Source organism: Micrasema longulum, unplaced genomic scaffold (assembly GCF_059751315.1).
Source record: "Micrasema longulum isolate JH-2025_06_02 unplaced genomic scaffold, ASM5975131v1 h1tg001113l, whole genome shotgun sequence".
NCBI lineage: Eukaryota > Metazoa > Arthropoda > Insecta > Trichoptera > Brachycentridae > Micrasema > Micrasema longulum.
In genome coordinates, this window is record NW_028278301.1 from 495,931 (window position 1) to 568,019 (window position 72,089).

At 31.4% G+C, this 72,089-nt stretch overlaps 1 protein-coding gene across 1 annotated transcript; it reads right to left on the bottom strand.

Annotated features, from left to right (window-relative positions):
- Positions 1-2,925: 2,925 nt before the first annotated feature.
- Positions 2,926-37,139, bottom strand: LOC148276979 (odorant receptor 10-like). Its single transcript, XM_088233502.1, has 4 exons — positions 37,041-37,139; positions 5,611-5,721; positions 3,929-4,084; positions 2,926-3,003 (listed from the first exon to the last, which is right to left on the bottom strand). The coding sequence occupies exons 1-4, from the start codon at positions 37,137-37,139 to the stop codon at positions 2,926-2,928; spliced, it is 444 nt and encodes a 147-aa protein (XP_088089628.1).
- Positions 37,140-72,089: the final 34,950 nt, after the last annotated feature.

Sequence of the window (72,089 nt, forward strand, 5' to 3'; positions counted from 1 at the left end):
CTTATTTGTTTTTTGTGAAATAAAAGAGATGAAACCTTTGTTGTTATAAAGAGAGTTTACAAACATTTAGACAAAATTAATATATTTAAATAAATATTTTAATAAATATTTATACTAAACCAACTGGTCTATATATGAAGACATGAAAATTATTTTCAGGCGTTGCGCGTTGCCTACTATGTGAAATAATTCAATCAGATGAATCTTTTCACAACAATACAGATTTCTGCTCAATTGATTCTCTAAAATCATTAGATAGAAGAGTTGAAAAAATATGGATCCTAAAATATGGGAAAAATTGTGAATAATACAGTGTGTAAAGTGGCTACTTTAACCAGCTATTGACATGTCATAAGCTCTATAAACGCCTAGGCATTCATATTTTCTTCTCTTAAATGTTCTCCATCTCTGTTGTTATTTGTTAATCTTTGTAATTCCCTAGGGAGTGAAATTCAGTCTTTTTTCTACAAACATTTGGACAAACTAAATGTATTGTACATAATATATATATGTATTTATTATTTCATGTTTTTTCTTGAAGGTGAAATAATTTTGCTAGGACACATAAATATTCCGGCTCTTTTATTTATTTATTTAACATGTTACACATAATTTCACGTAACATTTCCAAGGTGTTTTTGGAAACACTCATTTAAGGACATCTTTATGACAAAAATCATTTATAAACGTATTTACACATAGAACAAATTTTTACACTAGTAGATTAAACATTATAATATATCATTATAAATTTACAACTAATCATATGATAGCTTATTTTAAATTAAGCCTAATCTAATTTTTAAATTAAACCTAACCTCATCTAATAATCTAATTTTATATTTTAATATATATATATATATACATACTTAATGATGTATACTAAGTATTTCAATTGACTTTATTCTATAAATACATGTTACAACTTATTTTACATCAGAAATATTTTTAAAAAACTCTCAAATACCATATGTAATTATATATCTTATGCATACCTAATTATATCGAATCGATAAATTGTATGTTTATGTTTTACATATGTATTTTTGTTGAATTATCAAAATAAAATCATTTAAAAAAACATAAAAAAACACGTGTTTAGCTGACTGAATAACCAATGATTTTTTGTGTGCAATATAACAATTATAATACTTAATTAAATTTTCGTTACTAATTTTTAAGAAAATACAAACCCCAGGACTTCAAAATAGTACGATTAAATGCAACAAAACATATTGCATCTTCTATCTCAGCCATTTTGATTTTTATTATTCAATAAAGCATTGGAGATATGAATTTAATTTATATACCATTTGGCTTTTTTTAGCGTCCTAATACACAGAGCCGCATTGATTATTTTGCTGAAACTTAAAATGGCAACCAAACAATAAACATTAATTAATAAATCATTTTAAAAATGCATTTTTTTAAAGCAATTCATACTGCAAAGCCGTAACAATGTTTTCAGTATGTTCAAATGCTTGCAGACTGGCTGGATTTCTTCCCTAGGGAGCTATTTACATAAACTTGTTGCAACAGAGAGGGAAAACACCTTCGAGAAGGCAATATGGAAGTCTAAGCATTTACAGGACTTATGAACTGTCATTGCCTGGTTTAAGTGGCGTAAATGTTACACGCTGTGTGAAGTGGTTACTTAAACCAGCCAATGACATGTCATAAGCCCTGTAAATGCCTAGACTTCCATACAATCTCCTCAAAAGTATTTTCCCTCTCAGTTGAGGCTTAATTTTTATTTTATAACACAATTATTTACGACTTACAACTAAATAAAAATTGCCATCAAATTTTTAAATAATTATAAGAACCGAAAACTTTATTTAGTGTCGGGCACTTTTACTGTCGATTTATTTTCAAACGAATGTGTTAAAATGTTTGCTATTGTAGGAATTTAAAAAAAAGTGCAGAGGAAGTTAATAAATAATGGACTGTTAAAAACTCCTATATCCAGCTCTGTAATCCAGAAATATGGCGGCAATGTTACCTGACAAGTAATATGGAACGCCCATTTAATCTTTTCATAATTTACACACGAGTTTAATATTGATTCTAATGCCAAAAATGACACATGTCAAAACATTTAACGAATACACATTGTTATTATCCAATTTAAATTTAAACAGAAGTATATTTTTCCTCTATTGGTAACATAATCATAAATAAGAAAATGGATATGGAAATATAGCAACCAGTTAACTATTTATTTTACCATACAATTTGTGTTAGTTAAAAAAAAAATTCTTGGGATTTTCTAAAATATTTTAAAAACTGCTCAACATAAACCTAAAAATGATAAACCATTGAATATCCAAAAAAGGAAAAATTAGAATTTGAGTGGTAAAGAGACTATTTGTAAAACTATACACGTGTTATTTAATCGACAAAAGCGTTCATTCTTACAAAATTTACACCCAAGTTAAAAATATTCAATTACTAAAATGTTACACATATTGATTATTATTGTTTACACACATTACACATTGAACGCGAGGTCCAGAACAGCAAACACTGAGTTTTAAAACAAGAGCCTCAGAAGATAATTTGGATGTATGACTTCTCGAGGAATGAAGAAAAAAGAGAATGAACGAAGCAACTTTCGGCGACGACTGTCAGAAAGCGGAGGCAATAATGTTGGCTGGGCCAAACGCGAGCCTTACTTACTGCAGGGCATCAGGTTTTTGACTTCTTGGATATCCACTGCTGACGTCGGCAGTTCATGTCAGAACTACAAGACGCGAACTTGACCTGGGAGGATTCATAGGAGCTTGCAGACGAAAGAGAGGCTTGGAGGCTCTTAGTGGATACCATGTGCTCCAACTAGGGAGTGGACGTGAAATTATGATGGTATTGCTCAATTTATCTTTTTGAATAAAAAAATCTAAAGTTCTCATATTCAAGGTAGAGTATTCAAATCTTCTCGTTTCCCGCATCAGCCGTGTAAATATGACGTAATAATGCAAAGTACGAATAAGATGTATTGAGAATCTGAAAAAAAAAACAATAATCGATATCAAAGTTATAATGGATTTTTCCACTTATTTAATAATCGATGTGTCAATTGATCTTCTCAACTCGAATTCATTTGTACAATTCATACATCATTGAATTTCACCAATTCTCATTTGTATGAAATGTAGCAGCCGACACCGAGAGACACAAACAGATCCATGACCCTAGACACCCCCTTACGACCATCGAATGGCTTCTCAGAGACTGTGATAGAGAAGGAGTTTCTTCAAAGTCACAACTGGCTTGAAGACATCTGCAGAAAAACACATATAGGATCTGTGGAGAGGGGAACTCGGCGATAGGCTCTGGATAATGCCACCCGAAAGCACAAACACCACCCGCAGTTTGGACTTCCTTACGCGGAAAGTTCTTAACAGACTAAGGGTAGGGGTAACTAGGTGCAAATACAATCAACAGAGATATGGTTTTCAGGAAGGAGATAACATTAACTGCAGTTGTGGAGAGGTACAGGATGACCCTTATCTGCGGCGGTGTCCACAAATACAGTTAACTTGCGAAGAGGATGATTTGAGGATGACAACTGACAAGGCGATATCTGTCGCTGCACATTGGAGTGGCAAGGTCTGAAGTCCGGACTTGATAAGTAAGTAAATATCTGTCATTTACTCATAAAACACTATTAATATATTGTTTAGTATTTATACACCTCAGCGTACAATCTATGTAGTTTTATCATCTAATTTGCAAACGTGTCAACAAATCTTCTCAATAGTTTACAATCAAAGCGGCAACTAATCTTCCTAACTCTAATTTAAATTCCCCGCGTCAATAGATATTCCTAATTCTAAATTGAATTTTCGAAGTGTCAATGGAGCTTCCCACTTTTATTTTAAATTTGAATATAGAATTATAATATAAATTAATGAGGACTTTTCCTTACCGATGTGAAACTACTCAAATTGAGCTTGAACATTTTCCCGGCAGTCACTATAATAGGAACATTTGCTTTTACCATGAATATTCTCATTGTCTGTTTAAAGTTTTTGGAATAATCCATCCACTTCGTACTGTAAATAGCTTGGTTCAAATCTTCAGTCTGAAACGATATACACACATAATATTATTTTATTTTCGACAGTTTATCAATACAGATGGAGATCCTATTTGAGAAACAAACATGGTAGATTAAGCATTTACTTATTACACCTAGTCATAATAAGACGCCGTTTTTTTTTTTAATTGCACCAATAAAAATCAAAGTAAATTATCATTATATATAAACAGTAATTACCAGTAGAAGGGTACATTGGTACTCGTATAAAGACAAAGTATTTATTGTTATTATTATGGGTAACTTACATGGCGCCATTTTCGTAACACAATGCCTCAAGGGCGCTTTAATTAATTATTATTTAAATAAATAAATTTAATTATAACCCTTTGAATTTGTAATTTAAGCAAAACAAATAATTTTTTTATCAAATGCTGCGGATTTATTCAAATGATTTAGAGAACAAGTGGGTTTTAAGATTTTTCCGAAATCATTTTACTCTCACAGTTTTACACCTCTACTTGGAGAAATATTAAACTAAGCCAAAAAAAATTTTTTTTTTTTAATTATCGAATTATCAGCGCTAGTTTTATATTTCTGAAATAACTCCGCGTGTGACGTCAGAGGTTCATTTCCGCTTATTCTTATTCAGTTATTTCTATTGGTCCAGAAACATCCAGCAGACCGGGAATCTCCCATAGCATTGACATTGACCAGTGACGTAATCCAAAGTTGTGCGTTTTTTTAAAAATATTTTTTATTATTTTTTTTCGTACATTTTCAAGAAACTTTTCCGTACAATTTAATGTTCTAATTTTTATCCCGTGCAAGAAAATATTTTTTTTATGCAATTTCCCGTAGGGTTGATATTCCTCATTATTGTCATCCGTCCCCACCTAATGCTGCATAGTTACATGAGAGTAAGTTAATAAGCTTTACGCTTCAGGTGCCAGTCCAGGAACATGAAATATTTCAGTGGTATTTCCAGTGATAATAGCTGATGTGTAATTAGACAACTTATATAAATAAAGCGTGACGAACAATAAATTTTCGTGACATTCTTCGCTGTCAATATACCGTGAAATGCAAGTTCATTAAAAACTAAATATTGAATAAATTGTGCAACTGACTTTATGTAGTATCTGTAATGTTTAGGAACGTCGTCGTTAATAATTAAATTTATAAATTCATGAGATTATTTTCATATCTTCGAACAAATGTTCATAATAATAATATTTGAGAATAATATTTTCATAAGGAGCAAGTTCTGGCCAGTGAATAGGGCAGGCGCAAAATATTTTTAGGCAGGCAGAGCGTGCCCTGGCAAACCCCTGCCTGTGGCCCTGGTTCCAATATTTTTTTTATGGAGTGATGTTTTTTTTTAAAGAAGAATACCTTTGTTGTAAATATTTAACTTCTACAGTATCTTTTTAGCAAAGTAATAATGCCGTAAATGGCCTACATAATTATGAACAGCATAAAATCCATAAAATGATCGGGACGCATTAAAATAGAAACAGTTTTAAAAATATTTTTTAATACGTTTTATTTGTATTAAATTGATTACTTACTTTTTCCATTATTTCGTTTCCAAACCAACACAACATGAAGATTTCAGAAAGCATTGTTATCAAAAAACTAATAAGTGTTAGTAATTTCAGCGGGTGATCACTAGGATTAAGCTAGAAATAAATATAATTTATCGTTTATTTATTTTCGGACATTGTCTATTTATACAATTCAAAGAGATAAATGTATTACAATATAAGAGCAGTTAAAAATATTATAAAATAAGAAAAAAAAGCACTGACTAACATAAGGGGCACCAAGACAAGATCTGGACTATTTATTTAGAGCTCGTTTAAATCGTTGTCAACTTAAACCAAAAAAGTCCAGATCTTGTCTTGAGTTAACAATACGACAAAGACGGTTCATTGGAGAATTAAGGTCAAAGTTTATTCTATGCTGATCGCTGAAGAGTACTTCATTGTTTCTCAACTTCGGAGTCGAAATATAGAATTTTACCTGTCCTGTAAAGTTAAATATTCCTTGTCCAAGTGTAAATACGTAGAAATATAATTACATAAAAGAAAAGAAAAGAAAAGAAAAGAAAAGAAAAGAAAAGAAAAGAAAAGAAAAGAAAAGAAAAGAAAAGAAAAGAAAAGAAAAGAAAAGAAAAGAAAAGAAAAGAAAAGAAAAGAAAAGAAAAGAAAAGAAAAGAAAAGAAAAGAAAAGAAAAGAAAAGAAAAGAAAAGAAAAGAAAAGAAAAGAAAAGAAAAGAAAAGAAAAGAAAAGAAAAGAATAGAAAAGAAAAAAAAAAGAAAAGAAACATAAAAGAAAAACCAAATTAACATATGCGGAAAATACGAAAATATGATTTATTTGCAGTGTGCTTTTATTAATTTTTTTTATGAGATAGTGTCAATCTGCTCCTTCCATGCTAATCCAAGACCTCAAACCTATTTTAAACTGTACCAGTGATTTAATGTTTTGTAGTTCCTTGGTTAGAAGATTGAAGGATCTTGGACCAACATGTAAGGAGTGCCTCTGTGCGAACTTAGTTCTGCATCCTGAAGCTGACAGTACACTATCAGATCTATTACTAATACGATTTAAATTATTACTAAAAAATTCTCTATTCAAGTCAACATATTTTAGGCACTGAAATAAATACAACTTTCTAAAACTAAGTAGTCCACTCGTTTTTTGTAAATGATTTTAATTATATTTTTCTGTGCAATTTCTATTGAGCGACTATGCGCGTCTAAGAGTCCTCCCCACCCTATTAAACCATATGTTATCGAAGACAGGATTAAAGCGTAATATACTTTTTTAAATTTTTCTTTGGTTAAGACATTTTTAAGTCTTTGGAAAACATAAGATAAATATCTGAGTTTGTCTGTTAGTTTAGCCATATGTTTTTCCCATTTTAGCCTTTAATCAATGTATATACCATTGACTCTTTATCAGCCAATGGTGGTCCAAGCAACTACGCTACTTTTCGAAGCAAGCAATGTTGGACTGATTCAATGTGATTTATACGATTCACATAGAATGAAGTAGTCTTATTATGTATTGATGAACATGATAATTTCGCGAGAGCAGAAAAAGTCTTCGCAGTCTTGATTGCGAATATCGCACATAATAATTATAATTTAGAAATACTATATAGAATTCATAATCTGTATTATTTTCGTCACTGCTAACTCAAAATTCTCATTGAAAAAAAATAATTTCACGTCGCAACGGAGTAACCGATTGGCGTGATTTTTTGCATAGGGACAGCCGAAGAGTTGTCAAGTGTCACAACTACTTTTTATTCAAAAAATATTGCTCAGGAAAATTCTTAGCGGAAAAATGATTTAATATTATGACAGAAAAACGATTCTACGTCACCATACCTAAACGGAAAGTCCTTTTTTTTTGCTTAGCGATAGTTAAAAAAAATAAAAAATGTGGCACTTACATTATTTTTCACCTTGCTTATAATTCACAAGGTTTATCTTTACTTCAAAGGTTATTTATTTGTTTACTACAAAAAATAATGTTTCATTAAATTAACTTCAGCGATAGTTGGATTACCGGCAATCGATCAGGCTACTTTTTATTACGAAAAAAATATATCATTTCATCGGGAAAATTCTCATTGTAAAACGACAAAACTAATTAATGAACTAATATCACCCCAATACCACGAGGGCAAATCCGCGGGTCAAAGCTAGCATTATTGATTATACTCGTAATTCAGTGATATTTAGAACAAAAGTTATTTCTTGAATCGAGAATACTCTTTTGAATTTTTGTAAATCATTTAAATTAGAATCGTCATAGTTTGAATATTCTTACCACGACAAGTTGAATTCCACTGCAGCATATTACCACTCCACTAACTATATATTGGGAACAAATATGTGGAGTGAAGAAATCTTCCAAATCCGCAACATACCTAAAAAAAGTAATATTTGGTATTTCTAAAATACGTGTAAAATGCCAAGTTCAAACGTTAGAACGTTGAAATCATAGAAGCCAATGTTTTTAGATTTAAAAGCCGAGTATTGTTCATGATTTCATTTAAATTAAAAGGATTATAAATAAAACTCCATTTGAAAAGTACTGTTTTAAAAGAAAAACTGTACAAGCTACCTACAAAATTATTCAAAAAGTTCTGTATATTTTTTAAAACAAAACATGGTTAATTGATATGTTATCTAGAATATTATTAAGAAAAATCACCACACGCGCGGGTCATTTCTGTAAGTGTCCTAAAGCTAATGTTTACTGCCTACATTTTAGTATTTGAAAGAAAGAGATAAAACTTATCGCATGTTCATGAATATCAAAACGTTTCGCCCAAAATTGGTTGGAACGCGAGCATTGTCCCGGTAGAGATAACAATATGAAACAAGGAAGATTTAAATAAAACTGATGATAATAATAATAATAATATTGGCATTGGTCTAGACTGGAAGAGATACAATGATAAATGAATTCCAATGTATTTTACATACCTACACTAAAGAAAGACGATTAGTTATTAAGTAAATATTAAGACCAAAAAAATCTTTAAATGGTATTTCGTGAATTTGTGCATCATATTACTTTATAGCCGTAGGTAAGTATATTAATGTATTTTTACAAAAAAAGTTATGGGAAAATTATTGTGAAATGCATATGTATGTGGTAATAAAAATGACCCGCCATTTTAACCGCCACTGGGTAGAGGGGATTTCCTGACAGGGCGAGCATCTCAGGGACACGGTAGTATGTAAGCTAACGTTGTAGTGTCCAGTTGCGTGAAAGATGTCGGTAAGGAATTCCGCCAAGTGCGAGCCACGTGCTGTGATCCGTGAGTTTCTTGAGCGACTTAAATTGGAGTTGAGGGCTTTTTGAGCTTTATTGTGACGAGATGAAACGTGGGTGGCTCATCACACGCATGAGTCAAAAAGACAATTTTCACAATGGCGTTACAACAATTCCTCGTTTGCCGAAAAATTAAAAAAACCACAAATTCTGGCAAAAAAATCATGGCCTCATTGTTTTGAGACCGAAAAGGCGTCATTTTGGTCGAATTTATGCCAGGACTAGACCATCAATGCACAACGATATTAGGAGACCTAAAAAAAAACTCAAAAGAAGCAATCAAATGAAAAGGAGGGGAGTGCTGACGAGAGGAATGTGCTTGTTGCACGACAACCGCCGTCCTCACACAATCTTAGCCACCGAGGCGCTCTTGAATTCACTTGGTTGGAATGTTTTAAACCACCTCCTATTCATCTGACGTGGCGCCTTCAGATTATCATTTTTTCACTTTCAGGTGCAGAAAGAGGTTTTAAAGTGGGGGAAAGATTTGGGGGAGAGTTCTTTGAGGAGGGCACGAAGAAACTTGTGCCACGGATCACCACATGCATTGAACAGAATGACGGTTATGTGAAAAATAGTCAACAATATATTGTTTTTTTATACAATTTTTCTAAAAAAATTTAAAAAATCTAGTACACAGTCGTATAAGAGCACTCGATGACAAACTGTTAGTTAATAGTTTATCGGGACTAATTTTGTTTAATATTTTACGTTTAATTATGTAAAATAAGACTGTATTAACATAATAAGTCTATTTTCTTGAGTAAATACTCTGTAGATAAAAATATATTTTAAAAAGCAAGGAATGTTAATGAACATATTTGTTTTCACTTTTTTATAAAAATGCATAAATTATTGAAAATAAAAGTACTCCGTTTACAAGGGTTGCAAAAAATAATGGTATTCCTAGATATGGCATGTCACCCGCGTAAAGTCAGGTTTTTTTTAATTCAGACACGCTGAGCTAAAATGTTACCTATCACTGTACCCATGTAGATGTAAATTACAAAGGTTTTTATAAATTCAAAATATATTAAATACAAGTGTGCACAAATATATAGTTATAAAAATTGTACAAGACATTGAAAAAAATTAAACCTACGCAATGGAAATAATAAAAAAGAAAAACGGTGCTAAAGAATTTAACCTGACAGCAGTGAAAATCGCGTAAGAAAAGTGTAGAGAAAATATGTTTTTTCAATACCTCATAATTATTCGATGTTGATGTACTGCCTTTTTGAGATTTTCCAAAGCCTTATTATTGCTAGCTTCCATATTTGATTTTGAGTAAACTAGTTTTCCTTGTTTAATTGATACAATATCTTTGGCAACTTCATGTCTCAAAACATTTTGAAGAGAATCAATTAAACATTCCAGCTGAGCGACTTAGAAATAAATAAACATTTTGAATTAAAAAAAATAAAATTGATTTTGCGACTAAAATTATATTAATTTAATATGCAATTTGATGGCTTATTAAATAATGATTTGGTGGAAGTATTCGCGTAAGTTACTTTTGGCGACATTCTACATGTTTAGTAATGAAAATTGAAATTTTATTATTTTAATATACGAGTTTATTTAAATAACTGTGTTCGTATGTTGATGTGTATTATGCATAGTAATATATTGCTATTTTTATTTGTTAAATGTGTTACAACAGAGATGAAGAATGGAATTTACAGGGCACATGACCTGTCATTGACTGGTTTAAGTGGCCACTTTATAAACTGTGTAACATTCACCATTCAGTCTATGTTTGATCATTTATAATCCTTCAATTTTCCATTTTTAAATCTGTTAATCTCTGTAAAGTTAAAGATCTGAAACCTTTATTGATGTGGGTGATATTCTGATCGAATTATTTCAACTACATACTAGGCAACTAGACCCTTTTATAAAATGTTCTTCATCTCTGTTGTTATATGTAAATAACTTCCAAGGGGGTTGATTTCAGTTCTTGTCTTCAAAAATTTTGACCAGCTAAAAATATTATTAATTTTTATTTTGACTTTTTAAAAGATTAATTTGTAATTAAAAATATTCACGAACTTTTTATGGCTTTTTAGGCTGAGTCCGTGTTAAGCTGGCTAGGGAGCTGTTAATATTTTAATTGACTGTTATAATTGAATATGACTAAGCGTTGCCTAATATGTAGGTGAAATAACTCAATCTCATCCGCAACAATCAACGTCTTAGCACTTTAATTTCAAAAACGTCAACAGATGGAAGAATGGAAGGAATATAGAAGTTCAAATATAGGCAGAATTATGAATGTTGCACAGTGTGTAAAGAAACCACTTAAACCAGCCAATGACAGATCATTAACCCTGTGGATGCCTAGACTTCTATATTCCCTTCTCTAAAATGTTCTTCATCTCTGTTGTAATGTGATTAGTTATTAAGTCAAATTAAGGATCAAAATGAGTAAAAAACGTTTCTTCTTTATTATTTACATAACAAAATAAATTTAAAAATAAAACAATTATAATTTTTGTATTAAAATTATACAGGCTAAGCGACGTTCAACCTTTAAGTTAAAACGTTCATTCAACGAACGGAATAGTCGTTAAGTTTAATGTCGGCATTAATTGAACAGCATATCCGCTCAGTTCAGTGGATGATTGAACTATTTGGTGACGACATATATATTAAGATAGTTCTCACAAAGAACATTTATGAACTAGTAAATAGAATAAATAAAATAATTTATTTTTAAAATGTTAATTCGGACTCTTTCTGATGACACACTAGCTACCTATATAGATGTATTTTTAAGGAAACGATGCAACAGAACCAGCGTCTCTTATCTCTTTTGGAAACTCAATAAACATCTTTAGCCTTATATGGTACATATTGTTCTGAGTGGACTTGATTCTTGTTTTTAGGAGCCTGAAACATTCCCTCGCAAAGAAATGAATTTCTTTATTGCGCTAAATATTATTCAACATTTATTCGAATATTCAAGTAATATATGTATTTCTATGAAAATTGTATGAATGTATGCAAACAGCAGGGGCGAATCGTCCAAATAAGCGATTATGCACAGCTTACCATGATATTTGACTTTCGATAATAATGTTTTATAGTAACCAAGTTTATGGGAAAATAAATAAAATAATTGTCATTTATTATAAATTATTTATATCTTCCTTCAAAAAAATTTCTCAATAAAGTGGGCCCGGCGCCCAGCCCGTTCTCAGTGAATGATGAAACTAGCCGATTACCGCAGCTTATTACACCATACAAAAAAGTACACTATATTTTACATCTTTAATCCAGTCGTAGTTTTTTAGTACTAAAACAAGCTTGCAGATTACAAATACTATTTGAAGATTCTCTATTTGAAAACTATTATTTTGAACATTATTTCCAAAGGACTGTTTTTCTTTGATAGGATACAGTTTACATATCATGTATCACATAGGACATGTGGCGTTTTAAGTGGCCGTTTTTAACATTATTAATTTTAAAAGAAATCGGCTAGTGCTCAGTCTTGATATTTCGATCTTAATGGATATATCTGCTGAATTATAGTATTTTTTAACAAATTTTTATGCCCAGGTTGTATAAAAATAGTGCTTTCGCGAAGTTAATAATACTTTTTACTTAAGTTAATTTTTACCGAACCACAGAAAAAATTGCCATTTATTGCCATATTACCTATATGTAAGTACAAATAAATGAACATTTTTTGTATATTACCCATAAACTAGATCACCGCTCACCACTAGCTTATAGTGAGATCAGAATCATAAAGATTGAAAATATGTGAATTACACTTACTTGCTTGGCACATGAAACCAACGATCAAGGTATCCATAGAAGAATTCATCAACGCTAGACCGGTCAAGGACCAAACTTGAAACGCATACGTTACCTCAAATATTGGAGATTTTTTTATATCTATCATAGGGAATTGCATTGGAGAGGGAAAACTTCTGGAATCTTCTGTTAATGGAAACAAATGGAAGCCTGAAAGAAATATTAACAACTAATGACAATTGCGATGAACGTAGTAATGCAGAAAACAGTCAGTCCACAATAAAAAAAGAGATATCGATGTTATCGGGTGCAGTAAGATCAATTCTATGTTCTGCTAAAAACAGCCAGATCGCTTTCATTCAAAAAACTGTATTAATCACCGTCTGAAAATGGTGTCGATTACAAAACGGCATTTTTCAATTCGCAGAAAACACTCACAGCACTAGAAAAATCTTAGGCTTCTTTAAAACTCATTAAAACCGGTCAAATACATAATTAGATTATTGTTTGTAATATCGAAAAACTAACGTACACATTGAATTAACTTTCACAGACAAGAATTGTCAATAAATAATATAAATCAAATAATGTACACATTGTTTAACATTTGTCAAAGTCAAAAACACTCCAACTGTTGTGTAGATTTGATTATTCACTCATTTCACAAAGGTGCTAATATCTCAGTTTTACTTTTTTTATGGCTGGCTGCTTTCAGCGTAACTATGTTCAATTAACAAAAATACATTTTTTCAGAATTAATAATTATTTATACAACATGTACACTGCACACATTTAGTATTTTTTGGGAATTGCCTTCTACACCTCACTGTTTGTTTTTTCAAAAATACAAAACGTACAAAAAATGCATACAATAATTACAATATACATCAGCATACATAAAATATGCATCAACTGTGCTTTAATTACATTTTATTTATATAATTTACTATTTATAAATTTTAAAATAGAGAATATGTATGTTTGTATAACTTATAAGGATGTGTAAGTTTATCATTGTATTATTGAGCATGTTGGTGAGGGATATGTGTGTATGTTTTTGGCCATGGGTATATATGTGACAATGTGTAGTGAATGTAAGTAGACTAGTTGAATAGACTTAATGATGATCTGTTTTATCAATCAACCGCCTTATCAATAATGTAAGATTGGAGTTTTAGTTGTTTTAGTTGGTTTTATTATTTTTTTACAATTGATTACATTTAGTTACAATAATGTTACAAATTCAACAAAAATAAAGTACATCATCCGGTACTATGTAAACTTTCATCCAACTGTGAAACGTATGGTTCCTAGAATCACGAATTATTTTGTTATTTTTAGTTTTATTTATTCAGGAAAAACAACAGTTGTTATATAAGAATACAAAATATAAAAAATAGTACATACATCCAGTTAAAGTTTTTCACAAATATAATGAGAGAACATGTTACACAGTAAAGAGAAAAATAATATATTTTATAAGACATGAGAAAAAAAGGGCTAGTAAGAAGGTTAAGGGATGAGGAAGTAGAAAAAAGGAGTAGAGGAGAGGGATTTTCATAATATAGTTGACCAATTCAAAATTTTGATATTATAATAAAATAAACATAAACTTATTACACACTGACAAATGTTTCATTTTACAGTGTTTCAAAACAGTTTTTTTTTGAAGTCACAAAATTTTGAATTAAAATATCTAAATGGAGACAAAGTTAATTAAATTTGGAGCAGCTACGATAAATAAACGAGTTTTGAACATATTTTTTTTTCGGCAATGAATTATAAAAAAAAATGAGCTTGTCGTGTTGACTTTACGGGACAATTGATTGAAATACGCTCCAAGAGATATGAAGAGATATGAAGAGATATGAAATCTACACTTATTTTATGAATGCAAAACTGTGTTCATCTGTTTGTTTTTCACGCCGCAACGGAGATACCGATCGACGAGATTTTTTGCACAGGGTTAGCCGAAAGCTGACAAATGTCACATGCTACTTTTTATCGAAAACCATCTTACTTCCTTGCAAAAAATTTTAGTAGAAAAATAAATATTAAAACAGAATAACGATGCTGCTTTGTCATAGGCTAACGGACCTTCGTATTTTTTCATAGTTGTGGTTGGAAAACCGCCAATCAATTAAGCTACTTATTATCCGGAGAAAATATATTACTCCATTTGGAAAATTATTAGTGTTAAACGAAAAAAATAATGAATCAACTTATTTCTCCCTAATAAGACGCCAGTAAAGCCGCGGGGCGGGTAACAGCTAGTTATTATAATAAATATTATACTTACAAATGACAGTAAAAAGAACAAGGCAGAAAAAACCCTGGGCTGTTCTTCTTGTGCTTCTCATTCTGTTGTGAACTATTTTGACATGTGCTTCAGTTTTTGGTTTAAATTCATCACACCTGAGAAACTCGAGAAGTCGTTTAAATTTTGCCTTATGCAGCATCATGTTGATAAGTTTAGACAAAAAGCATGACGTCGTGAACAAAATCGTAGAACTGTAAACAGGAATAATAATTAATAATTTTTTTTGTTAATTCATTTTACATTTGTTATTTGAAAATCCATTACCATATGTACAATAGTGCTAGAGCAGAAATAATATTATGTACTTTCATAACTTTAAATTTGTGATAACTGATTTTTATCATTCGAAAATTTATATGTTACAGACGACAGACCCGACAGACGTTGTCCTGCCCGAACGTCGGTTTGCCTGCTATTACCTTTGAAAAAAACCTTCATTGATAAGTAGGTACCCAGGTACTTGTTTATGATTGAATTCCAAAACTAAAAATTATTACTATTCAAATATTGAATTTAAGTAGGTACCTAGGTACTTGTTTATGGTTGAATTCCAAAACATAAAATAATTCACTATCAAATATCGAATTCTTTTTGCAAATATCAAACTCAGCTCTTCTCACCAACAGGGATGCACTTTATTCATGAATGCGATTTTCAAAAATATTTTGAATGTCAGTTAATAATATTTTAGTATTTCCGAAAATCCAGTAAAAATAAAAATATGGAAAGAAATTATAATGAATGTAAGAAAAGCATCTGATTAGGATCCGTAAGAAAGTGAATGTTGTTTGTAAACATACAAAGACAAACTTTTTTTAAACACAGAAAAACAACATCCTTCCATTTTTTAATATATTATGCGTTCTCGTCGAATGCAACCCTGGTAGGTCGATAAAAAAAGATTTATGCTTCTAACATTTTTTTAAAAGATTCCATTGAAAATTTGAATATCTACAAACACGCGCAGCGCAAAGATTTACATTTCGCTGAAAACCGCACGTAAATCGGTTAAGCCGTTTAGGAGGAGTTCAGTGACATCACACGAAGAGAAGAATTATATATAAGAAGATTTATATGTTATTATTATTTATACATTGTGTATAAATAATAAACATACATGTGTGCATATAATATACATGTTCATTTTGTACCAACGTAAGCGGTATGATCGTACAAATCTTGTTTATTGTTGCATTTTATCGTATGCACTGCATTTTGTAGTTACCTACCATAATTATTACATGAGACTCGTTACACATTATTCATTATTCATTCAATATGTACAAATTTAATTTAAAATAAAATTCTTTTTCAGAATGAGGTTTAGAAATTTACCATACTTTAAAAAAAATTAAAGCATGATAACATTGCTAAACTAAAATGTTGTTATTTATTTATTATTTTTTTTTATTTTTAAATAATCAAACCTCTTACCAAGCTCTTTTCTATACCCCCTTCGTTATAAATACACGTTATTAAATTTATTAAATTTTTTACTTACACACCCTCCCTCGTTCATTCACACGTGCACATATACACACACACACACACACGAATACAAATGTCGCACCCAAACAATTATCTACGACTATCAAACTAAGACAATTTTTTTTTATGTATGCATAAATTATGGAAAAGGAATTATCAAACATTATGTCTCCATGTTTTTTTTTTGTTTCGAATGTCTGAACTTAAGAATATTCCGTCTTTTACTAGTGGTAACACAATGTTACATCACCGAGCGCAAAGGGATTTTTTAACACAGTATTTTAAGAGTTAATGTTAACACGTGCTCACGTGAACTTCAAAACTTTCAAAATAGTTGATTTTTATTACAATTTGGAGAAACTTCGCCGTACAATTAAATGCTTTAATTTTAACCGCGTGTAAGAAAACAGTTTTGAACTGAACTATTTCATTGTCCATATAGAGGGCATATAAAATGCCTATACACGGTTTTTAGGGCCAGACCGCGAAACTTCAGTTGAACATTCTTCATGGTAAGCTTGAAAAAAATCGAATAAAAAAATGCATATATATATATTCTCAAAATGGTGTTAATCTTTAATTTATCGGACTAGCAGTCCCTCCACAAACCCCTACCCATCTCCTACCCAGCCGCTTCCTTTGTCCGCGTCTGGTGCGTATCGATTCGTTGGTCAAATAGGTTTTTGTTACTTTTTTATGGGGGGAGGGTAGGGGTTTGCGGGAGGGACGCTTATCCGAGTAATGAAAAATTTACTCCATTTTGAGATTATATGAAAAAATAAAAGAGATTAAAAAAATGGATTTTTTTCAAGCTTACCATGAAAAATGTTCCACTGAAGTATCGCGGTCTGGTCCTAAAAAACCGTGTTTAGTTCTGTAGTGTAAATGGAGGTCGAATACGATTAAAAAGGATTTTCTTCGCTTCGCTACTGCATTATATGATGTCTTTTCATGCATTTTGATAAAGCACGAACATAAAACACGATTGAATATCCTGTATAAAAACACCAAATCTGAAATAATTCTTCTGTCACTCATTTCAATTGAATTTAATGTTCACGCATAATAAGATAAAAGTAACTATATTATTCTTACTTACTTTTCTGTCGCTGCCACAACATTGTCAATGAGATAATAAATGTCACACAGTTGTCCAAAAAAGAATATTAATTGGATCACAAATATGAAAAACGCGTAGGTCCAATGGGTGACATGGTTTCTCCAAGTTTTCCCCTTTACTATCGGCCACATGCCTTTAAAACATAAAAATATATTTTATTTTACATATTGTGAATAATATTTAGCCTAAAATTATGTAGATATAAGCATTTTACATAAATTTATAGCTAACCGAAAGCCAAACATTACTATCCATTATAAAAAAATTAATAGTTCTAGTCAAAGATTGAATAATTTACTTGAAATCCCTTAATTGTAAATTCAGAATCGGGCAAAGATACTCATTATTGATACCTCAAAAACTGTTACACGCATTTTATTGATTTATTTTGTTCATTAACGTCCAAGGGACATTTACAGTGAAAAAAAAATACATGCCAACATACTTAAAAATAAAACACAAAATATACAGAAAAAATATAAAATAAAAAGTTATACAAAGTAAAAAAAAATAAAAATAATGAAGGTAAACAAGAAAAAACAGTAAGCATATAAACGATAAAATCCAAAGGTATAATTTAATGAAATAAATTCTGTAAAGCAAACAAAGTGACATTTCAATCACATATTGATAAAATTATTGAAAAAACATATAAAATGTTAGGTTTTATTATACGAGTATCTAAGCCTTTTAAAAATGATCTAACAATAAAAAATCTTTATTATAGTTATGTAAGAACCCATCTTGAATTTGCGTCTATCGTTTGGAATCCACAATACATTACTTATATTGACAGGCTGGAGAAAGTACAAAACAAATTTTTAAAACATTTGAATTTCCGATGCTCTCGTATATTTCCAAATCATGACTTATCTGGACGTTTTCACAAACTGATTAACCTCGAAAAAAGGAGAACATTAATAGACCTCACATTCCTCTATAAAATTATTAACAGTCTAGCTGATTCGTCCCAGCTCCTAAATAAAATTCAAATTAACTGTCCATCACGTGCCCTACGAAATCACCCAACCTTTAGAATACCTAGTGTCAATACGAACTATTGCCAGAATTCGTTTTTACACAGATCGTGTTCCACTTTTAACAGCTTTTTTAACCATATAGATATATATCATACAGGATTACAATTATTTAAAAATAGTGTATTGAAAACTTTTGAATAAAACTCCGGTTGGTCCCTTTTTCTCTTATATCACTCAAATTACATACATTAATATTATTATTATAAATTAAATTTCTCTTTTGAAATTTTGTATTACTACTAAAATCGCTTTAATGAAATTTTATCGACTTCTCTTGGTTTAAAATCTTCTCCTTATATTGCTTTTTCAAATTTTAAATGATTACTTGCCATACTTGTTATTCCTTCTTTATTTTTTCTTTTTTCTCTGCTGCCATTGGCATGTTTTTATACTTGTTATACTTTTAAACTACTTTTAATTACTTATATTATACATGTTAATAAAATCAATATATTGCTGCTCTTACTATAATGTGTCATTAATTTTGAAGATGTTTTTTAAATTGACCTAAATTTAAATTTACTGTCTTATATTTCACTTAAAGATTCTTCTCATCGTTTCTTTGAATCCCTTAAAATAAATATGTGTTTATGTTTTTCCTTTTTTAAAAAAAATGTTATTACTATTTTATTTTATTTTTACATCTGAGTATGTTTTTCATTCTTTATTTCCATTCTTAATTCTTAATTACTCTTACAAATTTTCTTCATTTTTAATATTATTTCCATTTGTAAATACTCACTACAAACTACAAACCTTAAAATATATATTTTTCACTTAAATTTAAATTTTCAAACAACTTTCATTTATGTTTTCTTTTTCCTTCTCTTTTTTATACTTTCATAATTAACATTAGATTTAATTGCTTTTTAATATGGAAACTTCACTGGTCCATTAGAATTAAGTCCAATTGTGTAAAATATTAAACTTTGTAACTGTACTGTATGTTTCCTGAATAAAAGAAAATAAAAAATAAAAATAAATAAAAAGTGTTACGGTAAGCAAGATAGAAAAATGTGAGTAAAATCAATAATTAAGCAAGCATATTATCGCGAAAAAAGCAGAAATAAAAAAATACATTAAATGCGTATTTGCCATATCATAAAGAGATGAATTATTATGCCTTGCTATGAGAAGAATAAAAGTCCGCCAATGCAGCAATAAATCTGTATAAGAGAGAGCACAAGGATAGAACACATACAAGGAAGACAGAGACGCTGTTCTGTAGCCAGTGTTTGTGCGAAACAGATTGACAGTGAAGGGGATGCACGCATTTAAAATGACCGGCATATTTACGATTTTAAATTTATTTTGCTATAACAGGGCTAAATTATATGTTCATTTTTATAAATTAAAAAGGAATTATTAAACAGTATGTCTTCATGTTTTCTTTAAAATGTTTGAATTTTTTAATATTCCGCTTGTGGTAACACGATGTTACATCACCACGCGCAAAGGAATTATTTACCGCAGAGTTATTCTGTATGCTAAATCAATAAAAAATATTGTAGTAAGTAGTAAATTATTATTTTTCAATAATAAAGATACAAACCATAGTAATTCAAAATCATCCTATTGAACGCAACAAAGTATATTGCATCATCCATTTCCTCCATTTCGGAAAATTAAAATTTTAGAAGATATACTTGTATTTATTCAAAGCTTTATTTTTTATTTGTTTTTCAACCCATTTACCAGGAAAAATGTTTAAGCTAATAAAAAAGCTAAATGTGAAAGTAAACGACTTCTGATTTCAAGAAAAAAAGTTATATTTCTTCTCCTAACCCGAGTAGGAAGTAATATATCTTTTTCGTCGTATTGTATCCAATGGAAAATTGACTTTACATTCAACTGTGGTGCTGATAGATTGAAACTCGACTAATTCCAATCAAACTGAAATGGGTGAGTAAGTTTTTTAATTTGGCTACAACATTTTAGTTATATTCAAATTATTACAGACAAATATAGGATTTTACATTTTCAACGAGGAAGTTCATCCCCACGGCAAATTGGGTATTAAAATGTTTTCTTACGCGAGGTAAAAATTGAAGCAATAAATTGTACTGCTGAAAATGAATGAAGAAAATAATATATATATTTTAATAAAAACGAACTACTTTGAAAATTCCGGTTTACGGTAAGTTCACGGACCAATCGGCAGAACTGAGAAGAACTTGAGACGTCACAGCAGAGTAATTTCAGAAATACAGAACTTTAAAAAATCATGATCGCTGATAATACGATAAATGAAAAATAAAAATAAATTGTTATGAAAATAAAACTTTGTTATAAGTGTTACACAATTTTATTATTTTTTTAGTTTACTATATTAGTTTTATATCACCCGTTGATGGGAGGAGTGCTCTCCCGAAACTATAGTTGTGTTGTAATAATAAAATAATAAAATTGTGTAACACTTATAACAAAGTTTTATTTTCATAATAATTTATAATGAAGTGTTCTATAATTCAGTATTCTGTGTTTACTATATTAGTTTTATATCACCCGTCGATTGGAGGAGTGCTCTCCCGAAACTATAAAATATAATAAAAATAAAAATTTGCCATGGTTTAATAGTCTATTAAAAAACAAAAAAATATTTTGAAAAACCACTGACTTTTCTTATTATAGATTACCGACAAAGATAATTAAAAAAATATACACATTTTCGCAGAGGAAATTTGATTTTACTTTATAAACAATTGAAGATGACTCTGTTAACTTTCCATTATAAGAAGGGCCTAGGGAGTGTATTAGTCTCGTCTGAAATTCCACATTCCCTTAATAAATATATTCTTTATCACTGTTGTAATATTTATCATATAATTTATTTTGTTATATATATTGAACGCTCAAAAGGTTCACCTAAAACCAGTAATCCATAACACTAGCCACGGGACCATAACCCGATTCTGTATATTGTCTGTTTTGTGATTATATGACGATTAAATAATAACAAAAAGAAGAATATTTAGTATTAAAATATTTGAATTGGATTTAAGCGATTTTGACGTAAAGTCAAAACTCTGATTTTCAAATGTTATTTAATTACAGTACATTAAAGCTGTCCCTCTCGGACTACGGTCATTATCGGCCATTATTGCATATGTTATAAGAAGCATTAATATTATATTTATTTTATGGTCGAATTACGGACACGGTGTTGACTTCGTATTTAACTATAAATCAGCTTCTATCAACTGAAATAAATACCAATAAAATGATGTCCTTCAAAGTCACGCAATACATTGTCGCTAGAGTTCAATGAATAACAATAGCGTAACATAATAATTGTATCGAACGTTGACAACGTAGCGAATATGATCACAATTAAACAAATTATGTTCATTTCATTGCATGACAAATATTTCTAATTTTACATCAGATAAGTAATAAATAAAACAAACAATAAATGCCCGTATCCGGGTGGATGAGGACCACAACGATGCGTGTGAAATAGAACTAGAATCTTCAACGAGTCTTTTCGACTTGATGGCTACTCTCAGATAAAAAATTTAAAAAAGGAAATCGAGTTGAGATAAGTTCCAGTCTACCATGTTTGAGGTCCCAGGGCCTCGATTATAATAGACGATAAGGACGTCACACCTTCACCATGACGGTATAGTTCAAGATAATTTCTCTCGAGCGATTACAAAGATACACTACCGACCTCTCACCTTAAAGTTTTGTGTAGATATATGGATATGAAACATGGAGCGCACGTCAAAGAACATATATCTACGCAAGAAAATGACATAGCTTCAGTATGACGTCATAGTTGAAGATAAAATTCTCCCGACCGATTACGAAGATACACTATCAATCCCCCCCCCCCCCCATCAAGTTTTGATGTAAGTATATCGGTATGTACCGACGGGCCTAGTACCCCTCGTATCCTACATATCTTCACATTAAAAGTGAAGAAAAAAAAATGTTCCACCGAATTTTTTTCCCGTAGAATTAAGAATAGTCCAGAAGGAGCGTAGAATCATATTTGAATACATCGGACTGTGTCCAAAAACCCCCAATTTGTCCCACTTTCACCGCGTGCATGCGTGTCGCCGCGTAATGTTGCCAGATCACGAAAAATATAATCGTATCACAATTTTTTGATAATTATATTATTTAAAAAAAGCAATTTGTTAATTACTCTTAAATTTTATTGTGCACGCGGAAACATTGATTGACACAATAAAGTTAATAGGTAAAGTGTCATTTAATAAGAACAATTTAATAAATGAACTTTAAACTTTTATTTTTTTTATTTTTTTTCATAAAACGGATATTTTTATGGCATGTTAAATAATACTTGATGTTTTAAAGATAATGTCGGTCAAATGTGCACCACGGCGTGGTTAATCCGAGAAGTCCAATTTTTATTAGTTCTCGTATTAGATTACCAAAGTAGTGTTAACAATTTGACTACCCTGGCAACACTAAAAAAATGTTAAAATGTAATACCTTTGTTTTTTTAAGATCCCAGCATTATTTCTACAGTTTAAAGCGACACAACACAGCATAGTTGACTTCAAATAAGGAGTTGCGTACTGAGCGACGTCAACAAAGAAACTAATGGGTCAAAACGTATAATAACTCCTTTAATAGTAGTTTAGTCGCCTTCTGTTTGATGCGCGTATGCGGTTTCTGAACTATTCTTAATTTTATGAGTTTTTCTTAAAAGCCTATTAAAAATATGAAAGAGAAATAAGTAAATATTGAAGTAAAATTAAATTCTGACATAACTGTCAGTTTTGAAAACGGGCGGCTAGATGCAGTGGCCAGACTGGCTAAATTCTGCTCTATTAACATACAAGAGCATCTAGCCGTAAAATTTTACCACTTTACAAAATACATTTAGTTATTACTTTTATTTTTTTCCTTCTCCATTTCATTCTTTGGTTCTATTCGATCATATTCGTCGAAATGACAAGTCGGTAGAACATACCAAAGTAGATAGAGATAGTACAGAATTTCGTCCGTCAGAAGTCCGTCTCGATATGTACGGATGAAGATAGCGGTCATAATCGAGGCCCAGGTTTGACTCCGGGAAGGTCAACATGAAATATTGATTAAAAAAGTGGTTCAATATTTCATTGTTCCTAGACTGGCACCTGAAGCGTTATACTGATCTCCTAATACCTAATACCTCATGTAACAGATGATCGAGATACGCTGCATTTGGAGTAGCAATTGGCAATGCGGTGCCCTATGCACCATCGGGTGCAGACAGGGGTATGATGATGATGACCGACACTAATGTATGGAATTGAAACATGAAACTGGCAGTGGAAAGATGAAAGGAGAGTGAACGTGGTTGAAATGAGATCTCTTCGACGAATGCGTGGGAATTCAATGACAGGGTTATGAATAATCAAATCAGACGAGAGTGCAAATCTGCGACAGGCATAATTGATAAGGTTAAGAAAGTGTCACTTAAATGATTTTGTCATGTATCTAAAAGAATGGATGACGAAAGAATGGTTGAACCAATACTTAAATAGCAAGAAAAAATGGTAATGTAGTACAAGAACGACCAAGGAAGACGTGACATGACATGACATGATTAGATAAACCTACACCTTAAGTCCAGTCATGTCAACAACAGATACGGTTGAAGGGCATGTATTACAAGATGTATAAATGTGAAAGAAGCTAGAAATGTATGGATAGATGTTTGCCGTTTGATAGAAATTCAAGTGGGACCTTAAAAAAAAAAATTCTAAGAGCAATTGAGAAGTCACCTATGAGTCAAATGCCAAAGCTGTAACACTACAAGTCGTTTGGAGGCTAAAATAATGCGCTACTTCATCATAGATGTCACTTTTCTAATTGTTATAATATAAAACGAACTAAAAATTTATTCCTAAACAAAGCTCTCAGTGAAAAACCACCACAGCTTTCGTTTTTTAAAAATAAATACTGAAATACATTAAACGAAACTTTTTCAGCCATAAAGTTCTGCTATTATCCGTAAGATGTCAGTAATAAAAAGCACGGTGCCTAATATCGAGCAAAATTTCATTTGCTTTTGAAATCAAGATTTAAAAAATAAAATTACTACCTATACGATATTGTTCACAAAATGTAAAAATCTTTACATAAACGATTCGATTTTATTTGGAAAACTAATTGCTGTACATTTTTTATACGTTTTAGTAGTTTTTTTTTCCATAAATATAGCATATTAATGACAGGCTTTCACAAATCGCATATGTCTAAAGTGACACACCTTTAAAAAATGTGTTTTTGAGTTCACTATCACTATAAATATTAGGAAATGATCCTTTTCGAATCCTAAAAGCGTGTAGCACCTTGGCTTCAATCAAAACTTAACGGACAAATGGCGTTAGTGCCACTTTTATTGTTTCGACTCACTTCAACTAACTGTGTTTGTAGCTAAAACTGCATCATTTTAATTTATGTAATTTATGTCGATGAAACGTTATTTTTTTTTGTGCAGCATTTAGAAATAGGACATTGTAGTTGATGGAATTTATAGAAACAAACAGTTATATTTCGGGTTGTGTCAGTTTAGCCGATAATGGTTGGTAGAAATTTAATTATTATTTCGAGTAGTCACTTTAGAAATAAAAAAAATGTTTTTTTGAATCTTAAAAATTATATAAAAACAGATATTTAATAATTGTTTTTTGGCGTCGATGATAAAGTTCAGTGCTATGGAAAATTGGATATAAAAAGGTTTTATTACACGCGGTTAAAAAATCGAGCATTTAATTGTATGGCAAAGATTTTCTAACATGTATGATAACAGGAATAAAAATGAACTACTCTAAATGACGTCACAAGTACTTCTAAATCCACCAATGATAAAGTATTGTGATAGATTTCCGGTTTCCGAGAAGCCAGCCAACCCACCAATCAGGACAAGTCACCGAAGACAACCAGTGACGTCACGCGCGGAATAGTAAAAAAAATACATAGCTTTTAAACATCGTAGGGATAAAAAAAAACTGGTTTACTTTTATAGTTTATTAACAAAGGAAAAATAAAAAAAAATAACCATTAAACTTTAACTAACTAACTAACTTGGTAACTTGGAAAATCTTTTTGGTTTTGTAACATTTATAAAAAAAATATTTTTATTTATTTAACTTTTTGTACATAGTGTTATTTGTACATTGGCGGAATTATTGCCAAATGGCAATTTCTTCCAACCAACCAATAAAATACAAGTTTTATTTTTATAATTCAAGTTACAGAACATATTCAATAGAAAAAATATTAAAAAGCTAAAGATAAATAAAAATATAAATAAACGTATTTGTTTATAAATTACCTTAAATCAAAACTATTACTAAATAGGAAAAAGGAAAAAAGAGGAAAAAGGAAAGGAGGATCACTAATAGTTTTTATCAAGGTCACTAATAGTTTTTCACCATTTTCTCAAAATGTTATTTTTCGAATTGTGTCACTTTATAAATACATGTGCGGAATATACAATATGAAGTCTTAGAGAATAATTAAAATGTCCGGGCGGATGAAGCACACAGTTCTGGACGATGGCTACAGTGGGCTCAATTGGATCATTGGTAAATAAAGCATCGAAAAAGATCATGATCGAAAAGTTGAGACGCTTTCAGCTCTCCTGAGATTTTCTTACAACTCATGAAATATTTTAAAACGTTTATACTATAGGTTATTTAGAGTCAGTCTTACCTTAGAAAGTCGGAAATTGCCTCCACTTCCCGAAGAAAAACCTTATTATATTTAATATCTTCCAACATATTCAGGAAGCAGTTCGTTTTTCAACTTATAAATGAAAGTTAAGAGTATTGAATAGATTTTTTTTTTTTAATATTCAGGATATGTTATTATCAAACTCTTGTCTGAAGTACGAGGCGCAAATTTAACTTAGCAGCTAACAGAGGTCTAAGGACAGTTTGTAAATACCATATGCTTTAACTAGGGAAGACATGGAATAATGAATTTCGGTTTCTCTAAATTTTCCGTCACGGTTCGCTTTGGGGTGGCTGAGAATAAATGTGTAATTAAATCAATTAAAAACTAAGACAAGTGCCGACATCCCTTGACTCGGTAGGCATTAAGATTACCTCCCTTCCCGGACTAAGGGGACAGTGGGGTAATTAAGCAATAAATCTGCAGATAGAAACAGTTTAAGCCAAAGTCGAGGCGTTTAGGGCGAAAAAACGCGTGACTAATGGCGCTCGTTGTGGGCTTTTTAAAAACACAAGACGGTGGTTTACTTTGGAGCAGCTGTTCCGATTATACTCCGTTCGAAAAATTTATGAGAAAAATAAAACGGTATTACGCCACTGACACCTTTTGTTTATTTAGTATGACTTTATAATTTATACATACAAAACATCATCATCATCAGTGGCGCTACAGCCCGTTGTGGGCGCTGGCCTCCCCCAGAATCTGTCTCCTTTCCTCTCGGCACTCTGCGGCACTGTATGGCGAACCCAGCATTGCACAGTAAATAAAAATAAGAAGATTACAATGGTCGGCCATGTACACAGAATAAATGATAATCGTATCCCAAAAAGGATTCTTTATACCACTCCGGAAGGTAGACGAAGCAGCGGCAGACCAAAATAAAGATGGCTGGATAATGTGAAAAGTGAGATTAGAGCAATTTTTCCGACAAACTGGACAAACTTCTCCTGTTTTCTCAAGTCCGGTGAATACGGTGACTGGCGCATTAATGCGAAAAATTGCGAACATGTCGCAAAGCGTGACCGGGCGTGCTGATTAATTGAAATGATTGAAAATCGTGATAGAGAAACTCACACCTTTTTTTATCACTTTTATGTTTACCAACAATTGACATTTTCTTATTGTAATTTTTAAAGTAAAGTAATAAAAAGCATAAAAAAATAAATAACATTTTTTTAGTGACTCGAGTAGCGAGTTTAGCGAGTAAACATAAGACAAAGAGAAAAAATAAAAAACTTGTATTTTCTGGTCTTAGACTGAAGTACCTAGTGTAACTTGCAAAACTATTTTTTTTTATTAAAATGATCCAAACATATTTAATCAAAAAGGGTGTGTATGCGCGTGTAGTATACACCTGTATTTTTGAAATCTATAATAAGTGGTAGAACGTGTTTTTTTATTTTTTAATATTATTCATCATCATCACTTCCGGATCTGCACCCAGCGGTGCTTAGGGTACTGCGTTTACACTCCAATTCCCGCGTATCTAGATCATTTTCGTTACATTGAAGGTAAAGTAAAACAGAAATAATAAAATGTTGCAGTGTAGAACCAATATTTCACGTGAACCTGAGAGGAATCAAACCCGAGACCTCGAACAAGATAAGCGTAGCTATCGAGTCGAAACACGTCCAAGGTTCTTATTATTTTTCTCATCAGAAGTGTATTATTCATCTTAATATTATCATTTATATAAAAACTATTTTCTGTGAACCAACTGTAATCTTACCACCCTTGCATTATTTAATATCAAGACATAAATAATAAAGTAATTAAAAACATTTCATTACAACAGCTATTAGTGTTTTTTTCTGTACATCTGCTGGTTAAGAGACGGGGTGCTTAGGGAAGGGGGAGAATACGGAATTATTAATTAAATATGTATTTGGGTAACTTATAGTAATCACGTCATTTAATTTGTCATCAAGTATTTGAGAAAGGGTACCCTTTAAATCGATTAAAATTTTTATAGTTGGTTTTATTGGTAATTAACGTTTTATTGGCATCGATGTATTATAAAAAATATGTGGCTTGAGCTTTGTAGGTTTTATTTTTAATAGATGTCTGAATCAGGGTGTCTTTAAATCTGCAAAATATCGTGAAAGGGTTGCTATGCGCGATATGCTCTCTGATATAGAATAACCCGTGGAGTGGTGGTGACGACTCTATATGACGATTTTTCTAATTGAACTAGGTTTTCCTGGTCTACTAACATCTAATGAAGTAACACATTTATCACCGTCACAATAGCAAACATTAGATTTATGTTGAGACAAATTTACTATAAAATCTGTACACTGACGGTGATAGAGGCATTAAAAGCAGTAAATGTATATTCTAAATAATGCGAAACGTTTAAGGACGCTGAATATTTAAAAAAAAATATTTGATAATTTTAATTAAAGTAGTTTTTGCAATATGTGGCTTTGAAAAGAAGCAAGAACGAATCAGAGCAAGTGGAGGAGCTTTTATGTAAACCTGTTCCCCGATTACAATGCAAAGTTAACAGAGTTATCTTCGATTGTCTATAAAGTAAAATCGAAATTGATGTACGAAGATGTGTATGTAATTTAATGTTTTTTATTTAAAGGTAACATATAATTGAGTTTGTTTAGGAAAAAAATATTGATGTTTTATTTTTCACTTAGAAAACTTAATTTTACTTTGTTGATAAAATTTAAGATAACTGTTAACTTCCCATTGTAATACGGGTCATGGGCTGCTATTCTGAATGCGTTTATAGAGCGTATTTAGTATGTGAATCCGCGTTATAATGCGCTGTAATACCGTGCATAATAACAGCTTTGGATGTTTTGTGCTATAATTCAGCAGTTTAGTTGCGCTCCTTGACCTATTGAAGTGGAAAAAAACGGATTTTCAGTAAATAATAATTTATTTGAAAATTGTATTTGAAGCACAGACTTTGTAATTTTTCATTTTGATTGTTAAAACACCAGAGTCAAGCTATAGAGGAGCCCAAACGTAGGAAAACCGTTCTATGACAATTGGGTATTACGTTAGCTACAGTTCTCAGCAAAACAATGGGCCGTACTCAGGTCAAGGATTGCCAAATGGATATTAATTTGCATTGTAAATATTTTTAAATATGTACCTGAGTATTTATTATTGAAGGGTTATTCCAATTTATTTTTCTACAATTCGCCTATATTTATTTAATAAAACTAAATGTACATGTGTGTGTTTATTTTTTTATTCATTCATTCCATAAATTTATTGAGACATAAATCCCAATTCCATAGAACCAAAGTCCTGTGTTGAGTTTGTTTGTTTGTCCGTCACATCTCCGAAATGGCGAGTCGTAGCGGTCTGAAATTTGGACACGTCATTTTAGATGCGATTTCAAGGTTAACATTGCGGTTTTCGAGTAAAATTTAAATCGACCTCTACTCGATTAAAACACAAACTTTATATGGATGCCTAGTGCGGCCCCGACATATTGCCCGTAATCAACTGTCATTATCAACAGTAAACATACTTTAATTAACAAATTTATCTCTCACATTGAGAAAAAATAGTATCTGAAGTAAATATGTTGATATAAGGAAAGTTTTTAAGCAACATAATACACGTATCGGGACAAGGAATGACAAAAATCAATGTAAATCATGGGAAAATATTCGAAATCAATTACCTGGGAAAACTGACTCCTTTAACACCTTTGATGCTTCTACTGCTGCAACCAAACATACTGCAATTCATCATAGTCGATTTTTATTTATTATAATGTAAATATCAAAGTTATTTACAAACAAAGCCAAGCACAGCTACAAAAGCATCCGATCGAACAACAAAATAAAACGGCCACTAATCGGTTGCCAACCAACAAACCAACATCGCTTGCGTTCTATGAAATATAGGGGATAGGGCTTCTCTCTAGGTTACGCAGTATTACTCTGAGGTTAAAACTTTATAATCACCCAATTAAAAATAATCCCACTTTTTAAAATAACAACGGAATAGATAGCTTACATATTTGTGCCTGACATATTAGAAGCCTGAAGTAAGACAATTAATTATGAAAAATCTAAAAAACTTTTATCTATAGTCTTTCAATAATAGGTAATCACTTTAATGATTTAAATATCAGTCCTTTACTGAAAACTTTAATAATTTTAACTTCGATTCAATCCAATACAGTAGATATTATTTTTTTATTTGTTTATTTTTCCATACACATATTATTTACATATAAATATAATTACAAAAATACATTTTAAAATTAAGCTATAACATGAATTGGAAAAAATGCCCATAAAGACTACAGCGTCTGAGCGTAGGCAATCCCTTTTTTAATTATTAAAAATATTATAGCACATATATATGGTATGACATGACCATGAAAAGAAAACAAAAGAAAAATAAAAGAAAAACCAAATTAACATATGCTGAAATTACGAAAATATGATTTATTTGCAGTGTGCATTTAAAAAAAAAAAGAATGTGTCTATCTACTGTGTTTATCTATACCCAATTTAAACTGTACCAGCGAATTAATGTTTTGTAGTTCCTTGGTTAGAAGATGTAAGTGTAAGGAGTACCTCAGGGCGAACTTAGTTCTGCTTCCTGGAACTGGCAGTACACTATCAGATCTATTACTTATACGATTTAAATTATTACTAAGCAAATCCCTATTTAAGTAAACATATTTCAGGCACTGAAATATTTAAATTTTTTAAAACTAAGGATTCCACTCTCTACTAACAGTACCTATTCCTTATACCTTTTCTGAGAATTTGTAGCCAGGACGTAAAACAGTAAACACGTGTTGGCGAGTGATATATTTTAGGTATCTAGTTATTTGGTAAGATTTTTAATAAACAGAGTTCGTTTATTTTAAGCTTTGACAAAGAAACAGTCATATTTTAAAGCCGATCGTTTTATTACATTTATTTTAGTGATTTTACACGGAATAAATACATAGTTATATTGTGTATGTATTTAAATGACTATCTGAAACAAACATCCAATTTATATATTATCACGAAACAAAGGGCCGATTCACATTTCCGCGCCTATAAAACATGCAACTCATAATAGAAAATATTTTATCATCCGAGGATCCCACACGTAAATCATTTTGCGTATTCATTTTTTACGTGGTGGCTGCAAAATAAAATGGCGACCATTTTAGAGCTGTCAATCGCATTCGGATTTTCTACGAAAAGTAATAAATGGCCTCTTTTACGATGAGAAACAATCGCCAACAAAGCTGGCGCCCTTTTCTTTACTGATATTCACTAAGTTTATTGATGAAAGATGAGCATATGAATATTTGAAAAAATCCAGCTTCAAGGTGGTTGGTTATATGAGGTTACTTTGTAAGGAAGTCATTATTTTTGCAAATAAATACGTGACCGCAGAGTTTCTTGAAAATGTACGAAAAAAATATTTACAAATATTTCAATAAAAACTAAATACTTTGAACAATGTCACTAGTTCATATAAATCAATAAACGATAAGAGAGTTGTTGAAGATTTTCTTAAGAATCTTAAAAAGACTTAAGAATCGAAATAAAAGTATTGTTTTTATAATGTTTAACAAATAAGACCAATCAATATTATGGAAACTGATCCAAATTGCTTATAAACTTTCTTTTGAGACATTAAAAATGAGAACGTACGCTGGGTGAATGCAAACATTATTATAATACAAACATAATACTCGATAGTCTTAATATTAACTTATTTATTATCAAAAATTATATTAATTATCAATATTTATTAATTATACATGTTTCAAATTTACACATCATAAAAATACTTATATGGTAACAAAAATATTGAGTAAAAAAACTTCAATTTTGGAAAGAACCAGACGACATGGTGATATTCATGCAAAATAACACTGAACCAACCACCGCAGCAGTACATTACCCTATCATACCAAGAATATTTAAACAAATTATCCATATGCAGTATGGAACTATAGGCGGGGAAGGAACTTACAAGACAAATATTTGTCCACTTTTGATTGCCCAAAAAACAATCGCTAAAATTATATTTTAAAACCTAGAACTTACCTTTTAAATTATTTTTTAAAAGAATTAGATATACCCTCAATTAATGACATCTTTAAAAAAACATCTATCATACAAACTTTCAAAGAAAAAACCTACTAATTTACAAAATTCTCAAAACTCTATATTTCCAAATAATTAAACTTTACACATATGCAATACAACTGCAACTTTCAATCATTATGCATCTTGGAAAAAAAACTTTAATAATCTTCCAGAAATCTTAAAATCAATACCAAATAATCAAAATTTTAAATCTAAATTGAAAAAATACACGAGACTTACTTTAGCCTGAACTCCATACAGTGGAAAATTGTGTATCTTTTAAAATAGAATATCTTATTTTAAGGAATCTGTTTCAGATACCAAAAATGAAATATAAAACAAAAGTGTAAATATACTATATTTAAAAATAAATGTAAAACGAACTCCCTTTCGAAACACAAGTTTTCACTGTATTAGAGAGGTAGAAACGTTAGTATTCGTTATGTATTAACCAACCATTTTGTATTTTTGTACTTATTTTGTAAAGAATTTCTTTTCAATAAAAAAATAAAAAAATACCAAAAGCTCAAAGAATAATCCCGAAAAAAGAATCACAGACACACAAGGGTTGAAATTAAGCTAGCTCTTAAAGTTTTAGGAGTCAACTTACCTGCAACAAACATATTTTGTTAAAACTTTTAAATACATATTTTTTTGTTCTCTTATTTTTCTTTCTAGAAATTTGAACGCGTTTATGTGGGATATTAATAGAATTCTGGAAACTGAAGTACCGCTCTCATTGTTTACCTGTCTAATTGAAGGTACACAAGATCTATTAATCTTTGTGCATTTGACTTAAGGACAAACGACGCTACTTAAGAAACGACACAAAGGACGCCGACGACAAATGCCTGTGGCGTCGAGACGCCGTACTTAGATGTAGCCTCTAAGGATTCACTTGTTGAAGGTACATTCTGAAGAGACAAGCCAAGCGTCTTTAAGCTCTCTCACTTATTCTCAAACATTTTGTAATTATAAGTTTAATTATTTGAATGTCAACTGATTTTTCTGTGTCACGGTGGATCAGTTTTTTTTTTGCAAAATGGAACCAGAATTCAGAACTATTGTATTTCATGTTTCATTAGTTCATATTTGCTCCTCAGTTAGAGCTTATGGTGTACACAAAGAACCTACACGCCTCTGTCGAGTGCCAGCTTCTGTCGATTATCATCAAACGTCTTCTGTCGATCGTCTTCTCATCGTTTCTTTGAATCCCATAAAATATGTGTGTGTATATATATGTTTTTCCTTTTTATTTTTTTATTTTTTTGCATCTGAGCATGTTTTTCATTCTTGCCTTTTAGTTACTTTTACAAAAAAAATCTTAATTTTTAATAATATTTCTATTTGTAAATACTAACTACAAACTTTTAAATAACTTTTTATACTTTAATTTTTAAACAACTTCAATGAACGTTTTTTTTCCTTCTCTTTTTTGTACTTTCATTGATAGCCTTACATACAATTATAACATATTTTTTTTTTTTTTAACATTACATTTTTTTTGCACCACTACAGGCCAGGAGGCCTAATTGCAGTGGTGAATTACATCACAGAGCACCCAGGCTTGAGAAAAATAACATTTTAATTTTTGTGTTCTCACCGGGAATCGAACCCGGAACCTTCCATGCGTGAATCAAGCGTCTTGACCACTACACCACAGAGGCCGTAATATGGAAACTTCACTGGTTTATTAGAGTTTAGTCTAACTGTGTACAATATGTAACAGTATTGTATGTTTCCTGAATAAAAGAAAATTAAAAAAATCATCCCGAGTCAGTTTCGTATCCCGTAGCTCTGACATGACCTTCCGATGAACAGTTAGCAGTGGATTTCTAAAACGGCGAGAACGGACTACTTTATGTGTCCAGGTAGATGAAGAATACAGTTCAGAGTGGATAATAGAACCAGAAAAATCTAGAATAAGGAAATTGAGTGGAGATAAGTGCGCCCTGTTGTGAAGCGGTTGGCGCATTTGCTTACCATTCTTGAGGTCCTGTGTTCGATTTCTGTCAGGGTGGATGTGAAATATTTATTTTGAAGGTTGTTTGAACTGTAATATTAAATTTTTACTGAACTGGCATCTGAAGAATAGGACTGAACTCTTTACCATCATGTAAAAGATAATCAATATAAGCTGCATTTGATGAACTAATGCTGTGCCCTATGCACCGTCAGGTGCGGACAGGGGTGCGATAATGATAGCTGGTTTATTTTTTAATTAATTTATACTTAGATATACTCGTAGTTACAGAAACAAAAATGTGGACTGAAAATTTAAAATATATTTTTGAATTTTTTGAGCAAGATATTCATTGTCTCTAATTTTTTTAATTATTCATATTTTTTATGATTGTGGCTTGATATGCATATTATTGTCACTTTTTGTAAAAAATTGTAACATAACATTTTGGCAGCTCGCACACTGTGGATAAAATATTACTGGCCCGGTAATATTAGTTGAAAATTGTTTGAATTGATCAAAACGGATGGAGGATTTAAGTTGATATCTCCAATTAAGTTTGAGCGGTCGTGGTTTTCGGTTTTGACCCTCTACACTACCTTAAACCGGCAAACCTGGCCCGGCGGGCATTACTCAGGTCTGGTCACGAATGTCTTGGGTACATTTCCCTCGAGATCGTTTCAGAAACTTTGGAAAACTATTGTCTCGCAACACAACTACAAGATTAGGAAGTTTCTGTTTGGGAAATAATTAATAAATTAGATTTCATATTGTGACTTGGGAGTAGCTGAATCATACAAGGGGTTTTCCATAAACTCGCCAATTAGACAAAATGCCGGAAAGTATAGTCCAAATCAATAAGGACAAGATTTTTATTTTTATAAATTTTTACGTTCATAAGGCTTTTACACATACATGGATAAACATGACAGAATTCAAGAAGTACATCAAGAAAACACAGTATTTAGAAATAAAAAATGGTACAGAAATAGAATACACTATAAAAGAGAGAAAATGTTGCATAAGATATAAAAAGCTAGAAAAACAAATAAATTTAAAGATTTGCAACACAGTCACAGTATTAAGACAGGTTTTATGCCAGGTAGGTAGATAATATAATAATACAATATAAACTGTTTTTAATAACGCTTTTTTGTTTGTAAATTTGTTTAAACCACTTTAATTTTTGAGTTATATATCGACTAATTTCTTTAAATACCACCACAACCTTAGACGAGTTTTATAACTCGATGGCTACTCAAAGACAAAAATCCTAAAAAGGAAATTGAAGGTTAGTCTGGTTCATGGCTAGCTGATTAGAGCATATGCCTACTATGCCTGAAGTGCTGAATTCAAATCCCGACAAGGTCGATATGGAATAGTATGTGATTTGTGCATGACGAAACGGCTGATTCCCACGAAACTGGATCATAAGTAATCATTTTTCCTGCTTTATATATCAAATGATCAAATTACGCTACAATACGAGTGCCATTTTTTGCCCTATGAATCACTGGGTGCAGAAAAAGGAAAATGGTGATGATGCTTTGCTTCTTTCTTGCATTTTTTTGGATTCCGATAAAAAATACATGTTTTTTGACCTGCCATTAGCTGGTTCCAATGATTTTAAACACGGTGTAACAGTCACTATTCAGCATTTATTTCAAAATCATCATTATCATCAGTGGCGCTAAGGCCCGTTGTGAGCCTTGGCCTCCTCCAGAATCTATCTCCATTCCTCCCAGCACCCTGCGGTTTTTCTCCAGTTCTTCAGGCTAATAGCTCTTAGGTCACTTTCTACATTATCCAGTTATCTTAATTTTGGTCTGCCACTGCTTCGTCTGCCTTCCAAAGTAGTAAAGTAATTTTTTGGGGGTACGATTATCATATATCTTCTCATTTTTATGAATTGTGGAATGTTGGGTTGGCCATATAGTGCCTCTAATTCATGGTTAAACCGTCTCCTCCACACTACATTTTGGTTGACAGCACAACATATATTTTTTAATATTTTTCTATGACATACTAATACCACGTTTTCGTCTCATTTGGTCATAACCTAGAGTTTTGTAAATAATGGTCTTAGTTTTTCTAGAGAACAATTTGTATCTCAGATGTTTAGACAAGACATAATCACATATTTTTGCTGCCGATTGGAGAGGTCTAATTTCGGTACTGTAATTATTATCATTAGTGATTTCAGTACCTAAATATTTAAATAAGTCAAACATTTATCACTCCATTGAAAAAAATAATAACCTAAAAAATTATAATGTTTTGAGTATGTCCAAATGCGTGCAGACTAGCTGGATTTTCTCCCTAAGGAGTTGTTCATATTTAAATTTGTTGCAACAGAGAGGGAAAACATTTTTGAGAAGGAAATATGGGAGTCTAGGCACTTACAGGGCTTACGACCTGTCATTGGCTGGTTTAAGTGGCCACTTTACACACTGTGTAACATTCACCATTCTGCCTATGTTTGATTGTTACACAGTTTGTAAAGTGGCCACTTAAACCAGCCAATAACAGGTCATAAGCCCTGTAGATGCCCAGACTCCTATATTCCCTTTTACATTTGTTTATTTATCTACTGAATATTTTTTTCAGGCTCATCTATAAATCTCCTGTTGGCCCAGATTTTCATGGTGTGGAGGTGTATCATACGTTTAGTGCCAGAAATCCTTGGAGATCACGACGCTCGGTATTGAGCATAACGACGACGCCGACGCTGACACCGAATAAGAATATATTACTACCTAACATTTTGATAAAGTTTAGCGGCCTCCGTGGTGTAGTGGTCAAGACGCTTGACTCACGCACGGTAGGTTTCGGGTTCGATTCCCGGTGAGAACACAAAAAAATAAATGTGATCTTTCTCAAGTCTGGGTGTTTTGTGATGTAATTCACCAATGTAATTGGGCCTTCTGGCCTGTTGTGGTGCAAAAAAAAAACTATAAAGTAGAAAATTCACAGTAAGACACTAATAAGACACTACACGTCTGTTTGTTGTCAAAAGCAGTATAATTGATAACATTCCCTTCCTCGCCCGGGGCGCGACGTCAACCCTCTACTTGCGCTAATTACCTTCGGTGACTAAACTAAGATGCCACTGGATTGAATTTAGGACCTAGAATACCCCCCGGCTCTCAAAGAGTTGACTCGGTTACAGAACAGGGAGTTGTATTATTATTATTATTAGCCTAGTATATTCTAAACACGTTTAAATGTTTGATTTGTTCGGTTGTGTTACATTGCTGAAAGGTTTGTAACATTTTCAAGAAAATTGCTAGTGGAAGATAATTTATTTATTATATATATATACGGCCTAAGCCAATTACAACAATTACATGAAGAAACATAAATGCAAGAAACTGAACAAAAAGAACAAAAAACTATTTAGCAAAGACAAACAAGGGCAAAACAATAATAGTACACAATATATTAAAAAAAAACGAAAGACCAAAAACTTTGAGCTAAACCATGCCAGTCCAACTTCATCCCACACTGTTTAGTCGCGAAGAGATCTACGAAAAGCCGGAAGATCTATCCCAAAAAATTCCAAGTCATGTGATGAATTGACTAATCTACACATTCTGGACATTGGGGCATAAAAACCAAAGTTGGTCTTAGAAGATTTTATAAATAGCAGATTTTGACTTCTGGTGACACGGTTGGGAACATGAAAAGAAATTGATTGCAACAGAGATGGGACATCAGTTAAAGCATTGAGTATTTTGAAAATGCATATAAGGTCCATCTCAGTTCTACGTCTCTCCAATGAAGACAGATTAAGAGATTGCTCTATTTCAAAATAAAAATAATCACCCCTTTGTAATCCGAGCCACCATGCCACTTTTCTTAAAAAACGGTGTTGGACAGACTCGATATGGTCAATGTGAGTCCTGTAGAATGGAGACCAAATAGGAGAAGCGTATTCTAGATGGGGCCGAACTAGTGCGCAATAAAGAGTTTTGATGGTATTAATATTTTTGAAGTCCTCCGTCACTCTATTGATAAAACCGAGAAGTTTGAGAGATTTGTTTACAATATTATCAATGTGTTCACGATAGGAGAGTTTACTATTTAAAGTAATGCCAAGATCCTTTATTGACGAAACCAATGAAAGGGAAGTATTTGACAAGAAATTATTAATTTGAATCAACTGTTTTTTTTCACTTGGGTAAGACCTGAAAAATTATAATAAAGGATCTCTTATACCAATGGCTTGTAATTTAGCCAGAAGAATTGTGTGATTGACTTTATCGAAAGCTTTAGAAAAGTCATTAAGTTACATAAATAGATAACTTATATTTGAAGCCTTGCCGATTCATCAGGTGTCTCGTTACCGCCGATGTTTGAGTGTCCAGGTACCCAAATTAATGTCACACTGTTACACTCACCGACACAATTAAGCGCCCGTGGGCATTCCAATTTATTTTATTTTATTAAAATAAACGGTACTTAGTGCCTTTAACATATTAGTTACAAATACAATTAAATATACACACATGTAAGCATAAATATAAGTAATACAGAGCATTTAAAACAATATCATTTATAACAAATTAAGAAAGTCTAAAAAAGATAAACTATGGGTATATAAAAAAATAAAATATTACCAATTCTAGAATTATCGATAAAAAATGAAAATTTAGTATTAACATAAACTAGTAAAACAATTAAGAATTACTGTAAATTATTTGAAAATGTTAGTTTTTTTACTATATACATAAGAGGTAAAACAGAGTATTAAAAAAATAAAGCATAATTAAACAACAATGAAATACATATTAATAGTAAACAAAAAATCCCACAAAGGCATGTCCTGTTCGTGAGTAAACAAGAAAATATAAATGAATTTTAGTTCCTATAATAAATAATGGACAGTTATAATACTTTTGTGTAACATAAGAAAGAGAAAATAAAATATTCTGTAAGAGATTATATGGTATGGTATTATATTTGATTAATTAATGAAACATGGAACTGGCAGAGGAAGGATGAAAGCCGAGTGAACGTGGTTAAATGCGATCTCTAAGACGAATGTGTGTGAATTCAATGTATGACAGGGTTACGAATGATGAAATCAGGTGAGACTGTAAATCTGAGTCAAGTAGATAAGATTAAGAAAGGGTCTCTGCGATGGTTTGGTCACATAGAACGAATAGACGACGAAAGAATGGTAAAACAAGTATACATGGCGAAAATAAACGGTAACGTGAGACGAGGACGACCAAGAAAGACGTTGCATGATCACATAAACCAAAATCTTAAGTCTGGTCATGTCAAAATCAGACAGAACCGAAGGGCATGTATGGCAAGATGAATGAATGTGGAAGAAGCTAGGAATGTATGCCAGGATAGACGTGTGTGGCAGTCCATTCTCTCTGCCTACACCTTCGGGGAAATGGCGCGATGGTAGTAGTAGTAGTAAAACAAATACTTAAGTAAATAGTATATATTTATGTATAAAAATATATGCTGATGTAAAAAAAAATAATGAAGAGAAATATTTTGTACTTATAAATAAATTCTAGAAAAGATACGAAAAAAGAAAAAAAACACTAATACAGAAGTTTAAACAATTTTTAACAATAGTAACAAATAGTAATCGAGAACTACTCGTATTACCAATGAAATATACAGGAGAAAAGCCGTTTTATATATACTAAATTTCATGTGAAATAAGTCACCAACGTCCTGGTACTCGTTGCCAAGATTGTGAAGTCTATTGATGACTGCATTTTTACCATATGATGTCGAAGTATTGTTACCACAGTATTGGTAGGTTTGCCGAGTTGTCCTTTTCGGTATGGTAAAATTAATTATTGATACAATTTACGAGTAAAATTAATTTCGACAGAGCTCAGTGCTTTTAGAGCTAGCTGCCTGTCTGAGATAATATTTTTTTATTTAAATATAAGTTTTAAATAAAAAATATTTCCACTTATTTGTACAACCAATCAGTGCTTTCACCCTCTGCTGGGCATCTTCAAACACGTAAATATTATACAGTAATGAGATCATTAATACAAAAGAAAATATCTGTATTGATATTAGGTGATCTCATGAGTTGTGTCCGATTTTCACTAAATTTAAAAATCGGCACCGATGGTGAAACAAAATGATGAAGTTTATATTTTTAGAAAATGAATTTTTTTGCTCTACAAGATGTTGTATTTGCTTTAACGCGACATATATTTTTTTTTAATAAATCAACAATATTTGGAGTTTGTCCGAAATGTTGTAGACAAGGACTGGATTCAACCCCCTGGGGAGCTGTTAATATTAACATATTACAACAGAGATAAAGAACATTTTAGAGAAGGTAATATAGAAGTCTAGGCATCTACATGGCTTAACTTACTAATGTTACTTACTCTCTTGGGAGTGAAATCCATTATTTGTCTTTAAACATTTGTACAAATTTAAAATACCGTTGATAAGCCAACTGGTCTAAGAAGCAGAATAAAACTTAAATATATTTTCAGGCGTTGCCTGGTATGTATGTAGGTAAAAAAAATGAATCAAATGAATCTTACCAGCATCAATAAAGGTTTCTGCTCTTTAACTTCACAAACCTCCAAAGGATGAAAGATTTGAAAGGATATAGATGTTTAAATATGGGCAGAATGGTAAATGTTACACAGTGTGTCACAGTGTGGCCACTTAAACCAGCCAATGACATGTCATAAGCACCGTAGATGCCTAGACTTCTATATTACCTTTCCAAAATGTTTTTCATCTCTGTTGTAATATGTTAGTTTTAATAAATATTTAAACCACTAACTCTGTGGTCAAACATTTTACTAAATAAATAAATATTTGTATATAACCACTTACCGACTTTTTTATATCTATCGGTTTTGGGACGTACCCGTCTCTTTGTCAGGACACCAATTAAACTAACATCTAACACCCACTACCTTGCCCATAGTTTTGGCACAAACATTATTTATTTATTTATTTATTCATTCAAAATTACAAAATTAAATATTTATGAACTTATTAAGGCTTTTTAGGCTATGCCCGTGTCAAGCCACAATAAATAACAATAAAAATACAAAGTAAAATTAAATAGATCAAATTATTATGACATAGAATAACAATCTAGAAAAAAAAGGTAAATGTAATAAATAATCAAATTCTAAAGAATACAATGCCAAAAAGATAATCAGAAATAATTATTATAATATAAATTATACAAATTAAGAATCACACATAATCAAATATACAAAAGAGTGGTATCAATAAAATCAACAAAATAATAGTAAAATATAGTAGTATTAATAAAAAAAAACAAAATAAGAGTATCATTTAAATCAACAGAAAAAGAATATATTTATAAAAGCATGCGTGAAATGATAAATGAGATATGTATTCTAGAAACTCACTCAATAACATAGTAAGAAATATAAGAAATAGGAGCAATAAATCATATGCCAAATAATAGTACGTACTTAATTAAAATAAACAAAAATACACAATGAAAAAAAATTGTAAAAATTACCAATATATATAAAAAGCAAATAAAAGAAAAAAGTATGAAAGGAAAGCAGATTTGTAAATTTTTGCTAATCTCGAACTTTAAAAAATTGACAACCTCGTCCCTATCAATATAAACCAACATACCGATTTGAAACCACAGGCTTTGAGTAGGCAACCCTTATGTGAACTGGTTATAGTTTATGAAAATTATTGGTGTTGTGGGAAAAAGAGGGAGGGATGACGGGAGGGGCGTGAGTTTAATAGGTATAGGGTGACCATTACAATAGATGTATCATTATACGATGTACAATACTATAAAACGATGTTCCATTGTAATGGTCACGTAAACGTGTAAACTCATGCCCCTCCCTCTTTTTTCAACTATTTTTCTCAAACTATAATCAGGGTTGCCTACTAAAAGCATTTGGTTTCAAATCGGCATGTTGGTTTTATATTTTTGTGCAACAACTATGCTGCACAGCGGATTTCGCACGTTAGTTTAATTGGTGTCCTGGCGAAGAGACAGATACTTCTTAAGACCCGTAAACATAGAAAAGTCAGTAAGTGGTTTTATACAAATATTGTCAACATGTCGTGAATTATTGACTAATTTGTTGTAAAATAATGAAGGAGAAAAAATGCAATTTTTTTGTTGTTCTTCTCTTTGGAAAAAAATATTCTCCATCTCTGTTGTAACATGTTAAATATTTTACACGTATTTATCTTGTATTGTGTATAAAAAAGATATCAAGTTTTTAGTAGCGTATGAATTTGATGGCTTCCCGTATTATTACTTAAGAGAAAAGGGGATGAAACCGTCAGTAACAATAAAATAAATCAACTTGTATTTTTAGTAAGAAGAGAATAAGTAAAGAGATGTTCTCTTACATGAAATGTAATACTCTGTTGGGTTATATTAATCTCGTTACTAACGAACATCTCGAAAAACATGTTCTTACATTACATAACCTACAAATAGTGGTTAAGGGCAAAAACCACGTTTGTATTTCTTAATATTATTTTTTTTATAAAAAAAACTTAAAAATTAAAAGCCGATTTTATATTTCAGGTAATTTATTTATTTATTTTATTTAAACACTTTATATAGATATATAGTTTACAAACATTTGCATAAGGGCGATTTCTTCCTACCTACCCAAACCGTTAAATTTGAGAAAAATTAGTGGTATACGAGTATGAACATTGAGTTAGTTTTTTAATCATTTAACTAAAGAGACAAATCTTGATAAACATATTTGGGTATATTTTTAAAGAAGTGAAAATTGACTTAATATCTATGACGTCAAGATTCGTGACGTTGTTCTTTTTTAATTTGAACGGCTAAAAACAAATCTCTAAATTTTAGTGAGTCGTGACGTATTAGGGACGTGGCTCATGCAGTCGCTTTTACGAGAATTTAAAATTAACAAGCACAGCAAAATTATTTTTTATGCCACTAATAAATAAAATAAAAAAAATCTCGACAGTATTTCATAGACACTTATTAATTTAAAATTGGAAAAAAATCGTGATATTTCCCTATTGTTTTAAATAAAAATAATGATTTGAATAAGTGTTAGAATCAATCAGAATGCGACTGTTTTGCTGAACACATGGGATTGAAGCGTTTACATATTCTGGCTAAAATAAAATAAACGAAAGGGTGTGTCGAGTGATCAATTACAGGGTAGTTAATTCAACTTACTCTGAAGTTGATAAATAATATTTTTCCGAAACGCCAAATGGTGGAATAGCAAAGGGATCAGATGGGGAGATTAACATATCACGACAGAGATGGAGAACATTTGAGAGAAGGAAATATGTAGTCTAGGCATTTACAGTTATGGTTTTTGCAGTTGCTACATATTCCCTTCTCTAAAATGTTCTCATCTCTGTGGTGATATGTTTTAAAACAATATTTTTTAACGTATTATTTTTAAAATAACATCAAAACCATATAAACATGCAGAGACATATAAAAAACTTTACAAAACATTTTTCGTCCCCAGCTAGAATACTGTCCTCCTATTTGGTCACCTTACTATAATGTAAGTATTAATAGACTAGAAAAGGTACAACAAATTTTTATTAAGCAGGTCGACTACCGGTTAAACATTAACTTCTCTAACTACGGTGAAAGTATGCAGTACCATGGAATAAACTCTCTTAAAAATCGAAGAATAATGTTAGATCAGTTATTTTATTCAAATTAATAAATAATAAAATTGATTCTCTTAACCTACTTGAAAGACTTCCATTTCGTGTGCCATCTAGACCGACAAGACAAAATCTTCTGTTTTACATAGGAAACGCGTCAACAAACTATTTGAAACAATCTACAATACCTAGAATATGCGACCAATATAACAATTGATTTACTGAGGCTGATATTTTTTGTGACAATGTATGTAAATTTAGGTCAAAAAGCATGGAAATTTTGAGAGAAGCAGATATTTAACTTTATTATTATTTACATATTTTATCACTTCGTTTCTTTTACGTTTGTTATATTTAACATAATTTAAATTATTGTACAAATGGTAAAAAAAAAAATTGGTGTGTGCATGAGTGTCCTACACTAATTTACAAAGAAATTGTCAATATTTGTGGACATACTGTTTGTTTACCCAATAAAATAAATAAATAAATGAAAACCCAGTAGGGTTATATAAGAAATATTTTGGGGTTTAGTCATATTACCCATATCTCGTCTGGTTAGTATAGTCATCATGTCCTTTTTCAGATTAATTTTAATTTTATTTCCAGTGTAATTTTTCAAGTGATAAAGTAAGTCATTGTAGTAAGTCTATTGCATAGCATTTTTGACTGCCCTACGTTTGTCTTTGCTTTTTGAACATGGTAGTAATGTTTTTATTCTGGTATTATAGGTATATTTGTATATGTCAGAATTTTTAGTAAGTGTTACGTTAGATGGAAGAATTGAAGAAAAAAAGATGTAACCCGCAGACATATTTTTATTGTATTACAAAAAAATAAAAAATAAGAAATAAAAATAAATTTTGGGGCGCGTCTTATGGTCCGATACATCTTATCGTCCGCAAAATACGGTGATAATTTAATTATATTACTAATCATGAAATAGAACCAGAATGCTGAACTATTGAAAAAGTCATAGAAAAGAGTTATATACGAGTGTCAAGTTTTCCCATAGAATTGACTCGAGTGTCATTCACTCGGAGGGAATTGGAGGTAGGGTTAAGTATAGGGGTGTCAACTGTTTAATTGCTTCCGACTCCAGTTTCCTCTATTTTCTATATTGAAAGGGGTAGCGGGCAGTGGTGGAAATGTCAAAAATACGTCTGAATTAAAAACCATATACTAGGTATTAAGAATTGTCTCTGCACTGAACTGAAAGTGAACATGATGCAGATACGCTTTTCTTCAAGTACTTTGAAGTACTCTATGCAACATTGATGATATTTTTGAAGAATTTAATTCTTAATAATATTTTTTAAATGAAATCAATAAGATTTTGACAGACAGTCATGTATGTAAATTAGGTTCTAAAGTGCTTCTTTACCTCTACCATTTTGATATTTTTGACAAAATATTTAAATTAAAAAAACTGAAATTTAAATGAGAAAACTGATTTAAAAAGATAAGACGTTTTTGGTTAGTACTTTTAAAAATACGAAATTACAAAAAACCTTATACAATGTTTTTGCCACAAACGTACAGGAAATAGACATGTTATTCCCATGCTAGATTAATCTATGATATAGCGAATAAGATTGCGTTGCTTTAACAATTCGAAAAAAAGATATAACAAAATATGATACACATTTATGTCAGAAAAATATATAAAATATATGCATGTACATTAGGGTGTCCCAGACTATAAGGGCATTTTTTTTTTACAGATTGAGACACGCATACCCTCTTTTTTTGTTCCATTTGACCTTAATAACTGAAATAATAAATATTATTGAAATCAGATAGTGATAACCCGTGCCAACTTGATGTCAAACTTTAAATATAAAAGTTTGTATGGAAACCATAGGGGAATATTTTAACTTAATATTTATTTTGTAAATAAAACAATGGTACTTTGAATATTGTATCATATTTATTATGTATTATACATATTAATTATTTAAAGGACATTATTGATTGAATTTTCTTTTTAAGGTTTGTTTTTTACAGTCGGGATATACTTTTCTGTGTTCTTGTACGCAACGTAATAAATATTGTTTTTATTCCTCGTCCACTGTGATTAAGCCATGAAAGTCTTGCATCAACTTAACAGCTCTTTCAGCCATATCATTAACTGCTTTCAGTGACTGCATCTTCATTTTAGCGTGTTGAAACGAAGCATTAGCAGGCCACAAGTAAGACACTCCACGAGAAACTGTCATCAATTTTGAATTGCCTGAAAAAAGGATCTGCTGTTCATGAAAACAAAGTTATGGATGTTTTTTTCGAAAAGAGGCCGCTAAGTTTTTCTCTCGATGGAATGTAGCGTTTATTGTGGACCGATGGATTTTCTTTGGCCAAATAAGCAAGTTTTTTTACCTAACTTTCTTGGTTAATATCATCGTCAAATAGAGACAAGATAGACACTTGCTTTATCTTGAAGATTCTAGTCAACAATAGCATTCCAAACTGCTTGTGCCTGTTTTGCTTCCGATGAGTTTTCTAATTTTGGCACAGCAATAAATTGTTCTTTATTATCGTATGAAATAACAATTGGTAGACGTTTCTCTTTAGATTTGCGTACATCTAAAGCCGGCAACAGTTCTCCATCCCAGTGGACAGTTACAGTATCTGGTACATCGTTTTGAAAATTAAGTTTTATAGCTTCTACGCACTGTTTTCCGCTTTTCTGTACGAATTCTCTTGGATGGAGGACTTGCTTTTAGAAAATTTGTCAGAGTTGTGGCCAAGTGCTTCAATAATTGCTTCAATAATAAGACAGAATCTCTCATACTTAACTGATACCTGTCTAATGCCGCCATCAGTTCGGAGTAACGAAATTTTTCTTCACAGAACTTTTAATAGTATCGGGCTGTTTTCTCTCAATTGGAATAGACAAATCTTCTTGTAAGTCTGGTACTTCAGAATCAGAAGATGAAGTTTCTGTAATGGCTCATGAGAAGACGTAGAGGATGTTATGGATGCCAAATAAGTGGCCAGCCGCTTCTGCTGCTGGATATTTCTAAGACTCGCCTTTTCCTCCTTTTCTGTCAAATTTTTTGTCCACTCCAGCTAAATGACCGGGTCGTCCTGGCTCTCTCTGCTTTTGTAACAAAATTTTATCTTCATTTATCTTTATTAATTGAAGCGCATCGGCATGTGCAATATCAAACAATTTTTTTTGTATTTGTAACAAACTCTTGTTGACGCTGCTCAAACACATTTTGAGTTTTGTTTGCATCTTTTTGCAAATTTCTTCAATCTTAGTATAAGGCTACAAGTTTTTTAGCACAGTTAGGTAAAGATTTAGTCGGTATACGTGCCCTTTTCCCAATAAATAATGCACTCACGAAAAGTAAGATTTGCACTTTCATTGACGCTTAAATTGACTTTGAAAAGCAGAAGTAACGAAAAATTAAAAAAACGAAAAAAGAGATAAAACAGTGTGCGTAAAATTATCGAGAAAAAAATTGTGAAATCCTTATTTGAAACGTTTACATACTTGTTTCTAGCTTTATCTTACAGCAACATATTTTTATACTATCTAGCGCGAGATACAGAATTATACTATCAGCCTATATTAAAAATAGAAAAAACATGATTTTTTTCTTTAATATGGCTTTTACCAACTAGTGTCTTGCGGTAATATTAAGCAGAAACAAAACCTATAATATTAATTTACAAATGTTATATGGGAGTAAAGCTATATTGTGAAGATCAAAAACCAATAAAACAGGGAATTTATATAAAACCTTATACAAAATTAAAATACCTAGAACATTCAACAGTGTTTAAAGCGTATCCAAATGTTTGCAGACTGGCTAGAATTCCTCCATACGGAGTTATTTAGACCTAAATTTGTTGCAATAGAGAGGGAAAATATTTTTGAGAAGGGAATAAAGAAGTCTAGACATTTACAGGGTTGCAACAAATTTAGATCTAAATTACTCTTAGGGAGCCCTAAAAAATTTGAACATCATAAAAACGTTCTTGAATTAACAAACTGGTAAAAGAACAAAAATGAAATTGAAAATGGTTTTCAGGCGATGCCTAGTAGGTGAATTTGGTTCAGTCGGATGAACCTCACGCACATGATTAAGGATTCAGATTTTTACTTCAGTCAACATATGGAAGAGTTGAGGAAATGTGGATATTAAAACATAGGCTGAAAGGTTAATGTTACAGAGTGCGTAAAGTGGCCACTTAAACCGGTTAATAATAGGTCATAAGCCCTAAAAGTGCCTTGACTTCCATATTCTCTTCTCAAAAATGTTTTTCCCTCTCTGTTGCGACAAATTTATACCCCAAACATAATTAATCTTAATATAAAATAACAAAATGTGGAAATAGAATGTAATTGTGAGATTTTTAGCGCTAATCGACATAAAGTTCTTTTAAAATAAAAACACTCATTCTAAATAGTTCCGCATCAAGCACTGGATATGAGTGCTTGTCGAAAAATAGCCTCGTTGACAGGACTGTGAGTATGTATAGCACTTTCGTATTATTTTTCGACAGTATTGTATTGAAAATGTCGACAGGAGCACAGGAGTGACGGAAGAGGTGAAGCAAAACAATAACGAAACGTTTCACAATAATATGCTTCAAGACGAATTATATTCTCCCTCGGGTTATGCAATCCTGTTATACGATATTAAAAATGTTTTCTAGGAAAACGTTGCAAATTTTTAACCGTACTTTTTTACGTCTAGTTTTAAATGTTTTGCTTAAGGTACCAGGTTTGATTCCCTGAAAGATTGATGTGAAGTGTTTATTTTATACAATGCCTTGAACCTGCAATTATTGATTTATTTTGTTTTTAAAGAGAAATACTTGATTTCTTCTTATTTACTCAAATATAAAAATTTTCAGACCCCTTCCAAAAAGTCGTAATTTTGTTATTATTTTAATGTTTTAAAAGGAATAACCCACTAAGCCTCTATTTTGAGGCTTGTCAGCAGGTGGGATAGAGGAGATATGGAAGGAGGTAACGAAAAATACATTCTAACACCCAGACCTGTTGAGAAAAAAAAATTCTTTGATTTTTTCTTGCAACAAAAGCGACGCCAGTTTCACAGCTGGCCGTCTAACTAACTGCGCCACGGCGCCTGTCAAACTTGTGCTGTAAAAATGAAAATCAAATTATGGTAGAGTGGGATATGAACCTAGGATCTTTGGTCCGTGAGTCCACAATACTAACACGGGACCACAATCATCTTTAAAAAATGTAATCTAAGCTTTACGTATTGTATAAAAAATGATCGAGATAAGCTGAGATTGGTGTATTAATGCAGTGCCCATTGCACCATTGAGCATAGATAACAAATGATGAAAGCCAATACTTAACATACAGTACTACCATAGTAAATATACACATTACATAAACAAACACCACACTGTGTGCACAGCAATAAAAATATAAATAATTTAAAAAAAAACTATTTTCGCCTATCGTAATTTAAATAATATTAACATCCACATTATTTCGAGTGAAAGCATCTAAAGCTCAATATAAATAAAACAATATTAATTTTTAGAATAAATACCATAAAACATTACATGTTGCCTACGAAAATTTTATTATTATTTTTTCGATTAAAATTTCTGAATTCTGTTTGTTGTTCTGTTTTTGTCAAAACATCGATAAAAGTTTCTGTAAAAAAACGTAAAAGGAAATGGCAAACATTTATTGTATCTAAAAAAATGTATAATTGTATAGTCGGCATTTAAAATGTTTTTAATTTAAAGGATTGATTGGAAGCAGGATCCATTAAGATGAGAGGGTTTGTTCAATATAATGTGGATGTCCAGCAAATGGGAATCACTACCGTAAGGGTAGTATTACAGGGTGTAGAAGAGGGGGTAAAATAAAGAGTGTAGAGTAGAAAAGTAAATGAAAGAGTGGGAATTTGTTAAGCAAAGTGGATGTTTGTCCGGAATAAAAAAGCCATTCAAACTACCGAAGCTTTGGTTTGTATTTGAAACCCAGTGGACACTTGTTTTACACGACTTTTTTTTAGACGATAGAGTAAAGTGGTTAAGTGAGTAGGTAAAGTGATCAGTCTTTCAACAAAACAATATTTCAAGTCGGACCCGACCACTGATTGAACTCGGGAGCTTAAATACGGTAGGCGAACGCGCTACTATACTACATGGCGGAATTATCTCCACTTGATTCCTTTTTCCGGGTTTTCAGCTGAGACAAGTCATCGAGTCGAAAACACTCGTCCAGTGTCCAAATTCTATTTCACACAAGTGTTTTTTGATTTTCGGGACACAAAATGGTAAGTAAAATTAAGTTTAGAGTTACTAATGAAAAGAAAATAAAGACGTTTAAATAAAATATTGTATTAACATATTACAACAGAGATGAAGAATATTTAATAGACGGTAATATAGAAGTCTAGGCATCTACAGGGCTTATGACCTGTCAATGGCTGGTTTAAGTGGCCACTTTACACACTGTGTAACATTCACCATTCTGTCCAAATCCACCTGGTCCATGAAGAAGTATAGACATTGAAAAAATAACATTTTCAGGCGTTGCGTAGTATGTAGGTGAAATATTTTAATTAGATGAATCTCACCCGCATAAATAAAAGTTTCAGCTCTTTTACTTCACAAACATCAACAGATGAAAGAATTGAAGGAATATAGATGATCAAATATGGGCAATTCAAATAATTCAAAAAGTGGTAAATACATAAATTTAGGATAAGTAGTTAATGATTTTCTCCGTGTCTAGATGAATGAAAAATACACTTTTGAGTGGGAAAAAGAACCAGAATCCTAGACGAAGATTTTTGACTCGATGGCTGCTCTCAGGTGAAAACTATGAATAAAAAAAATTGAGTGTAGAAAAGTCTGCTTTGGTGTGCCTAGCATTCTTGGGGTCCTGGTTTCGATTACTGGCAGAGTAGTTGTGGAATGTTGATTTTTTTGGTTTTTCTAAATGCTATATTTCATTGCTCTTTGACTAGGACCCGAAGCGTACGACTTTACCTTCATGTAACAGTCACTCCATCACATCGGAAATTGCACTGGCTACGTTTTTCACAGAGGGTGGAATACAAACTCTGTTGGCTTATGTATAAGTCAGTCCACAACTCTGCTCCGGAGAATCTGAAAGAACTATGCATTCCAGATAAACTAGCGGACAGGCGTTTTACGCTTAGATCAGCTGAGTCTACGGCAAGAGGAAAAGTTATTAAACCTCTACGCAATCAGCGCAGTAAATTCGGTGAACGCGCATTTGCGGTCGCGGGCCCTATGTCATGGAATGCCCTTACAGCAGAGGTGTGAGGCTGTGAGAGTGAAGTAATGTTTTGAAAAAACTTAAAATTCACGTGTTCTCTAAATCATTTGAATAAATCCGGAGCATGTGAAAACAAAATAAATGGTTTTACTTGAGCTATAAGTTCAAAAGTTTCAATTAAGTTTATTTATCATAGAATTACTTTGTCTACTTTGTGTCTACTTTGCGCTTTTTCAATCGGTGGCTGTTTATGGCATAATTGGCTGGGGAGGTTGCTCGACAGTTGTCATGAACCCCCTAATCATGACGCAAAAACTTATTCTTAGAGTTATGTTTCGGTGCCCTCCGACCTACCCATCTGAATCATTATTTCAATTGTTAAAAGTTCTTGATATTCGTCAAATCTATATCAAAAATGTATTGACAGTTTTCTGGTCGGGCGACTACGGAAGGAGGTCCCAACAGAATGCCCGTACGAGGTTTTCGCGTAACCTAAACTACTTAATACCGAGAATGCGTACGATGTTTGCTTGGAGACACTTTTCATATATAGCTCCAAGAGTGTTCAACGTCTTGGATGAACATATTAAGTTCTCCAAAACAACGTCTATATTTAAGATGATGATCCATAACTGGATTGTATCGAGGGGTAGAGACCACGGTATGAGATTGCTTCGGGAATAAATGCATAACATCGCTGCTGTTTTCATTATTATCCATATACGTATATCGTATATGTGTATGTCATCACTGTCAAACGTATTATTATATAACTTTTGATTCCATTTTCGACATGTATTATAATTTTTATTATTTTTATTTTTCTATTATTATTTTGTATATTTTGTATATTGTTTTGATCATTTTGCATATTGTTTTGATTACCTGTATATTGTTTTGATATGTAAATAAATATTTATGATTTATATATCGAAGAGTCCCGACTTAACACGGAAAAACAGAAAAAAAAAGTCGGGACATAAAAAACATATAATTGTGTATTTTGTGCATTAAATAAAAAAAAACTTTGTTAAGCACCTTTGCTGTATTATATTATAAAAAAGACGCTGTATAAGTTATCTCTAATAATAATAAAAGATCATTTAATTACGTTGAATTTGGTAAAAATGCAAAGACCCATATACCAATTAGTAACCGGTTTCTGTCTTATTGTTATTAGGAATTATTTCTATGATAATGATATTTTTTAAATTGAAAATGCAATCTCAACTGGGTTTAATTTTAAAAAAGAACTTTCACAGCGATTGAAGTGAGTGAGCAACAACATCCAATTCATTTATAGGTTTTGAAACCGCTAATATCCATTCCGTCGCGGGCCACTCTGTATTATTATCTAACTGTCTGCTTTTTGCCAACCACCCAGTACCTGCCTACTTGTTACCAACTGTATGAAAATGGAAAAATATGTACCCATGTACGTTAAAGGGGTTTGCTTTTAAAAATCACTCGGCGTATTATGCCTTTTGCCCTGATGCTCTGTGACGTCACGCGATTAATGGTTTTCAAAATGACTAATAGATGCTGACGGACGGGCATTTTAAATTACCTTTTATGCTTTAACATTTCTATAAAAAGACAAACAAATGAAAATTGGAAAAGAAATGCTCCATAAATACAACAGTTTAAATAAGGATATTAGTATCAAATACTTGAAATAAAATATTTTGATATTACTACATTCCTCTAAAACGCCGTCAAATTTTTCTTATTACAAACGTATTCCCGCATTTTTTCCCTGAATTATAGCACTACAATAATAGTTTTTAAACACTAAGATGGATATTTACTATGGTGTGTCTTTATTGTTTTACTTTATTGTTTAATTGTTTCTTACGGGAACAAAACAACCCAAAAACCCATAAAAGCTACGGCCGGGAATTTTGATAAATAGATATTTAAAAAAGTGTTTTTCTGTCACTTTCTCGCAAATGCCTCCCAGATACTGTGCAAAATAGACAACTGCATATCGGGCTGATTTTGCGTAACTAAAGCCGACAAAAATGACGTTTCACTGCCCCGTTTTCCGCACCCCAAAACTGAACCAATTTTGTTGTTTTTTTTAAGAAAGAGTATGAGAATTAACTTTTCTGTGTCGGTATTTTTCCTATTTTTCAAAATTATTTATCAAATTTTTATGCCATATGTCTGATAAAACTGTGCTTTTTTTGGTTTTTCAATGGCTTTAGCTCCCATAGAAAACAGATTCGATAGAATTTGAGATTCTGATTTGATGGTAAAAATTTAATATAAAAAAAACAAATGGTAATCATAAAGTTTACCCTATATTCATTAAATTGTGAATATTATATGTATGTACGTATATGTATGCGCATAGGTATATGTATGTGTGTATATATATACATATATATGTGAGTATGTGTATACTAGTTAATTTACATTTTATTTTTTCTTTAAAACAAATTGTATTGTAATAATCATATATTAAAAAGTAATTGCATAGCTTGAAACGGGATATGTACTTTTGTTATCTGGGCAAAGTTATTAACAAAAAAATGTACTATACATAATAAAATGTATAAATAAATAAATATTTAAAAAGCAATAAAATAGAGACAAGCCAATGGTAAATATCCAGTGTGCAAAAAAATCACTGCTCTAGCGCCATACGCCAGGGAGAAGATACGAGAGTACGTTCGTATGAAGGAAAGTCAGACCGCCTTTCCTCTTAACATTTTTATAAAAATACACCGATAAAGCACGTTAAATTATTTCTTATATTTTATTTGTTTTTACTTTATTTTATTTAGAAAACATACAGTCAATATTAAAAAAAAGATTTTCAAACATAAAAAGACCAATAATGTTTTGATTAATTATGTAAATGATATAAACATTAAATATGACAAAAAATATATAAATAAAAAATCTAAGCGTGAAATTGATGATTTTACAATTATTATTTTGTTTTTCCAAGGAGGTAACAAATGAAAATACCGAATGCACACTCCGAGACATCCATGCAAACATACTTGTATATGAGCGTATATATATACATATGTGTGCATGTAGATATGTATATGTATGTACATTGTACATATACATATCTACATGCATCTACATATAAAACATACACAAACACATACATTACATGCGATACATAGCATAAACTTCTCAAGATGTACAATGTACTCTCTGCAACTATCCCAAATAATTAACTCCATGAAGAAATTTTCTGTACAAACGCAACGTGCAGTTTAATATATTTACATCAATACTGAGTCCATTATAATATATATATAAATATAGTTCTAGGTTCTAGTACTATAGTAATTTTAATCTCTTTCATAGCTCATTTAGTCATAGCGCAATAAACTATTCGTGTCAACAAGGAAAGCATTATTAAGTTTCAACTTTCTGAGCTATATTTTACGGAGACAAATCACGACCAAGTTTGATTTGCGGAATACTTGATACTAACGACATTCCTGCAAAGTTAACTGGTATTTATATAACCCCCTTTCACTCTATTTTTATACTAACACGTAAATGTCATTTGTAAAACAGTTAAAATAGAAAAAAGATGTGAATGTGAAAATTAGCCATCATAACCAGCCAATGACAGGTCATAAGACCTGTAAATGCTTAGACTTCCATATTTCCTCCTCAAAAATGTTTCATCTTTTCTGTTGCAAGAAATTAAGATATGCGCTATCTATTCCTATTGAATCTTTAAACTATGACTTCTTAATGAACACACTTGATTTGGAAAGTTTGTCCAGAAGACGGAAACTGAGTGATTTTATGTTTCTCTTTAAGATAATAAATGCCATGTTGGACTCTCCTGACTTGCTAAATATGATTCAATTCCGAATATCTGTTAGGACTACAAGACACAATGTGCCATTTCATATAGATATTGCTGCTATTGATAATGCTATTATTTATTATATTCCAAGATTGCACAGTCTATGGAAACAGATCAGTTGTATTGTCATTTTACACATTAGCCAAATTAAGTTTAAACATGCTATTAAGGAAATAGTTTAGGATTCTGACTGCTGTCTAAGTATTTATGATAATTTGTAAAAAAAGATAAAGAACTTTGTAAATAAATACACGACAAATATATAAACGAATGACTAGATATTTGTTTTTTATAGTTTTAAATTTTAAATTTTTCAAATTTTAATATTTATTTTTTAAAGGGTTTATAAATTCATTTCTATTTATATTTTACTTTTAATATGGTTAAGAAGCCCTCAGCTCTTATCAAGAGACAGTTAGTATTATACCTAGGGCATTAAATATGCATTGCAACAATACTAACAAATCAATGATTGCAACTACACTAGCTCAGTATCGGGTATAGAAGAAACATTCACATTCTATAACTTCTTCACAATATTTTAAATAATCCTAATTCGCCTGTTTATCTGAGAGAGCTCTTCCAACCTCTATCACAATACAAACTATCTCTTCGTTCTAGTGACTAGAGAACTCTTTTAATACCCTTTCATTGCTCTAGTTTTCTTCCCCTCTCTTTCACAGTAGTAGCAGCTTGATTGTGGAATAATCTACCCACTAATGTTAGAAACGCCCCCTCTTTATTTATATTTAAGTCAAGATTGAAATGTCACTATCATAATATTAAAGTTGTTCCCTTATCCTTTTTCTTTCCTTCCCATTCCCTCTCCTCTCTTCATAGTATAATGTTTTTTTTTAATGAATTTTTTAATTTTTTTATTCTTTGTTGTTAATTTTTGTCTAAAATTGTAAGATTCAATATGTCCATGTACTTGTAATTATCTCAAAATGAACGGTTTTGATTGGTAGGAAGAAATTGCCTTGAGGCAATATACCCGCTCTTATATGTATATAATAATAATTTCTGATTTTTGCTATTTCGAATAAACCGCCTTATCTTTATTTTTATAATTTATAATATTTTTTTTTACCTAAGTATGTTAAGTATTAAAATTGCTAAGTTATTTTCTAGACTAATGTATAAAACAACTGTGTGATATGTATGGATATATTATTATTATATTATTTCATAATTTTGTACTAAAATTTCTTCTTCTTCTTCTTCTGCAGCCTTATTCTCTCAACTGCTGGATAAAGGGCTCTTCCAAACGTCTCCATTCCTTCCAATCACCAGCTTTCATCATCCACGTTTTACCGGCAATAGAGGCAATGTCGTCGATCCATCTTTTCTGTGGCCTTCCAACACTTCTTTTGTTTGCCCATGGTCTCCACTTTATTATTCTGGGTGTCCACCTGCCATCATTTTGTCCCGCCAAGTGCCCTGCCCACTGCCATTTCAATTTCGCTGCACGATCCATGATATCCACAACTCCGGTTTAGCGCCTTATTTCTTCATTTCTTTTTCTGTCTCTTAGATATACACCGAGCATCTGTCTTTCCATAGATTGTTGCGTGCATTTTAATTTCTGGCTACTTTTACGTATGTCCGTATGTTGTCACCGGTAATATGCACGATTCATATATCTTTTTAAGCATAAAGGTTATGTTAAATGTATTTATGTTTATGTTTACAAAAAGCATTTGTGCCGTGAACACTAATAAAATAAATAATTAATATGAATGTTTTGTTTTGTGACGCACGCGACAAAGGGTTAAGTAATAGAGATGATTTCCACGAAATCCGGATAGAATTTCAGTATTTGTAAACTGGACGAAGCGTGTGCAAGTATTGTGGCATGGTGTCTAGTGTCCAATGCATGGCCGGCCCACGGTATCACGATATGGGATGTGCATTGTGAGTTATGGTGTTTGCGAGAAAGTATGACGGCTGGATTAATTACTTCGAGACATGACAACATCCTGAGAAACCCTTTGCGATTCGCCGACTAATAAATATGATTAATAAATACTACATTGTAGGTCATCATCATCATCATTCCCTTCCGCACCTAATGGTGCATAGGGCTCTGGATTGCTACGCCAATCGCAGCATATCTCGACAATTTTTTTTACATGAAGGCAAGTAAGTGATCAGTACCAATCCAGGGGCTATGAAATATTCTAGTGTGAAAACACCCTTTTAAAAAGATATTTCATATCAACCATGTCGAGAATCGAAACCGAGATCTCTTGCATGGTAGGCAAACGCGCTCACCATTACACCACGAGGCCGACATTGTAGGTAATTGATATTTAAAAAAAAAACTATTTTAATTATTATCATCCGAATCATTCTCTTATTTGCACATTGTTTTTATCAATTTCAGTGTATCAATCATATGATATAATTTCTTTCCTAAATTTGTTGCATCAATTGTCAGCGGTCTTGGGTTTGATTTCCGTCATGGTTGATATGAAACACTTATTTAAAAGGTTGTTTTTACACTAGAATATTTCATGGTACCTAGAATAGTACATGAAGCGTAAGACTGATCACCTTAAAGTCATGTGAAGAAAAAAAAGATCAAGTTACGCTGAGATAAGTATACCAATGCAGTGTTCCATGCACCATTAGGTGCAGAAAGGTAAAAATAATAATGAAATTTGTCGCAGAAGAGACGGAAAACATTTTTGAGATGGGAATATGAAAGTCTAGGCATTTTTACAGGTCTTATGACCTGTTATTGGCTGGTTGAAGTGGCCACTTAACACACTGTATAATATTTTTTTATTCTACCTATGATTTAACATCCACAATCCTTAACTCTTCAATCTGCTGAATGATAAGTAAAAGAGCTGAAACCTTTATAATGTGGGTGAGATTCATCCGGTTGAACCAATTCACCTACTGGGTATCACCTACTGGACATATTTAAAGCGTTTTTGAATTAACTAACTGGTAATGCGGCTTGACTGTGGAATCATCTTCCATCCACCATCAAAGATTTTACTACATTATCTCTGTTTAAATCACGTCTGAAAAAACATCTCCTTTCTCTTCCTTAATCTTTCCTCCTTTCCTTTTTCCTCTTTCCTCTTTTTTCCTTTTTCCCATTGAGTAATAGTTTTGATTTAAGGTAATTTATAAACAAATACGTTACTTTCTATTTTTATATATTTTTAAATTTTTAATCTTTTTTTTCTTCTATTGAATATGTTCTGTAACTTGAATTATAAAAATAAAACTTTTATTTTATCGGTTGGTCGGAAGAAATTGACATTTGGCAATAAGCCCGCCAATGTACAAATAACATAATGTACAAAAAGTTAAATAAAAATAAAAATAAAAATAAATAAAAGAAGAAGAATAAAAGTGGAAAGTAGAGGGTAATTATAACGATTTATATAATATAAGGTATTTAATACAAATAGCATTTTTTTCGGATTAATTTGATCGTATGAACATCATTGTTACGTATTCCTTGGAGTATATACCGATTTTTAAATTAAAAGTAAACTTATGTACATTTTACAAAGCTAGCCTAAAGTTCAAAAGAGCGGAATATATTTTTTCCCGCTAAATTAAGATCAAACAAAAGCATAAAAATTCTTCCGTTTACCTTTTAAAATATTACCAGGGGCTCGATTCTGAAATTCATGCTAGAGAAATCAGATAAATGATAAAAAATCTTCGTAAATGTTTGTTATCTACTCAATACAAAATTCATAACCAGCATTCATTATTACTATACCCTTATCCACGCCCAATGGTGCATAAGGCGCTACATTGACACACCCAATGCATCCTATCTGGATCGATTGTTGTTACATGCAGGTAAGATGATAAATGATCAGTCTTACGCTTTTGGTTTATCAGGAATTGATTCCAAAACCTTATTTATGATACGCTCTTATCACAAGATTATGAGTCGGAATAATCTACAAAATAATAACCAAACCATCATGCCGTTTCCTCGTAGGTGTAGGCAGAGAAAATAATTCCATACCACTCTGTCTTCGCATGCACACCTCGCTTCCATTACATTCATACATCTTATCATGCACGCACGCCGATTATTCCTACTTTTGACATGTCTATCTTCCAGTATTTGATGGACTTTATCGTGCCATGTCTTTCTCGGTCTTCGTCATTTTCTGCATCCATCAACAGTATACCATTACCACTGTGTCTTCGCATGCAGACCTTGGTTTTTAACTTTTCATGCACGCTCGCCGATTATTCCGACTTTTGACATGTCGATCTTAAAGTATTTGTTGTATTTGGTCGTGCCATGTCTGTTACATTAGATTGATACTAGAACTCCATTGTGAACTGCTAGTTTTTCCTTACAAAAATTTGTTTGCCAAGGTCTAAATGCACCGTTCACCCTGTTCCCGGCACTCACCCTCCTTTCAATATCGCTCTCAGTATTTCCATCTCTGCTAAACATATTTCCCAGATAAAAAAATTCCTCTACCTGATTCAGTATATCTCCCATTCACACTGATCTCACATTTAGTAATGCTTTCATCCCTTTCAAAACCATTACATTTGATTTGTTTTATTTTATTTGGAAAACCAACAGTTCTACATACATATTTATAGTAAACAAACATATATAGCGTATAAACTCTGAACCAATAACAGATTTCCACAAAGTATACAAAGTTAGTAAAGAATATATATTATAAATACATTTAAATTTTTCATTTAAAAATGTTAAATCTGACAGAGTGATGTTTGTGTAGTTTATGTCTTTAAATTGTGTATTGTACACTGAAAACGTACTAATAAAAAAGCATAAACATTAATTTAAATTTACAAATTGCAAGAGGGACGAATAACATTTTTGAGAAGGGAATTATGGAAGTCTAGGCATTTACAGATCTAATGACTTGTCATTGGCTGGTTTAAGTGGCCACTTTTCACAATGTGTAACATTCACCATTTTGACACTTTCCAAAGAAAATAGCAAAACAGGTTTACATTAGTGTGCAGAAAACTCGAATTTAAGACCTCGATTTTCTCAATTTTACTTAGGCATAATCAGTCTAATAGGCAGTTATGTTTTTGTATATTTTGCACAGTATCTGCAAGAGAGTGACAGAAAATTTCACTTACCTATTCATATTTTCATTCTGCCACCTCTTAAGAGGATATCCCTTTAATAACGTTATCCACTGCAACATCATCTCTGTTTAAAGCACGTCTGAAATAACATCTCCTTTCTCTTCCTTAATCTATTCTTCTTTTCTCTTTATTCCTTTTACCATTGATTAATGATATTGATTTTTTTGTGTTTTTAGCTTTTTATTTTATTTTTTATTGAATACGTTTTGAAGCTTAAATTATAAGAGTAAAACTTTTATTTTATTGGTTGGTTGGAAGCAATTGCCATTTGGTAATAACCCCGATAATGTACAACTTTTATTATGTATAAAAAGTTAAATTATTTTTTAAAAAACACACGACAATTGCTAGATGACGCTATTTTAGGAAACTTTGGCTTTACACATATAGAACTGAATTCTCTATTGCGCTCGATTACTAAAAATACTATAAAAATACTTCTACAGAACAATTAAAGTTACTTACTAAATTTTACATAATTTATTCTACTAAATATATGGAAATATTTAATATATGGGTGTGAATTTGTGATAATAAGTTCCCTAAAAATTTTTAAGACTCGTAAATAAATTTATGAACCCGGTAGAAAATTGGCAAGGAAGAGACTTAATCCGTCACTGTCGTGAATCTTTTATAAGACAAAGGACCAGAATGAGGAAAAATGTTTGTAATAAGGATTAAAGACAGCGGGTGAGCAAAATATGTAGGGGACAAAAGGTGGGAAGAACCAACCCCTCCTTGGCGGGAAATTGCAAAACGAAATGTCTTCCAAATCTTAAAGTATTTTTTCGAGACACCCTAGCCAAATAACGTATTTAAAAAAAGTTGTTATTAGTTTTTTTATTTGGCACAAATGGACAGGATATCCAACTAGTTGTGAAATACAGCACATAACACCCAGGGTTGATGTTTTTTTTTGTGCTCTCATCGGGTTATTGACGACGCGACAAAAATGGCCATGATGAAACATGACAAGAACCAAAATAATTAATGAAAAAAAATAGTTAAATGGGACTTACGTATTATTTTTGAATAATGTTAAGCATTGTGAGTTAAACATCCTTATCGCCGTTCTTTTTTTGAAATTGATAATGCATAGGGCACTGCATTGGTACACCAACTGCAGCTTATCTTTATCGTGTTATACAGCACAAATGTATATATATATATATATTTAATTTCTATCTTTCCAAGTTAACTAATCAATTTTTTTTAAACGCATTACTTTAGTGCTGCAGAAAAGTGTTTATTTATTTTATTTAGTAATTTTTTATAATTTTTGTTACCTCCTTAGTTTTTTCTTAACTTTTCTTTTTTTATTTTAAAAAATCAGGTGTGTTTTACACACAAGCATATGTACGTATTACCGGGTTTCTGGCACAAGTTGGTGACGACAAGTTTTCGAAAAATGAGATGTCTCCATGAAAATGCTTTGTTTAAAAAGTAAACAAAAATATTTCAAATTTTATTTAAAAAAAAATGATGTTTTATAATACAGAATTTGCAGTTTTATTTGAATAGTTGGTTTAGGATGAATTTTTGACTTTCATAGTGCAATATCTCACAAGTCAAATGTACGTAATTAAGTCATGCAAGTAATTTTTTTTTGTTATAATGAAAACAATTTTTTTAATATTATTTTCATTTATTAATACTAACTACAACCTTTTAAATAACTTGATAACCTTACATATAATTATTTTATAATATCGAAACGTCACTGGTCCATTAGAGTTAAGTTTAACTCAATAAAATATAAATCTATGTAACCGTACTGTATGTTTCCTGAATAAAAGAAAATAAAAAAATTATAAAGTACCTTGTTATATACTTGTCAAATGTAACTTGTGTCAGAAATCCCATGATATGAATACATAATGATATATATTTATTACGATATATATAATCATCATCATCATTCCATGTCCGCTCCCTAGTTGGAACATATGGTATCCACATAGAGCCTCCATGCATCTCTATCGGCTGCCAACTCCTTTGCGTCCTCCCAATCAAGGTTCTCGTCCCAAAGTCTCGACATAAACTGCTGATGAATAGTCAGCAATGGACGTCCAGGACTCCGAGGACCTGATGCCTTAGGTATAAAATGTATTTATTAATTAACCTTTACTATAAAGTACTAAGGAGATATTCTTTCATTTAATATTTTTTACAGCTAAACATCACGTGTTAAAGAAAAACTTTTAACTCCTTAACTTCAACAATAATTTGAGTATGTCTAAATGCTTATAGATGAAACAATATTATGAAAATATTATTGAAAAATAACTGGTTACACGTGAATTGAGCCAGATGAATCTTTCCCGCATCAATAAACGTTTCAGCTCTTTTACTTCACAAAAATCAACAGATGGAAGAGTTAACGAAATGTGAATGTTTAAACGTAGAGTAGCGAATGTTATACAGTATATAACACAGGCCACTCAAACCAAATGCCCGCGTCATAAGCACTGTAAATGACTATACTTCCATATTCTCTTTTTTAAATGTTTTCCCTCTCAATTAATTTCATTCTCAAGTTCAGTTCATATTACTTCATAAACACGCTTGACTTTACAACTTGAATATTACTTAGATATGTACATATTATTTTTAAATACCGTTTACTTCCTTCTTGTGATTGGTTGAAGAGTTCCATTAGCATTATAGCCGTGTATGTTAGTTATTGCAGCTGGTCATTACTTTGAAGTCTAACAACATGCAATAAAACAAATGCCGCCCCGCAATTATTGCAAATGTGTGCCCAGTGCTGTTTTTCTACAACCCCTTGAGTGTCACCCCGTTTGTGTGCCCCTTGGGTAGTTTCCCCTAACCTTAATGGGTCGGCGAACTATGGGGTGAATTGAGAATTGGATCGCTTAGACTACTGGATCTAAAAATATCGAGAGATGCATTTTTAAATAAAAAATTGTTAAAAAAATACGAATTCATATTTTCTTTTTTTCGAATAAAGCTACCTTCTTGGAATGATTGTACAAAATTCAATTGAGTGGCACCATTATTCTTGTTGCATAACTTAGAAAGCGAAAAACATACATTTATTTAGGTTCTCTCATTAGTGGTGGTGGTTGGATGAAGGTAAAATACGGCAACGTGTTGGTATTGCCAGAAGTGCTATGATTTGGCTAGTGAAGATTTGGAAGAATTGCAGTTTAATCATTAACACCAAAAAGAGACTGGGTAAGGCCTTGGTTTTCTCAGTGTTCATGTATAATGTAGAGTGTTGGACACAGAGAATCTGAAAAAAAAAATTCGAAGCTTTCGAAATGTGGTGTTGGCGGCGAATGCTGCGGATTCCGTGGACGGCTAGACGTACAAATGTATTTATCCTCCAGGAACTGAACATAGGAGAAAAACTTACATCCATGTGCTAGAAAAGAATCCTTCAGTTTTTTGGACATATTTCCAGCGGAAACTCTGAAAGTTTGGAGAAAATTATTCTCCTGGAAAGTGTCGAAAGAATTAGGTCTAATGGACGTCAACCGGCAAAATGGAGCGGCCTGGTCACTGAATTATGAGAATCATCACTGACAAATGCCTATAAAAGAGCACAAGACCGTTCCAAATGGAGGGAGACTGACTACAGGAAATCACAATCTTCAGATATGAGGCACGGATTGAAAAGAAAGATAATGAAAAAAATACCTTCCCGTCTAACAATATTATTTTCTAAATTTATATTTTTCACGTCTGTAAAAGTATTCTACGTAAATATAAAACATATACATATAAACCCAGTGCGTTTAAATGTTAATTAACCTATTGTTATTGTGTGAGTGCCTGTCGGTGAATCTAATAAGCATAAAACTTTCGTTTGCGTTAATAGGCCCAATATAAATATTTATGTGAAAACTTGCTGTTACGCACACAGAGGATACGTATTAAAGATCTTAATGGATTTTTTATAACGTTAAAAATTTCGTTTTATGTGTTTAAATGATTTTTTTAAAATCAAATTTTCTATTGACGTATTTGAAGTATATTTGAGAGAATGAATAAATTTTTTATCCCAAAATTTTAAAAATAAAAAACTATTTATTTAAAAAAAAAACAATTATGTACGTACCTAATGCATAAATAATTTATTTGTATAATTGAAAGCAAATTTATTAATTTACTATTTTTGTCTTATTTTGCCTTTATATTCTATCATTTTATGTATGCTTATATCCACGTAAAAGTCTTATGAACGGAAATTAATGAATATATGCAAAAAATGCACAAAGAAATTTAATTTATTTTTATCTCATTATTTTTCCTACTCCATCTCTCCCATGTTTCTATAATCCACGTTTTAAGCTCTTTGTGAAACACTGCGACACATCATGCTCTCATTTATGCTATCGTCAAGGAAACAATAACTTACCTAATAGGTATGTATGCACATTTTCATTTTATTTATTTGTTTAAGTTTATAAAAGTAATTTACAAAAATATTACTAGACAGATACCATTGAAATATGAAAATATGCGTGCCAAAATTTAATAATGTCTGTTCGTGAACCATGTTTTTGCTAAGCACACGATTTTATCATACAGACAATTTTTTATGAAATATTTCAGAAAAATGTCTTTAAAATACGGTATAGAATAACAAAAAGTTAAAAACTAGTTGAAGTGAAAAACAAGAGAGAAAAAAACTTGTAAAATTAATAAACTGAAATATATCAACACTCTCGAACAGAATTCAAGAAAATTAAAGCGTGTGCCTATAAATAAGCGCTTTTTAGGTCGGGAATCAAACCCGAGATCTCTTGGCATGGTAGGCAAGTGCGCTGACCTCTACAACGTGAGGCTGACATATAAGTAGTGAATATATTAGGAGTTTTATTAAATTAAATTAAAAAATGACCTCGAAAAAAAAAACGGGAAAAATTATAAAACATTCGAAAGAAAATTTTCTGCTCTATAAAGCATTGTGTTTGTTTTAACGTTACATATATTATTGGATTGAATTACAAGCCTTCAAAATGTAATTTCAAGTAGACAAAAATGAGCATTTTCGACAACTTCTTTAGTTCACGTTCAACGATGGAATAAAGTTGCCAAAGCTGCTGGCGATATTAGCATAGTAAACGGTTAAAATACCATGAATTATTGACTAATTTGTTGTAAAAAAATAAAGGAGAATACAATATCGGCAAAAAAAAATTATAAGTTTTTTTGTTGTGTCCACCTGTTCTCATTATTAAAAAAAAGAGACAAAACTTTTTAGCACCCAACACATACATTAATATGAATATATACTATATGATACGACAGTGTAAATATTATACAATTAATATCACTCTTGAGGTAATTATAAAATAAGCATAAATTTAAATACCGTGTCGTAAATACTATATTTCTTATAAGTAATAGAATTAACAATAAGTTTATATTCAATTCTTTTTAGGGAAAATGTTTAAAAAATAATGAAAATGGGACAATTTGTATAAAAGTTTGAAGTATCTTTGTCAGTAACATGATTTAATTGAACGTGCTTTTAATAAAAAATAATTGAAATACACATGTTTTCGTACCGAAAATTGTATTTAACTTTATAGACAATTTGTGTATGTTTTTTTTTTTTTTTACACGGCTAACCCACTTTTATTGTACCTACACAGTAATACAAAATTATTTATACCTACTACATAGGTAAACGATGATAAAATCGAATCGAATCGGGTTTTGGTTCCATGGCTAGCGATGCGGACTCACTGATAATTGTGTAAATTTTGAGAACGCTAATATTATTTTTTTATTTTAAAAAATTGGAAAAATTTCATTTAAAATCATACATTATATAAACCAAATACAAAGAGGAACATCAGCCCTACGGGAAATTGGATACAATAAATGTTTTCTTATGCGCGGTAAAAATTGGAGCAAATTGCACGGCAAAGATTAAAAATGTACGTTTTTTTTAAAAAATAAAAACGATCTACTTTGAACGACGTCACTAGTTCATATTAATCAACCAATGATTAGAGAGTTATTGAACTTCGGTTTGATTTCCGATCAAGGATAAGCGGAAGAGAACCTCTGACGTCACACGCGGAGTTATTTCAGAAATATAAAACCCCAAAAATTCATAGCGCTAATAAGGAGATATTTAAAAGCTGATTTTTTTTTCATTAGTTCAATAGTCCATTAACAAAAAGTCTTTTTTCAAACCACTGAACTTCCTCATTGGATAACAAAATTAAAATGGAAAACAAAAATAAATAAATAAAAAATAATCCTCTACCGTTTTTAATCTATTGATATATTTAACATGCCCCTTAATTTATTTAAAAATAAATTAAGACTCATGTTTTCGTGTTGCGATACGCTCCCACTTAGTATTTAATGATGCTTACGCTTACACACACTTGAACACTTGCACACACCACACAATTACACCTCTACACACCCTCTCATACAAATACACACTAACACACCCTTTTGTTGCACCACAATTTAATATATATGATGTTTATTTAGAAACTTCACTGGTCTGTCTTTAAACCGTATCTTATTGATGTTATTATATCATTGTTGACTGTTTATTTCTGTAAAGTAAATAAATAAATAATAAAAATAAGATACTAAATACATTTGTACATGAAGAAAAAACTAATTATAAATTACGTAAATTAAAAGTAAAAAGTGAGAATCAAGACATTTTTTGATTTGTGAATCACTCGTGTTAAAAATATTCCCAAATTTATTAGTCATAATTGGTAACCTATTAATAACGTTACTGTAATTGACGTAGGTCCAGCAGTTTTCTTCCAGAAATATCATTTGTTGCCTTGTACGTCGAAGGTAACTAAAAGATGTTGAATTATTTACTAGTATTGAAGATAACTCTGTTGCTTCCCATTATAATCGAGGACCAGAACCCTGGACAAGTATTTAGACTCAGTGCTGCTCTTATTAGGTGAGTGGAGACAAGTCCGCCTAGCAATATGGTAGCTGACGCGTTTGTCTACCATGCTTGAGATCTCTGGTTTGATTCCTGGGGAGGTTGACATAAATCATTTGTTTTTAAAGAGGGTTTTGTACTTCAATACGAGTATTTCAGGCAACTGTTCCTGTGGGATGCTGATACAGTTAGCACTGTGCTCCCTTCCGAGCGGAACGCACACGGTCTCTTGTTTTGTTCTTGTCTTAGGGGGGTGGTATTCGAATACTCTGCCTCTGATCACCCAGGGAGTCCTTCTTCATTCAAGGCCGGTCCAAATTAATTACAAATTTCCGAGTTTTTAATTATGTTTTTTGTAATTTAATATTGCAAATATGACATATATTTTATTTTGTTTGATTTTCTATCAATACATAAGTTTTTTTTCATACGTGTATTTTTCTTTCATATTCTGTGTTATTTTAGTTCAAAGCCTTTATCTATGTATATTTTTCTACGTTTATTTGTGTAAACCGTTTGTAAGTACTTTATTTCAAAATAATAAAAAAAAGGCATTGGGGTGATCTTGAGAAGTGGGGACGACGTGTTGGCCTCTGTCCATACATTCTACCCCCCCTTTCTTAATCTGCATAGAGTTTGTATTCCTTAGAAATATTTATAACAACATTCCTCTATGCACAGCTGACAAAGAGTCTCCATGACTCTATAACAGCTGCGGGCGGATGGTGGGCTTAAGCATACTTCTCAATGCAATATTTCATTAGTCAATTTGTCTTTCACCCTGAATCTATTTTTTTCTAATTCTGACGGCGATAGGCTGTGATATTTTATTTTTGACCATACGAACTGAGTTGCACTGACGGCGTACTGGCGCACCAACGCCACTGAAAGCAGGCAATTTAAATTTTTAGAAAACGCGAATCTTTGTAAACAAAGAATTTTAATTTTGAAAAATTAGAAAAGTGTTCAAGCGTTCATTAAAGCTAAAAAAATGTTTTTGCAATATGCGGATCTGAAAAAAAGCCCCAAGACCTCTAAAACGGATCCGGGTAAGTGGGTGGGCTTTTAATGCAATATTTCATTGCTTTTGGGATGGGACCTGAAGCGGAAGACTGATTACCTTACTTTCCATATGGTAAAATGGAGTCAGGTGTTAACGAAAAGGCGGACTTGTAAATGAAAAACGAACTTCATTCAGTTTTGTGATAGAGAAATATTTGAAGAAAGGATAGGAACATGGAATGGATAATATGATGTGAATGTTCTTCAATTTCGGGCACTGGATGACAAAATGCGCTATAAAATGTAACAATGTTTTCAACGACGCGCGACGAATCCAACCACTTATCATGCAATTTTATGTGAAATTAAGAATCTTGTTTTGTTTTTGTTCTTAATCCGAATCCCCTAATTTTGAATTTCTTCTCTCTTGATGTTAGGTAGGTACCATAAGGATGGGTCAAGGGAAGGATGGGAAAGAAAGGTAATCGGCCAGGAATAGTATCGATAAATGCTGTTATTTACTTAACACCAGGTACGCTGAAATTGGAGTACTAATGCAGTACTCTATGCACCACTATGTGCGGGAAAGTGAATGATGAATTACTGTATAAAAAGAATGATTATTGTTATTGAGTTAATAAATAAATTAATAATTAAAGTTTTTGAGACTTTTAGTCTTTTTAAATATTAAATTTATTTCAGTAACAATATATACAAATAAGTTGAAATTTTTGTAACTATTTCTTGTGGGTATTAGTCTTTTGTTGTAAAGGGTCGAAATTCCTTATTTAACGACTGAATCTTCCATACGACTTAATAAATTATTTTATGCTTGTGTCAAAAACTGTCACACAAAGTTTATTATTAACAGGCTAACAATATGTTTGTTTTTTACCGGGACTAAAAAATGTATACACTTTCAATTATTTTTTGGAGTTGAAAGATAGCGAAGATTACTATCAAAAGTATTTGTGAAGAAACAATTGTCTTTATTTACCAAAATAAATTAATTTTGCGGCCATTTTATGCAAGTCTTAAAAAACCATGCTGTTAAATGGAAAACAAGTTGTGGTAAAGTCGGGTTCGAGTCCGATTACTACCATAAGACTACAATCTTTATATCTCTTGGTACTTATGTTAATAAAATATTTACATAACAAACATTTATGAGACCAACGTGAACAATATAAAAACAAAAAACTTAATGAAAATAAGTTTGAAAACAAGGTGATCAATACACCGCAAGTCACTAAAAACAGAAAAAAAACAAATTTTACGCCTACCAAAAAATAGATAAATTAATATCTTATTCTTAGTGGTGGGGGTCAGTGCTATGCAAGCTCCTGACATCACTACGACCTGTGAAGATCTAAATTAATGTTTTCAAACATAAATACTTTAGAGAATTAACGCGCTACAGGTGTAGAGACGGCTGATGGTTTCGTCGCTGCGCTTTCGATTCTCGACCTGAGTACCTACTGGCCATCGTTTTGCTGTAAATTATAAATAACTTTGTGATTAATAATCCTTCAATGATTTTTGGACGTATGGGCTACAGCGGCAGCGCCTTATTTCTCGGAGTTTTTATACGCCTTATTGTAAAAAAGTAGTGATATTGGTATACACGTATTATGAGGTAGCTAAATTTTCTCTTTAAGTAAAAAAACACATTCCTAGTATATTTTAGTATATTCATGTCACCTCCTCGGGAATTGAACCTTAGACCTCTTGCATTATAACAAACGCGCTGACTACAAGGTGCTCTTTTTTTTTAAAGAGAAATACTTGAATTTATATTATTTACTCAAATATTTAAATTCTTAGACCATTTCCTACAAGTCGTAAATAAGTTGTGTTGGAAAAATGGAAATCGAGTTGCGGTAAAGTGGGATTTGAGCCTCGGACCTTTGCCCTGTGAGTCCACAATACTACCGCGGGGCCACAATTTTGGACGAGAATATTTCATAGTCTCAGGAATGGCATCTAAAGCCAGCGTTAGACTGATTATCTTAGGTTCATGTAACAAAAATGAACAAAATACGCTGCGGGTTGTTTACCAATTCAGTGCCTTATGCACCATTAGGTGTGGAAACGGAATAAAACCATTACTTTTTTTTTTACAACAACAGATCGGTTCACCCATTTATAGTGACGATACAGGTTTGAGAAAAAATCACATTTAATTTTTGTGTTCTTACCGGGAATCAAACTCGGAACCTTCGTGCCCGAGTCAAGTTTCTTAGCAATTACCCACGAAAGCTGCCTACAATAATAAACAGTTTAAATTTTTCGAGGGAGAATTACTTTTGTGGTGTCCCCTTTTGCAGAGAACTTTTGGTCATCTTAATGATATGCCTTTTGTTAAAGCCGTTGAATCATCAAGTGGTATTTTTTTACACTTCACTTAAAATGTTGCGGAACACAAAACAGTTTCAAAAATAACCAATAAAGGAGGAATCCTTAAGGTTTCGCGCTATTTATGCATCGACATTTTATTGCTGAAGACTTCGCTTCGCTCTCAAGAGATTCACAAATCATTGCTAATGCAAATTCCCAGATTAATATTCTCACTAAAAAAGACACATTGCTTTAAAACTGCTAAAGCTTCGGTCAATAATAACGGATTTTATCCACTCTTAGTTGACATTTTGACGTACCATAAAAACAACTTTTGTTTGCTTAAAAAATATTAAAATGAATATTTTTTTTTTCCGACATTTAAAAAGATATGGTTTACCAATAAAGAAGCTCAATGTTACGAGAAATCGAAAACAAAAATGTTTTTTTAATCCCGGAAAAAATAAGAGTATTTAATTGTATGTGCAAGTTTCTCGGAAATGTATGGAAAAATGAATAAAGGAAGTACGAACGACGTCACTAGTTCCCCGAAGTCAACCAATAATTCCATAGATTTTCTAATTTTGATAGATTTCCTATTTCCGAGAAGCCAACTGACCAATCGGCAGAACTGACAGACGAGAACTTAATACTTCAGACGGAGTAATTTCCAAATTGCAAAACTCAAAAAATCAAAGCGGTGATAGTATGAAATATATTTATTTTTTGGGTGAGTTTGATAGCCAATTAACGAATAATAATAATAAAAAAACACTTTCCTCATAAGAGAAAAAATATGTAAATTTATTTTCTGTGGATGAAGAAAAAAGGTCTGAAGGAGAAATACATACAAACTAACAATCTTTATTTAGCGTTTAAATATCGAATTTTGAGAAAATTAAAAATAAATAAAAAATAAATGAGGATTAACAAAATTGGCAAGCGTTTATTCAAATTTTGGGTTTAAACATTTCTGTAATGAATAAAAAAAAATATTCGATGTTAATTTTTTAATGGAACCGAAAACGTACGAAAGTAAAATTAAAATTTGTTGGTTTTTCGATCCCAAAATGTTAATTAATTAGTAAATTATTAAAATTTTGGGGCTTGAGTCTTAAACACAAAGAATTAATAAATATATTTATTTTTAAGTGTACATCATAATATGTATGTAAGATTTATAAACGCAACATGTATTTCACATTTAAATACTTTTTTAACGATGTTTCACTGTTTTATCACAAATCTTTTTATTTACTGTGCTTTACCTTTATTCCGTTTATCCATATAATATATTTACTATGCTTAACCTTACTTATGTTCTACTCTATCTTCCAACTACGTTATACAATTTGCACAAATTGGCTACGACCGTTAATAAATAATTACATAAATAAATAAGTAATACATTTTAGTACAAAAACAAACATAGTGGTAAGCATGTAGGTATTTCATTAGAAACGTATTATGGTTTGTAGTTTGCAAACTATAAATTATTTATATGTAAAGGAAGGCAGAAATTTTCTTATAGAAATAATAGCCGCTATTTGTCGTTGTTTTTATTACACACGAATCAGAATGAAATGAACG

Coding starts and splice junctions, on each gene's coding strand:
- LOC148276979 (XM_088233502.1), bottom strand. CDS start 37,139: ATGTTAGGTAGTAATATATTCTTATTCGGTGTCAGCGTCGGCGTCGTC. Junction 5,722..37,040: donor AAGGATTTCTGGCACTAAAC/GTATGATACACC, acceptor ATTTATTTCTAG/CTTAATCCTAGTGATCACCC. Junction 4,085..5,610: donor GAAACGAAATAATGGAAAAA/GTAAGTAATCAA, acceptor ATATCGTTTCAG/ACTGAAGATTTGAACCAAGC.